The 72,089-nt window shown below is 35.9% G+C and overlaps 3 protein-coding genes and 1 non-coding gene across 4 annotated transcripts; 1 reads left to right on the top strand and 3 right to left on the bottom strand.

Annotated features, from left to right (window-relative positions):
* Nucleotides 1-14,410: 14,410 nt before the first annotated feature.
* Nucleotides 14,411-15,358, top strand: LOC141680113 (uncharacterized). The gene has a single exon (XM_074486424.1). The coding sequence runs from the start codon at nt 14,411-14,413 to the stop codon at nt 15,356-15,358; it is 948 nt and encodes a 315-aa protein (XP_074342525.1).
* An 11,069-nt stretch (nt 15,359-26,427) lies between these two features.
* Nucleotides 26,428-32,059, bottom strand: LOC141680112 (polygalacturonase-like). The gene is made up of 6 exons (XM_074486423.1): nt 31,995-32,059; nt 31,727-31,741; nt 27,563-27,944; nt 27,172-27,461; nt 26,785-27,013; nt 26,428-26,669 (listed from the first exon to the last, which is right to left on the bottom strand). Exons 1-6 carry the CDS (start codon nt 32,057-32,059, stop codon nt 26,451-26,453), a joined length of 1,200 nt encoding a protein of 399 aa, XP_074342524.1. The 3' UTR covers nt 26,428-26,450.
* Nucleotides 32,060-42,699: 10,640 nt separating this feature from the next.
* On the bottom strand, nt 42,700-42,806 carry LOC141681165 (small nucleolar RNA R71). Its single transcript, XR_012558606.1, has one exon. It is a non-coding gene; the product is annotated as a small nucleolar RNA R71 (small nucleolar RNA).
* A 21,319-nt stretch (nt 42,807-64,125) lies between these two features.
* Nucleotides 64,126-65,655, bottom strand: LOC141680111 (polygalacturonase-like). The gene is made up of 4 exons (XM_074486422.1): nt 65,206-65,655; nt 64,803-65,092; nt 64,478-64,706; nt 64,126-64,344 (listed from the first exon to the last, which is right to left on the bottom strand). The coding sequence occupies exons 1-4, from the start codon at nt 65,653-65,655 to the stop codon at nt 64,126-64,128; spliced, it is 1,188 nt and encodes a 395-aa protein (XP_074342523.1).
* Between the last annotated feature and the right edge of the window lie 6,434 nt (nt 65,656-72,089).

The raw sequence follows: 72,089 nt of genomic DNA, 5'->3' as shown, positions 1-72,089 counted from the left end.
CAGCTCTTAGTGATTTTTGTTCATCACTGAGAGAGAACAATAGTTCATATTATAACAGAGTTTATTGAATATACTATATCTTTGTTACATACTTGTGTTGAAATCGATTTGATTGTATAAGCACTGTATTCAACCCCCTTCTACAGTGTTGTGTGACCTAACATGCCCTTTTCAATAAATAAGAAGAACAAAAAGTTAGGGGTACATGCTAATAAAAGGAACGTTTATAAGAACTGAAGATCCAAGGTAGAGCAAAGAAATGTCACCATCTGTAACAATACTCCATGAAGTACTTCAATGTATATTAATGTAGAATGACATTTGAATGAAAGTTACTGTAAAATAGCGGAAAGCTATCCAAGTATCAAATGTAAGACAGAGACTGTGAAGTCCGCATGTGAACTCAGGAAAAAAGAAATGTTGATCAATGGAAAAAAATCAAAATCAAATATGCGATCTGTGATGATTTAAGCAAGGCTAAGAAAATATCTACCGATAAATTTTAATAATTCTGTAAGTAAGAATTTAAATATTATAAATAAAAACCTTTATTCCAGTGTTACAATGAACAGATTATTATTATCAAGAAAAAGAAATTCCTTATATTTAATAGAGATAATGAATAATGGGAATGGAGAACTAATTAAGACATGAAGTGGAATCAAAAGGATGATAAATAAATTTTATAAAATAGTCCGGGATATATGCAAGTTGTGAACGTCAATTGTGCCAGAACTGATAGGGGAATAAAGTGAAATGGTGATAATTAGAGATAGGAATCTCGTTCCAAAGAATGCGTGTAAACAGAAAAGTTTAAACAAAGGTATTAGTGGCGAACTATTAGAGAAGAACGTTACAATGAATCTCATGTCGGAATTCTTTAGAATTAAAGTGAAGTCCCGGAGGTTTGAACGAATGAATTACCAAGGCTACCTCGAGGAATGAAGTAAGAATTTCTCGTCGGTTATTGCACATAGTGAGCTGATGTCAAAAGCCATGTATCGTATAACCCAATAGGGATGAAGTAATGAATTAAGGAAACTTCAGGAGTGTGGATCGAAGGAATAATAAAATAAGAAGTGTTTCGCGTTATGCACAAAAGTGATCATGGAAGAAGAAAGAATGGAGACATGAGGTTACACATTAATTATTAGAAATTGTAGGTCGGAAGATTGAATGAACATAGTGTATAAGGAGTAATTGGACAGTGTAATTGTATTTATTGATAACATCCTCGCCCATGCAAGGACTGAGGAAGACCAAGTTGAATGTCTGAAGATATGTCTGCGAAGGGTTAAAAAGTAGCAACTGCATTCTCAGCTTCAAAGGTATGAATTCTGGTTATAATTGATTATGAGCTACGGTTGTTTTGTTAGCTATCAAACAAGAAAGGTCCATTTAAGAATATATGTCTTGAGTTGGAAAAGAAAGAGTGAATATCATTAGGATTACTGGGGAATGAGTAAAGGAATTTGAAAAGTTAGAAATTGAAGAGCAGGTTTTGACTGAGTTTCTGGTTTACACTTACTTTGTTGTTAGATATCAAAGGTGGTATTAATATAGATGATTGATGTTGACTTCAGTATGGAATGTGGTGAACATCAAAGTTCATATTAATATCTAATTTGATATAACAACAAAATGAGTATTATTACCAAGAGTTCGGTTTTGAATAAAGTTATGATTCATCCCATTCCAAATTAATATATTTTCTTTCAGATAGTAAAAGATTCTCACGGTGAGTATATTTGATAGTGATTGAAAAGAAATTGGGATATACTGTTAAGTGGTAAGTCAAAGGAAATTGTTGAAATTTTTCCTTTAAATTTAAACTTTTGAATGGATTTAGAACATTTCGAAGCATCGGACGCCATGAGCTCAGTATATCGGGCACAGATGAATGAAAAGTACAAGAGATCGATTAAAAATTCTTGAATACAATTGGAAAATGATCATAGGCCAGACTAAACGAACAGAAGGAGACGTGAAGAGTAAAGTAGAACAGTTAGTAAAAATGGAAGGTTCATGAACACAAATCATTAGAATTAGAAAGAGAAGTAGAGTAGTATAAATTAAGTTAGTCTTTTGAGACAATGAGATAGATAGAGTGATTGTGAATGAATTGGCCTTGTTGTTACGGCCATAACGAGTTCATAAGATGTTCAAATGTATATGACTAAGAAGATTAATTTAGCTCCATATGTATAAAATGAAGGTTTAAGTCAGGTTACGTGAGTAACTGATAGATTTGATGTCGGTAAGAGACCGTTGAGTTGTGATTAAAGTGATGAGACCTGAGAAATTATAAGGGAGATACTTGGAAAATATCATGGTCTGTTCCTTAGATTGATTCTAAGGACAGAATCCTTTTAAGGGGGGAAGGATGGAACGTCCGAGAAATGTTATGTAATTATTTTTATTAATAAATAATTATTATGTGATTATTATGTGAATTTTGGTGAATTATTTGATGATTGATATTAATATTTGAGTGTTGATATCTGATAAAATTAGGATATTTTATTATCTAATTATCCAGAATTAAATATAGACAATTTTGGTATTTTTCTGATAATTTTTGGATTATTATATAATTTTATAAGAATTTATAGAATTAATAATGATTATTTTTACATAATTATAAAAATTACTTTTTAGAATCTGAAATCGTTTCACTTCAACCGTTTTTGCGTTTCTACAACCCGAAACTCTTCCGAAAACTCCTTCCTAACCTAATATGATAATCCTGAACACTTTTTGTGTTTTGACTTTTTCGATCTGGGGTACGATTTGACCTGTACGAGTCTCGATGTAAAATTTTTGATAAGTGAATAATTTTATAGATCGATAAAACTCTTATTCTTGAAAGGCGAGGTATTATTACCTTTTTTTGTTTAAAGTGTTTTATAAGAGGCCCTGTTTTGATAACTATCCAAATCTGGTATTAAAATTGTATCGTTATAGAGTTACTTAGCGGGTAATTAACCTATTTTCGGATTCGATATATAAATGTAATTATTGAATTATTAATTAAATAAAATACGTGATGGTTCTGTCAGCTATGTTTTGCTGTATTATTAATTGTTTGTGATTTGTTGAATGCAAAGATTAATTTTATAATTAATTATCGAGCTGTATGAATGTAATTTATTTTTAAAGTAATTTTATTGAATATTTATTCTTATAAATGCTAAAATTGTTTCTAAAATTATTTTTATTATTTTATAATTTTATTTATTATTTTTAGGAATTTATAAAATGTGGAAATCAATATTTTATTGATTATTTATCCCTAAATAATTTTCTGATTGCATTTAATTGTAAAATCAGTATTTAGTTCCAGAATGCTTCAAAAATCACGAAAATTTTATTTTATTAAGTTTGGAATATTTTGAGAATTTTAAAATTATTTCGGAAATATTCTGGCTGTTATTTAATCTCATGTGTAATCGCTAAACTGTAAAATACGGGTCTGAATGCGAGTTCCAAAAATGATTTTAAAATTATATAATTTTCATAAAAATAAGTTTTAACTATCTCGGGAATTTTAAATAAGTTCTGATAAATTTCCGGACGATTGTTCCCCGTAAATTATTTATTAAAAACGTTAGTTGCGGTACGAAACAGGATAATACCGGAAATAAAATGAAAGAAAGAAAACAAAGAAAAAAAATTATTAACAAAACCCCCCCACCCCCTATTTGTCACGCCGCCCCCTGCCAATCTCTCTCTCTCTCTCTCTCTCTCTTTTTCAATTTCTCCCCGTTTTCTTTTCTTTCTTGATTTTCTTTCCTATTTCTCTCTTCTCTTTTTTGTTGTTCCCTGTTCTGATGCCGCTTGTCCCTTTCTATCTCACCGCCGCCCCTCTCCAGCGAGGTGGTGGTTGCGCGTGGGAGAGGGGTTTTTCTATGGCTTGTTCTCTGATTCTTCCGCTATTTTCAGTCCTTGTTCTTTCTGATATACTGTCATCGGCTTGGTTCCTTCAAAATTATATATAAATATAAGTGTATATATATGTGTGTGTGTGTGTGTGTGTGTGTGTGTATAGCTGTGTGTGTGTGTGTGCATAGCGGTGTGTGTGCGTGTAACTGTGTGTGCGTGCGTGTAACTGTGTGTGTTTTATGTGCGCGGTGGCGCGTGTTTTGGCGAGTGTGGTGGCTGCTATTTGGCTGTGTCCATTGCAGTTTTTATTCTTCCCCGATTAATTGCTTACTAATTGCAATTTTTTTATTTTCTACAGAAATTATTTGAATAATATTCGTGATGTTAATCATTTGTGCGGGAATGATTTTAAAATAATCGGGGAAGTTTTGCGATTGGAAACCCGAGAATTTATCAGGTACCCGCAAAACTTTACCGCCGTCGGCGATGAGGCTCAGCGAGCCGGCGGTGGACGATGATGATTTTAATCTGACTCCTAGATTATAAATAAATAAAATTAGTTTGTGAAAATTAATTTAGAAATGAAAAGAAAAATAAAATACGAATAACAATAATTAATGATTGATTTGTATCGGTGATTGGGATTACAAATTGTGGTTGGTTGTTGTGATGGTAATTGTTGTTAATTGTGATTGACGTCGAACTGATTCGACGGGTAGGCCAATAAATAAAGGAAATGCTGCCCAATTTTCGGGAAATTAATTCCGAAAATACGGGAAAGTACCTTATAATTATCGGAGACGTCGAACGAGGATATATGATTATATTATATGAACCTAATTATGTGTTGTGGCACGATATTTTATAAATAATCAATTATCTTATTATTTTCAAACCAACGAGTATACGTACTTTCTGAAAACAAAAACCGAACCGAGTTTCGAAGGTGTGAACCATAATTGTTATGTGTATTTCAATAATACATATAAATATGAGTTTGGTTATGAAATCGTATGGGTAGAAGCGATAGCGGTGTTATGTTAAGCGAGACGATTATCTGAATTAGGGTATTTCAACCCTGTAGGTCCTAGTCGGAAGACCCGAGGAGTGACATTGGACTAAGAATGATATAGTGGTTAGTCGTTGAACTCAGTAAAGTTTCAATCGAAGGACTTGAGCATTGAGATCGTAGCCAGAGTAGGATAGTGGTTTGACGATAAAGACAAACGTTCAAGGCAATCCAAAAGTCAAACGATAATAGTGGTTAAAGTTTATCGAGGCAAGTATTCCTGAACTTTCTTTTAAAATACTTCAAATATCTCTTCATTCCTATTTTAAGTTCAGAATAGTTATTTGTTTTATATATCGCTGCAATTACTCTTATTATTATGCATGTTCCTTTCATTATTGTTCGTATGTTATCGATTGCCCTCTTGAGCAAGTACCCATTCGTTCGGGTTATTTGCGAAACCTGAATTGGGATGTTTTGAAATCAAAATGATTTGACATCAAAATACTCTACGGGCTGGATGGTTATTGTAAATGCCAGTGATGAGCTGGATCCTATGGGTCGGGGATGGACCAGACCCTTGGGTGATATTGCCTAGGTACCTGAATGGATCTATACAGTTGGGTATAGATCTACACTGTATCCTGACTGATCAGCAGGGTATAAGTGTGAACTAGTGTCCAGTCTAATTTATTGTTGATCGCCATTAACGACATTCTTTCACGAAAAGTTTATGATTCCAAAACCGGACAAAACCTTGATTCAGGAGATGAATCTGGGAATCACTTGTCACTTTTGGATTTATAATTAAATGCTGGTAACAGCCAAAGTTTATTAGCTCAACTCCCTCAAACAAATAGAATTGTTTAAAAAAAATTTAAGATTTTGTCCAGAAATTTTCCTTTGATATTGATGTTAAAAACTCAATTATATACTTGTTGGGCATTTTTGGCTCACTCTTTCTTTGTAAATTCTTATTTCTTTGAGAAGCAGATAAGGATAAAAGTGAATAGCTTTCTTTAGACAGCAGAAGTTAGAGAGATCCCCGCTGCGAGAGGACGAAGATGTTAGAAAAATATGACAAGAACGTTAGTATAAAGGTATTTACACTCATATTGTAGTTGTTGTGAATTATAGAAGGTTAGATTCTTGTTTCAAACCATAACCTTTAAACGATCCAGATTTAAGGGGTTAATTGAATATTCTTTTATTTTATGTAAAGATTATTTAGTGACACCGAATCTTGACCCCGGATTTGGGTTGTTACAAAAGGGGCTGCAAACAACCCCCCCCCCCCCACCCCCCCCGAGACGGACACCAAGTCCGAAAGGATCAAAGTAAATTTGGTCGTCAGCCAGATGATGGACAGGCTGGTAAACTCCATTAATAAGTTTGTAGAAGACTGGGGCATCCATTTGAGAGAGAGAGAGAGATGAACAGGAAGTGATTTTTGAAATTAGATGTTTGTTGAGAATAAGAGTAGTGATGAATGATAAAGTGTGAAGCATTTTAATTTATAGAGGAAGTAAAGATAGAGACCAAGAGACTCTTGAGTTGCCCGGATAATAAGAGTAATAATCACATAAGCATACTTGACAGTTAGAAATAACTAGTTACTATTCCCCATGCAAGTACTCAAGAATCTTAGTTCACTATTTAGGATAACTATTCCCCAATCAAATAAACAAGTACTCCTTACACAAAAAGTAACTCCTCTTATCAGCATACAGGCAAATAAATTTAACCATTATCAGCTTTCTCAAAACATCAGATATAATGCACTAGTCTACTTACATTAGACTAACATATTTCCACATTAAAAAATAAGCACATAAATATGTCAATAAATCAGAGTAATTATAGACAAAGTATGTCAAAATTATTTTGCTGAACATAATTTATGAATTAAATTATTTCAGTTTTTCATACTTTTTGCTTCTTTTGATCTGTTATTTATTAACTTCATATAGTTAGAATATAAATTAATAAATATTCAGTTTGCTTAGAATTTTGAAAAATTCCAAGTTAAAATATTCGAGAAGTCTGGGTATTTATAGTAAAAGTAAATGACTTGTCGAGAACTCAAAAATAGACATTTGGAGTTTGTCTATCGAGAAGTCACTTTGAGAAGTGAAGTACATGTCTAGAAGTCATTTTAAATAACTCTTATAGAGAACTCAAACTTGACTTATCGAAGTGTCAAATAAATACCCAGTTTGTCCAAAAAGTGGACTGAACTGATTCTAACTTTTATTTGAATAAATTCAAGATAAAATTAGAATAAATTTTCCAAAAGTATTTTACCAAAATAATTTATCAATTTAAATTATCTCAGTTCTAAGTTATTGATAAGTCATAAGAATGTACTTGTAGAGAACCCTGTGAAAGAACACTACTAGAGAACTCTACAAGGACTTATCGATAAGTCATTTTAAGCCTATCGAGAAGTCACTCGAGAAGTCCTAAAATGACTTGTCGAGAAGTCAATTTATACTTATCGAGAACCCAGTTCTCTAAATACTTTTGGTTATTATAATTCTGCCTTGTGTTAATTTTATATATTAAGAATGCAAATTAACAACTGAGCAGTTTACTTAGAATTTGAAAAATTCCAAGTTAATTTTGAATTTGAAAAACAAATATGCAGAGATTTCTGAAATATTTATAATTCAAATTTCAATTAATTTCCAATTTAATCAAATTAATTTTGATTTACTGGATATTAATCTGCTGCAAAATATTAGCTGAGTTCTTGCCTTAGGATGAAGAATAAGCATTCCAATTTCACTTACAAGTCTAGTGAAAGTTGCTTCATCCAAAGGTTTAGTAAAAATGTCAGCTAGTTTTTTTTCTGTTGGTACAAAATGAGCTCAATAGTACCATTACTAGCATGCTCTCTAATAAAGTGGTACCTTACATCAATGTGCTTTATCCTAGAATGATTAACTGGATTAGCTACTATAGATATAGCACTAGTATTGTCACACATGATAGGAATTTTGTATAACAGTAGGCCATAATCCATTAGCTGATTTCTAATCCAAAGCACTTGAGCACAACAACTTCCTGTATCTATGTATTCAGCTTCAGCTGTAGAAGTTGATATAGATTGTTATTTCTTGTTGTACCAGGATACAAGTCTTTGTCCAAGAAATTGACAGCTTCCACCGGTACTCTTTCTATCAACCCTGCATACAGCAAAATCTGCATCTGTGTAGCCAACAGCTTCAAAACCAGTTCCCTTAGGATACCATAATCCCAAGTTTGGAGTCCCCTTCAAGTATCTGAAAATCCTCTTTACAGCAACCAAATGTGATTCTTTTGGATTGGATTGAAATCTTGCAAATAGACATGTTGCAAACATGATTTCTGGTCTACTTGCTATTAAGTAAAGCAATGATCCAATAATCCCTCTATAGCTTGAGATATCTACATTCTTGCCTTTTTAATCTTCATCCAACTATGTTGCAGTAGACATAGGTGTAGATGCAGGTGAACAATCAACCATTCCAAACTTTTTTAATAGATCCTAGACATATTTAGTTTGGTTAATGAAGATACCATCACTTCTTTAAATGACTTGAAGTCCAAGGAAGTAACTCAGTTCCCCCATCATACTCATTTCATATTCACTTTGCATAAGCTTGGAGAATCTTTGGCACAACTTCTCATTAGTAGAACCAAATATGATATCATCCACATAGATCTGAACTAGGATCATATCTTCACCATGTTTCTTGTAGAAGAGAGTCTTGTCAATGGTTCCTCCAGTAAAACCATATTTCAATAGGAAATCTGATAATGTGTCATACCAAGCTCTAGGTGCCTGTTTTAGTCCATATAGAGCCTTGAGTAACTTATACACAAAATTTGGAAATTTTGGATCCTCAAAGCCAGGAGGCTGTTGCACATAAACTTCTTCTTCTAGCTCACCATTCAGAAAGGCACTTTTGACATCCATTTGATACACTTTAAAATTTGAATGTGCAGCAAATGCTAGAAAAATTCTTATAGCTTCAATTGTAACAGGAGCAAAAATTTCATTATAGTCAATTCCTTCTTCTTGTGAGTAGCCTTTTGCAACCAACCTTGCTTTATTTCTGGTAACTATACCATTTTCATCCATTTTATTCCTAAACACCCATTTTGTTCTAATAATGCTTCTATTCTTTGGTGAAGGGACTAACTTCCAGACTTTGCTTCTTTCAAACTGATTTAGCTCTTCCTGCATGGCAGATATCTAGTCAGGATCCAGTAGAGCTTCATCAATTTTCTTAGGCTCTACTTGAGACAGAAAACATGCATGTAGGCACTCATTAGCAGTTGCACTTCTAGTCCTCACACCAGCAGTAGGATCACCAATGATTGCTTCTCTAGAGTGACTTTTATCCTACTTCCTTGTGTGAGTTTGCTAACTTGTGCCTTCATCATTTTCTTCATTATTGGTATGACTGGTAGGTCCTTCTTCTCTTTCTCCCCCTAAGTTTGTGCTATCAAATTCAGGTGTTTGAGATGAGCTTCCATTCCCATGATTTTCCTGTTCCGTAGTCTCTTCATTCATCAACTGTTGTGCATTAACTTCATTTTCTCTATCAGAATCACTATCAATGTTGAGGTTTTCAAATGGAAGCCTTTAGCTTCATTACCATCAAGGCATTCCAAGCCTGGACACTTGTCATCATCAAAGGTCACATATGTGCTTTCTATAATCTTCTTTTGATCAATCACATAGACTTTGTAGGCTGTTCTTTCCAATGAATATCCCAGAAAAATTGCTTCAATAACTTTTAAGTCAAATTTTCCCACATATGCAGAGTTGTCTTTCAAAATGTAACACTTGCTTCCAAACACATGAAGATATTTTACAGTAGACTTTCTCTTAGACATGATTGAGTAGGGTGACTTTCCATATGCCTTGTTAATGAGATATCTGTTCTGAGTATAACATGCAGTGTTGACAACCTCTTCCCAGAAAGTTGTTGGCAACTTGGCATCTTGCAGCATTGTTCTAACAGCTTCAACCAATGTTCTGTTCTTTCTCTCAACTACTCCATTTTGTTGAGGTGTTCTGGCAGCTGAGAATTCTTGAACAATGCCTTTGCCTTTGCAGAATTCACTTAATGTAACATTTCTGAATTCTGTTCCATTGTCACTTCTCAGTCTTTTCACACAATTGTAATCTCTAGCCTGCCTTTCTATCTTCTTGATGTGCTCAATTATGATATGTGAAGTTTCATCTTTAGAGTACATGAACTCTACCCAAGTGTATCTTGAGAAATTATCCACAATCACAAGTGCATATCTGTTCCTAGAAATTGATAAGACATTCACTGGCCCAAACAAGTCCATGTGAATAAGTTGCCAGGGTGCACTAATAGAATTCACAGTTTTTGACTTGTGACTAGATCTTTTCATCTTTCCTTTCTGACAAGCTTCACAGACTTCAACTTGAGCAAACTCCAGCTTGGGCATGTCTCTCACTAACTCCTTTTTGACAAAGTTGTTAATTGTCTTGAAATTCAAGTGAGACAGCTTCTTATGCCATAACTTGCTTTGCTCTTTTGATGCCTTGGTGTAGAAGCAACAAATACCATGCTTATTTGTTGAGTCCAAGTCTGCAACAAACAAGCTTCCTTTCCTTGCTCCTTTCAGCGTAATTTCACCAGTTTTCTTGATGATAAAGGTGCATTCTTCTTTGTTGAATAAAACTTCAAAGCCTTTGTCTGCAAATTGGCTAACATTGAGAAAATTCACCTCAAGACCATCTACTAGTGCTACATCATCAATGACAACATTTTCAAAAACAATCTCTTCATATCCCATTGTGAATCCTTTGCTATTATCTCCAAAGGTCACCAATAGGCCAGCTTTCTCCTCAAACTATGATATCAGGGCCTTATCACCTGTCATATGTCTGGAACATCCACTGTCAATGATCCATATGACTTTCTTCACTTTACCCTGCACACAATGAGATTCAGGTATGTTTAGTGACCCAAGCAGTGTTGGTTACTTTCTTCTTGTTAACTGATTTAGCACAAGTAGAGTGATTTGTTTCAGATAAAGTAGAATTCAATGATTGTTGTGCACTATCCCTTCTGATGTAGACTCAATTTCTGATTCTTTAAGGTCTACTCTCAGTTTGTGGTAACTCTTGATCACTTTTAAGTTACAAGGGATGCAGTCAAACTTATCACATAATGAGTAGGGATCATTTAAATCTGCTTCATTGTATTTGCAGGCTCCTTTAGTTAGCTTATTAACACTTTTTTTACAAAGGTAAGTTAGGTGATTTGTAGGGCCACATTTTTTACACTTCTTTCCAGGAACATCTGCAACATAGGTCAGATTATTACTTTTGTTTATCCCCATTCTTCCATTTCTATTTTTATTTTTCTTTCTTGCATCTTCAATCTTGGTTTCTTTGACATGGGTCTTGGTACTTAGATTGTCCATAAGATTTTCTTCAGTCTTGGAAGATTGAATTGAATTGGTATTCCTCTTTTCATTATCCTCATCTGCAATTTCTTGCTTGATAATCAATTCTTCTTCACTAAAGTTTACCTCACAAGTCTTAAACACAAGTGACCCAACATTTTTCAGCATTGCTGGAACATTTTCACTCTTTGTTGCTTTTCCTCTGTCACCAGTGTTTTTCTTCTTGCTATTTAAGATATCATAATCAAGACCAATAGCAATATTTGCACATGGTTTGCTTTTCTCATGGTACTGACCAACGAATTCAGATGCATTCTTGAAGGACTTCAACTTTACTTCACTTTTCTCCAGTTTTTCTCTTAGCACAGCCGCAATCTCATTTGCACACTTGAGCTTGTTTTTCAGATAACCATTTTTTTGTTTCAAGGCTTCAAGCTCCACTGTCAACAATTCAACTTCTTGTTTTTCACTTTCAAGCTTCTCATTTAACTTTGTTAATCTGCTAACTTCTTCATTAGCAGCAACCATGCTTGTATGAATATGAAACATTTATGTACTCATCTTTTCAACAGTTTCCTTATATTGATTCACTTTTAAATCAATGGAGGTAAGAGTTGGTACCTGTGATTTAGATGAGGATGACTCTCCTTGCTCCAAGGTCATGAGTGCATAGTTTCCTAGTTCTTCATCTTCATCATTTTAAGAGTCATCCCAACTTTTATCTTCTGCAATATAAGCTTTACTTTGCTGTTTCTTCAGAAGAGATTCATACTTTCCTTCAAGTTCAAGATAAGCCTTATCTTTCTTTGCCTTCTTGGGTTTTCTGCATTCTGTAGCAAAGTGACCTAGTTCATCACAACTGAAGCACCTTATATTAGATCTGTCAACGTATCCAGTTTTGCAGTCATTCTTGCTATCAGAATAGTACTTCCCTTTTTCCTTTCAGCTGCTATCTTTGTTAAAGGACCGTCCTTTACTTTTGAAGTATCTTGGCTTCCTTACTCTAATGTTAGAGAATTTTCTAGCCAGATAGGCCATTGACTAATCTAGCTCATCTAGTTCTTCAAGAGTATAGAACTCATCCTTTTCCAACTCTAGTATGACTTGCTCTTGTGAATCAATTGTTCTCTGCTCACTTGTTGAGGCAACTGGAATATGAGATATTGGTTCATCATTAGATGTTTGACTTTTATTTAATATTAAAGCACTTGAGCCATCTACAACATGTCCTTGGCCAGATCTCAATGATTTCCTTTGAATCATCTCTAGTTCATATGTTTTGAGAATTCCATATAGAACTTCCAGAGTTATTCTGCTCAAGTCTCTCCCTTCCCTGATTGCTGAAATTTTCTGTTCCAAATGATCCGGAAGAGTAAGCAAGAACTTTAGATTCACCTCTTCAGCTTCATAGTATTTGTCATGAAGCTGCAAGTCATTTATCAGCTTATTGAATCTTTCAAACACATCAGTAATGCTTTCCTTAGGCTTAGCCATGAAACCCTCATACTTTGAAATCAGTATCCTTCTTTGATTAGATCTAACCTCCTCAGTTCCTTCACAGAGTATTTCAATCTTCTCCCATATTTTCTTGGCAGTGTCACAGTTAATAATATTGTTGTACATCACATTATAAAGTGACTCAATCAATATCAATTGCAAGCTGTTATCCAGGGAGACTTTCTCCTTTTCAGGGTCAGAATACTCAGCTGGATCTTTTGGAGCATAAAGAGCTGGGATGATTCTGTCTCCATCTGTAGATTCCTCAATTCTAACCGTAGGAATGAACGATCCATCCTTGAGGATCTGAATGTAGAGTGGATTGGCCATCTTGATGAACAACATCATTTTCTTTTTCCAAAGAGTGTAGTTAGCTTTGTCAAAGGTAGGAATTTTGATGCTACTGATTTTTTGTGTATTCATTCTTCCAAGATCTTGAATCTGTTTACTTTCAGATTTTGCTCTGATACCACTTGTTAGGTAGTGAATCACACACAGGGGGGGGGGGGTGAATGTGTTTATCTGATTTTAGGCTTTTCTTGAAAGTTAATGGTTGAACAAAGTAAATTAAATCTTGTATAGAAAAGTGTTCATGCAGAATTTAAACTAGTAAAAACTAATGAACACAGATCTTCAAAACTCACTTAATTTTATATTAAAATTAAGACTATTTTGCTACAAAATTTCTAAGCTCTTTGATGTTAAAGAGCTCAGCTTCTTCTTCGATAGCTCCAAGTTTTCTAGTGAAGGAATGACTTGTCTAGTAGCTTTCCTGAATTTTCCACTATGAATTTATTCATTTCTTCTATCCCGGTGGATATTGCTCATCTGTCGAGTAGTGATTGTATGCCAACGGATGTGCCTAACAGCAGTCATCCGTCGACTAGCCAAACTACTATTCCGATGCATGTTCCTCATCCATCGGTACTCTATGCAACTTGAATGACTTCTCGATAAGCCATTCTGGAGTTCTCCAATGACTTCTCTTTAACATTAAATTTGTGACTTGTAGAGATCTTGACTTTGAGTATTTTTTTTCAAACAGATTTATTCAACTCCAAGCTTCTTCAAAATTCTTCTGAGGCATGATCTTCTTGATCTTCTTCGAGATAGAATCCTTAGGCTTGATACTGTTTTAGGAAAATGACTCCAGTCTACTCTTTTACATTTTTACAGACTTTAAGTGTTACAAGTACCAAATACAAATTTAGATAACAAAACAACTTACTCAGGGTTGACCCCAAGCTTAACTGATTACTGAAAATAACTGTTCATTAATCTTCTACTCAGATCATATGTCCATTTGACTTGCTTCATACTTTGATCAGAGATGCTAATGACATTGTTATCTCCAAATATCTTTGACATCATCAATTATATATTACAAGGAGTAAGAGCACTGATGACCGACCGAAAGGGGGTTACCATCAGGACAAGAAATTCAAGCAAAACCAACAAAACAAAGAAAGACAAACCACTCCAAATTTTCAGAGACTCGGTCCTAAGTCGGAGTCCAAGAGCGATCCAGGACCCGCGAAGTAGCCCCAGGAGCCGAAGCAGGAGCCAGACTGGACTCCTCTCAACATGACCCGGGAAAAAATCTTGAAGGAGGTAAAAGAAAAACCTTTCTATTATCCTCCGAAGCCAATGAAAACTCCTCCGAAGAGCAGGCCTTATAATAGGCAGTGCGATTATCATGAGACCCATAGCCATAAGACCGAGAACTGCTTATCACTCAAGTACTTCATTAAGGACCAAGTGAAGAAAGGAAATATGAACAAGTACTTAGTACGGGACAACAAAAACATAGGTGATGCGCAGAAGAGAGGAAATAACGTATTTAATATAGTACTAGGAGGCTCCCACTCCCCACCTCGAAGCCCGGACTTCGGCGAAGAAGTCCTCTCAATCCAATCACTCCCACATCTGGTGATATCCTTCGACAGTAAGGACTATGAAGGAGTCAACCCTCATGACAATGCAACTTTAGTTATCACCTTGGACATCTTTGATAATGAAGTAAGAAGAATGCTGATAGACAATGGTTTCTCGGTAAATATTCTCTTCAAGCACACAGTGGATCGAATGCAGTTAGGAAGCGTTAGCTCAAATGATTGCCAAGAGGATCCAGTCTATGGGTTCGGACAGAACTTAGTCCTGATCCAAGGAAATTTGTATCTACCTGTCATTTTTGGAACTGCTCCTAACCAGGTAACTCATGTCATAAAGTTCTATGTCATCAACACTCCTTCGTCATACAATGGAATCATCGGCAGGTTGGCTCTAACAATGATGCACGAGATTACTTTAGACTCTCATCTCAAAATTAAGTTCCCGACCCCAACAGGAGTCGGGGAGATAAAAGGAGATTATGGAGTTGCAGAAATATGCTATAGCCAGGGGTTAGTAATGGCAGAAACCCACCAGGACAACAAAAGGAAGGCCACAGTCCTTCGCAAACAGCAAAACATCAAGACGCACCGACCCCAGACAAGGGAAGAAACAACAAAAGAGGTGCAACTCATTGAATAAAGTCCGGACCAAGAAGCAAACATGCCAAGTCCACAAGGACTGAAAAGCTACCAATTCATGGTAGTCGACAAGGCAAAACAGGTCCTAGACCAAGCTAGTCCTACAATGCAAGCAACCAAAGTAAAAGAATCAGAAAAAATGAACTCCTACCTGCAGAAGAACTCCAAATCATAAATTCATCAAATGGTTTCAAACAAAGAACAAGCAATAATCGAAGCTGCAGTTGAAACAGAAGAAGTCCAGATTGATGAAATCAGTCCTAACATGAAGGTGAAAGTTGGGTCAAGACTCGAAGAGTCCTTCAAAGAAAGACTAGTGTCCTCGCTCTGGGAGTACAAAGATGTTTTTGCCTGGAGTCCAAGAGACATGCCCGGACAACATGAGTCCATAGCAATGCACAGCTCGGATGTCAACCCTAACAGAAAACCAGTCAAACAGAAGAGAAGGAATTTCGCCCCGGAGAGGCAAAAAGCCATAGACGAAGAAGTGGAGAAGTTACTCAAAGCAGGAATCATCAGAGAAATCAAATATCCGGAGTGGCTATCTAATGTTGTTATGGTGAAGAAGTCCAACAGCAAATGGAGAATGTGTGTGGGCTACACTGATCTGAATAATGCATGCCTGAAGGACCCATACCCTCTCCCCAATATTGATCAATTAATAGATGCCACCTCTGGACACATCATGCTAAGTTTCATGGACGCCTTCTCTGGGTACAACCAGATCAAAATGAACCCGAAAGACATACCTAAGATAACATTCATAACTCACAGAGCAGTCTATGCTTATGTGATGTTACCATTCAGGCTGACAAGTGCAGGATCCACTTACCAAAGAGCCATTAACAAGATATTCAAGTCTCAAATCAGGAGGAACTTGGAGTGCTATGTCGACGACATGATTTCCAAATCAAAAACTATACTAGGACACATAGAACACCTGAAAGAGTGCTTTGACAACTTGAGGAAAAATCAACTTAAATTCAATTCAGAGAAATGTACCTTCAGAGTAGGAGCAGGCAAGTTCTTAGGATTCATGATCAGCAACAGAGGAATAGAAGCTAATACGGAGAAGATAAAAGCAATCCAGGAGATGAGGGCTCCCATGACCCAAAAAGATGTGTAGAAGCTAGCAGGTTCCCTAATAGCACTCAGGAGATTTGTCTCAAAACTAGCAGAGAGGTGCTTACCATTCTTCGATTTACTCAAGGGAGCAAGCAACAAGAAAGAGGTAAACTGGAGTCCGGAATGCCAAAAGGCATTTGAGGAAATCAAGTCCTACCTCTCTCAGCCACCAGTCCTAACTAAAGCTCAACCAGGAGAGCCTCTCTACTTGTACTTATCAGCGGGAGCACAAATAATAGGAGTTGTGCTAATCAGGGAAGAGAATGGAAAATAACAACCAGTCTACTGCGTAAGCCAAGTCCTTAAAGAGGCGGAAACTAGATACCCAAGACTAGAGAAGTTTGCCTTCGCATTAGACACAACTTCAAGAAAACTCAGGCACTACTTCCAAGGAAGAGAAATGAGAGTGGTAATTAATCAGCCTCTAAGGAAGATAATTCACAAGATAGATGTCTCGGGAAGACTAGTCAATTGGGCTGTGGAGTTGAGTCAGTTCAATTTAAGCTTCATTCCCAGGACTGTTATTAAAGCTCAAGCATTTGCAGATTTCATAATCGAATGCAACTTCCAGGAAGAAGAACCGGAACCAATGAACATAGATTCGGAGACAAGCCAAGATACAAATCCGGGAGCCTAGACCTTGAAAGTAGATGGTTCTTCAATAAGTGAGAGGCGGGAGCCGGACTTAAACTGAAAAGTCCTGAGGGATTCACAATTCAAACAACTATATCTTTCGGTTTCCCGACTACAAACAATCAGGAGGAATATGAGGCATTGATTGCAGGACTAAAGCTCTCCAGGACTTTGAGAGTCCAGGACTTAAAAATCTACAGACACTCCCAGATAGTGGTCAAGCAAACAAATGGAGAATATATAGCAAAAGACCCTCTTATGGGAAAGTATCAATCACTGGTTCAAAGTTACCTAGCTTCAATCCCAAAGCATCAAGTCCTGTAGATATGTAGAGAAGAAAATAAAGAAGCAGATATTCTATCCAAGTTAATCCGAAACTCATCAAACCTGGACTGCTCAGTTTACTTTGAAGAACTCCACAAACCATCTATTGATTCTGGAGAAGTCTTGGAGATCGAAAGTAACCAGAACTGGATGACTACCTTCATCAACTACTTAGAGAGAGGGGAGCTCCCAGAAGACAAAGGAAAGGCCCAAAGATTGAAAGCAAAAGCAGCCAAGTTCTTCCTCGAAGAAGGACTACTCTACCGCATGATTTTCTCATCTCCTATACTCAAATGCGTTGTCCCAGAAGAAGCAAAGTACTGTTTGATGGAAGTACACGAAGGGATATGCAGAGATCACATGTCCGCAAAGGCCCTAGCTCATAAGATCATAAGGCAAGGTTACTACTGGTGAACTATTCACCAGGATGCAATGAAATTCGTGAAAAACAGCAAAAAATGCCAACTCTTCAGCAATGTGTCCCGGATCAGCCCAGTCCTACCTTTCTCGGTCCTATCACCAATCCCCTTTGTTATCTAAGATATTGACATAATGGGACCCTTTCCCCGAGCCAAAGGAGATCTCAGGTACTTGTTAGCCTTAATTGATTATATGACCAAATGGGTTGAAGCGAAAGCAATGAGGACCATAAACCAGCAGGACTGTATAAAATTTATGGACAATATTTTGATGAGGTTCGAGATTCCGTGAGTCTTAGTATCAGATAACGAACCACAGTTCATCAGATCAGAATTCGAGTCCTACCTTCAGGAGCGCGGGATCAAACACAAAAAATCATCAGTAGCATATCCCCAAGGAAATGGCCAAGTAGAAGTCACCAACAGAATCCTGCTCGGGGGTATTGAAAAGATACTCAAAGAAAGCAAGATAAAATGGCCAGAAGAATTGCCAAGCGTACTATGGTCCTATAGGACAAGCCCCAGGACAAGCACCGGAGAGACTCCATTCAAACTAGCTTATGCCACATAAGCGATGCTTCCTATTAAGGTGGGATCTCCTTCTCACAGAGCAATAAACTTTGATAAAGAAGCCAATGAAGAAGGACTCAGAACAAATATGGAACTAATTGATGAGGTTCGAGACCAAGCTGTAGAAAAGATGGAAAGATACAAGGAGAAGACAAGGAATCACTTCAGTAAAAAGTCCAGAGTCAAAACTTCCAAGTGGGAGACTTAGTTCTTCGAGACACCAAAGCATCAGATCCTACAAATACTGGAAAGCTAATGCCCAAATGGGAAGGACCATACAAGGTCAAAGAAGTCCTGAGGCCAAGAACCTACAAACTCCTGAACATGGATGGCTCAGAAGTCCCCAATACCTGGAACGGACTCAGGCTAAGGAAGTTCTACCAATAGGAAAAAGAAAACAAAGCAACCAAAATCCTGTAGCCAAAATGGCAAGAAACCAGATAGCTCTTCCTTACATATTGTATGACTGAAATTCCATATTAATGAAAAGCATTCCTATCTCTACATTTATTAGAAGTATCCAAAAAAGCAACCACTAGTCCAGACCAAATATGAGTCTGGACTAGAGCAAACATATTTACTTAGAATTAATTTTCTAAGTAAAAATAAACAACCACTAGTCCAGACTAAATATGAGTCTGGACTAGAGCAAACATATTTACTTAGAATTAATTTTTTAAGTAAAAATAAGCAACCACTAGTTCGGACTAAATATGAGTCTGGACTAGAGCAAACATATTTACTTAGAATTAATTTTCTAAGTAAAAATAAGCAACCACTAGTCCGGACTAAATATGAGTCTGGACTAGAACAAACATATTTTCTTGGAATCAATTTTCTAAGTAACATATAAGCAACCAGTAGTCCGGACCAACTATAAGTCTGGACTAGAGCAAACATATTTTTACTTAGAAATAATTTTCTAAAGTAAAAATAAGCAACCACTAGTCCGGACAAAAGATTAGTCAGGACTAGAGCAACCATATATACTTAGAATTAATTTTCTAAGTAGAAAAGCAAACACTAGTCCGGACAAAAGATTAATCAGGACTAGAGCAACCATACTTATAATTAATTTTTTAAGTAAAGAAGCAAATACTATTCCGGAAAAAAGATTAATCAGGACTAGAGCAACCATATTTAGAATTACTTTTCTAAGTAAAGAAGCAAATACTAGTCCAGACCAAATATTAGTGAGGACTAGAGCAACCATATTTACTTAGAATTAATTTCCTAAGTAAAGAAGCTAGTACTAGTCCGGACAAGTTATAAAACCGGACTAGTAGAAACACAATGACTTAGAAAAAATTTCTAAGGCAAACACAACATAAAGAGAAATAAAAGCAAACAAAAGCAAAATAATGACATAACAGAGTCAACCAGACTAGAGAAATCTGGAGCCAAGTATGATATTACAAACACAAAATACGAATTAGTCTATCAAGTTCATAATCAAAATTCAAACATTAAAAAACAAGTCTACAATTCCGGAGCATTTGGCGGAAGGAAGCTAGGGCAAGGACCATCGAAGGGCTCCAGATCACCAAGTCCAGCTTCGATGTTCTGCTTGGCCTTAATGAATTCTTCAACAAAACTCCCAATTCACCTCCGGATTAGTCTTGATATGTTTCTCAGCAATGACCCAGCAGCACCCAATCTACGGAGCACCAGCATTCGCAATGGCCCTATCATACTCCTCAGACATCTTATACGCCTTAATCACCTCCGACTCCGGCCTCACAGAAGAAAGCTACTTCCGGAGCTCAGCTAAATCAGATTTCAGATCCACAACATCCTTTTCACCAATCTCAGCCCGGGTTGTAACTTCGGTGAGATGCTTATTCAATCCGGAGAGAGATGTATCCTTAATAATGATCTGGTCCCTCAGCTCCCCAATCTCAGTATCCTTATCAGCGATAAAAGTCCAGGCATCCTTCAGTTCATGGTACGCAAGGGAAGCAGATCCGGCCATATAGCCACCAAGCTGCAGAAAAATAAAGATACGACTTACAAAATATTCTAATAAAAAAATAAAAGCAGAACAAGAACAGAAAGATGATATACCTGACCCTAGAGCCGAGTGCACTCCTTCATAGTGGCATCAAATCCGGAGTGATTCATCCTCTTCTGATCCTCCCCAGTCGGGATCCTAGCCATGAAATGAGCAATTTTAACCTCCAGCTCCGGGCTACTCCTTTCCGGACGTTCATGGGCCATACCCTTACCTTTGTCCACTCCGGACCCATCACCACCAGCGACATTCTTAGCCCGGGGAGGTTTTGCACCAATATTCCGAAGACGCGTCCTCTTCCAAACAACATCTACTTCAGGATCCTCCTCGAGAGGCTCAAACTCTTCCAAATTTTCAAATTCGTCGCCAATCTCAACCTCAGCATTCTGCTCCGGACCCCTTTCACGCTCCACAGACTCCGGCATCGGTACAACGTTGCTCTAAGACCCCTCCTCCGGGGGAGGATTAGATCCGGAGTCAGCAAAAGAAGCTTTCTTGGAAACTTTGAAGGCAGTTCCCAGACCTTTTAATGCGTCGCTGTAAGCAGAAGATGACATGTCCGGATTAAAGTAAGGCAAACCTGCCAAAGAAGCAACAAAAAAAATTATAAACATATATAGATGACCACAAAACATTACAAGCAAGTAAAAAGGATTAGTCCGGACAAAAAATGAAAAACTCACATCCTAAGCGATGCATAGTCCTATGGATCATGAAGGTACCTCGGGTCAGCTAAATACCAAAACATTCACAAACAGTAAAAACCATTCGGATTGCATCTCCCCGAAGAGTTTCTCGAGGGAACTTGGTCTGGATTCCCTCATGAGCAATATGCGGGAGATACTGCAAATCCAGACCTCTCAGCATTATCAACTCCCCATTCCAGTGCTTCAGGGAGGACTGCTAAATTACTAGCCTATAAAAAGAGCCGTAGCCACACTGCGCAGCCCGGAATCGGATCTCATACAAGGGTATTTGGCTACACCGGACTAAACTAAAAATATGATGCCACAACTTAAAGGTTGGCTGAACCTTGAACTAGTGGCAGCAGGCAATGAAACAAGTCATCTACTTTATCCCATTTGGAGTAATCTGGATTGGAGAAAGTTTATATTCATACTTATAAAGATGTTTGAGAAAAGGTGCCAGTGTGGATTCCACCCGGACCGAAGATGCTCTAACCACACCGGAACGAAACCGTCAGCCGGACTATGATATATCCTCTCTCCGGGCTCAGGCTACCTCCACTCAATCCGGGGGTCCAACTGGAAGGCAGCCCGGATTGATGGATCTTGCGCCGCATGATCCAAAGCAGCGTACTCATCTTTTAGCTCATAAGGCTCCTTGGCCACAATAATATCAGAAAACCTCCTATCAAATTCTTCACGGTCATACGGCCCCAGACCAACATTAGGCTGCCTCGCATACCCGGACCAAATACTCCTAAATCACCACCTATTTTCTATCTCCTCGCTCCTCGTGATAAAGTAATTAGGGATATCAACTCACAACCCTTATGGAGTGCAGGGCACCTTTCGCGGGGAGATCCTACTAACAGTCAGTTTGGTGACCGCTTCGGAGTCTGAAGTGCTAGCCTTCTTCCCCATCTCAATACGCTCAGAATCAGAAGATGACTCCAAATCCGACGGGCCCAGATAGCAAGAGATATTAGCCTTTTCCCGAACTTTAGTCCGGACCATAAACCTAAATCAAATCATAAAGGTTAGTCTATATCCCTATAATTTATTAATCTCTCATCCTACTATGGTCCGGACTACCCTGTGTTCAATTTTATATAAGTTACAAGCAATTAGTCCGGAGATCCGGACTAAAAGAGCCAATATAAACCCGAAACCCACAAACAGAAAAACCCCAACATAAATCCGGACTACAAAAACCCTATAAAAAACATTTTAGTCCGAACTCACGCCACAAACAACCAAAAACATCATAAGATCAAACACAAAGCTAAAAGTCCGAACTATGCAGTCAAGTCCGGACACCAATGAAAACCCTAATCACAGAAACACTACCAAAGCAAAATCAAACACCAAAATATAACAAGAACACATATAGATACAGATATATACACGCATACTTAAACAAATAAACACATGAACACCAAACAAACAAAAACAACCAAGCAACAGGATCTTGAAGCAGATACGAAAGAAACAGTACAAAAGGAAAACAAGAAACTTACAGATGAAGAGATTACAGAGAGATTGAAGACGACCGAGCAACGATGGCACACCAGCGAAAGATCTAGAGACAAACTTCGGAAAAGCTTCAGAGAAAAATGAAAAAACCGAGAAGAAGAACTATGAAGAGGTAAAACAGAAAAGGAAGGGGGAGGAGTGCCTTTTATAGGCACGGTGAATCCCAACAGTCTCAAGACACGTGGCCAAATCCTGGCCATCCATCACGATCATGTGTACACATCAATTAACGTGCATCATTATTACGACACGTCTTTTTACAAATAACAGCTGTAAGAATTCAAATCATTGGGGGGGAATCCAAAAACCGTTTCAAATTCCAAGTCCGGATAACTTACGTCAATCCAATCCGGACTTGATGGCAACCAAAACTTAACTTCTTCTAAGGATAGCTGCATTAGTCCTGATTGGCAGAACTCAACCCAATCCGGACTGGGGGCAAGAAAAGCTCAAATTCTTCTAAAGACAACCAACCTTAGTCCTGATTGGCTGAACTCAACGCAATCCGGACTGGGGGCCGCCAAAGCTCAAATTCTTCTAACAACTACATTAGTCCTGATTGGCTGAACTCAACCCAATCCGGACTGGCGGGAAACCAAAAGCCCAAATTCTTCTAAGGATAACTATATTAGGCCTGATTGGCTGAACTCAACCCAATTCGGATTGGGGGCAACCAAAAGCTCAAGTTCTTCTAAGGACAGCTACTTTAGTCCTGATTGGCTTAACTCAACGCAATCCGGACTGGGGGGGCAAGAAAAACTCAAATTCTTCTAAAGACAACCAACCTTAGTCCTGATTGGTTGAACTCAACGCAATCCGGACTGGGGGGCAAGAAAAGATCAAATTATTCTAAAGGCAACCAACCTTAGTCCTGAATGGCTGAACTCAACGCAATCCGGACTCGGGGGCAAGAAGAGCTCAAATTCTTCTAAAGACAACCAACCTTAGTCCTGATTGCCTGAACTCAACGCAATCCGGACTGGGGGGCAAGAAAAGCTCAAATTCTTCTAAAGACAACAATCAAAAACTCATGTTCTTCAAGAAAAGCCAACCTTACTCCCCCATCCAGAAAATCTGCATAAGGGAGTGGGGGCACATGATAGTACATGTAGCTCCTGCAAGAACTAGGCTCGGACTCCTAACTCAGTCCTGTCCCGCATACTACTAGTCCTAACTAGCCTAATTCCGCAAGCCCAATTTTGGGAAATCCCAGCACGTGAGATATTTTCCTAAGCACATGATAGGGACAACTGTCACCCATCAATCATGGGAATAATCAGGGCACGTGTCAGAGGATCCTCAAAATATTCCTCAGCCAATCCCATGCTGCCACGTGTAAAGCATTCACTCCAGCCAGGTGCCCTCCGCTCCTAGAACCAATGGCTACGATTCAAAGGTACCAACCCCAATACCCTATCTTTGGGCTATAAATAGCCCAAAAAGGTAAGGTTTCGGGGTTAATCACTTTTTTGCACTCATATACACACACAGCCACCCTTCATTCCTATTTATCTTCAACTTCCCCAAAAGCGAGTTCTTACTCTCACACCGGAGGCGCCGCGGGATCCAAACCCCCTTTCCGGTGTTGTTTTGTAGGAATACCATGCCAGCTACACCCCCACGGCAGCGAAAGATCCAGGCACGACGTCGAAGGAGCAGCCCCGCCATCAGAGTTATCAAGGGGCATATAGAGGGTAAGGTTAAATTTTGTGTACCAATTGACAGATATAAGTCAAGACTAAAAAAATGTAAAGAGAAAAGGAAACAGAGTTGAGACTAGGGGTGAGCGCGGTGCGGGCGGTGTGGTTTTTTTCTCCAACCGCAAACCAAACCGCACATGCGGTTTGATCAAATCTCCAAACCGCAACCACACCGCGTACCCTCAAAAACCGCATAAACCACACCACAAAATACGGTGCGGTGTGGTGCGGTTCACTGCGGTTTATACATTACAGGTTTGAAAATTTTAAATAAATACAAAACTTAAATTTAATTAAATTTCCAAATAATATAAGAAAGTCGCCAATATTCTTCAATAATACAAATTATAAATTTCACACTATAAAATTTAACGTAGAAGCTTGGCTCGACAATTAAATGAGTTCACTATTAAATAGGTGGCTTTGTACCATGTGTCTCATTATTTTTGAAAAAACACAAATATGATGATCACTACTCAACAATTGCTCTTGCAGAAACAAAATGATCACTGAGCAAACACTCATAGTATGTTAAATGGAATCAGACTTAATAAATGGAATCATGAAATATAAGTATTATATATATATATATTAAATATTGCGGTGCGGCTTGAACCGCATTTCATAAATTTAAAACCACAACCCGCACCGCACCGCGCGGTTTACTAAAAATTCAAACCGCAACTGCACCACGAAAATTAAAAACCATATTTTGCGGTGCGGATTGGTGCGGTGCGGGCGGTTTTTGAGGTTTTCTGCTCACCCCTAGTTGAGACAAAAGGTAATTAATATGCAGATCCGAGCCCAAGAACTTACAGATAGACCAAGACCAGGATGTGAACATTGGACGTTTGCAAGAACCTTAACAACTTTTGATTCCTGAGGTTGGATATTAAACAGGACAGGTTGCGTTGTCCGTACTCATGTAGATTTTATATGTAATTAATCTAGCTGTGTATGTAGTTAAGAAAAAAAAATTAGTCCTACTCTACCTTTTCTTAACTGGTTGAACATGGAAGCCCCTTTTTATTTGGGGCTTTTGATTTCTGTGATTCTACTGTAAATTGAAAATATGGGGAAACTCTCTGACGCGCGCGATTCACGTAACCGCCATCATCATCTTCAACTTTTGTTGCACTACTTATGACAAGATCAAGATCAAGGAAGAAATAACTTTCTCTGGAGCGGTTACTTTTTGTATTTACTGGTCATACATGTATACGAACTTATTCATCATTACACATTTCAAAATGGATTTTCAAACTTCTTACCCCACTGGTTGAAACTTGCTGGCCCACTGGTTGAAACTTGCTGGCGACCCAGTAACAACAAACAAATTATTAGTTAAGTCTCATGTGAATTATACCATGGGCTAAGGTTTGTTCGACTCTTTTCAATTTAAGTGATCAAATTTTTTGTTGGTTTGAAGTGAGTATTTATTTTTGCGTATATGTTATACCATCCTTTTAACTTTTTACGTATTTTAACACGCACACACAAGCCGGGGGTTTTTCGGGAAACAGCCTCTTCATTCTTCGGAATGAGGGGAAGGCTGCATACATTTTACCCGCCCCAGACTATGCGTTAAGCGGGATATACCAGGTATGTTTGGTTTGATTTGGTTGAACATGGAAGCCTCACATCCTTCTGCTGCTTATTGTTAAAACACAACTTTAAAACTTCTAGAAAATTATGTTATCATAAAAGTAATTAAACTAGAAGATACCCAGCATGTGTCTCTCGAAAGCACAAACATCCACTCTCCTGTTTATCAGGGAAAAATCTTAAGAAAATTTAGGTGTTTGACAACTGTGGATCTATTTTTAGAAAAGCGTTTCTGAGTTCATTACTAAAAACACTAACATTCATACTCCTGACAACGATTTACTTATCCGCTAAAAAAACCAGCAGATATGCAGTAATTCAAAAAACAAATTCTAAAAAAATAGCTTAAACCGTGTCATGTTGTTTGATATCTAGAATTACATGCTAGTTTAAAATATTCCTATCTTAATGGATCTAGATCATGATTGATTCTGTAAATATTTCCCTCTTTCTTTTCTGTACAAAATAGTCTACTTTCCGATTTTTCCTATAAACAGCTTGTAGGACTCATAACTCCAGATGCTTTTCCTGCAGCATTAGAGCATGATGCTGCCGCTGGCTGATTGCTATATGTTAGATTTACATCTTGAAGTCTAATTCCACTGCAAGGATAACTCTTGCTACACTGCAATCTCAATGCAACTGGTGTTGCTGACGTTCCGTGAATATCTTGATATATAACATTGCTAATTTTTACACCCGAAACCTACAATTAGATTTACATGAAAGAAAATAATGTGTTATTTGATCAAGTTAGAATTTTACATCCCAAATATTTTGTAGTGAACCATAAATATTGCAAGTTTTAAACAAAGTCTTACCTGGTTGGGGCAATTTTGGATGCCAGGACCGTAGTCTTGATCAATTAGGATAGGATTTTTGACATTTCCCATAACAATGTGTTGAAAGAGGACATTCCTAACAAACCCTGTGCTAGACCTTGCCCATGTCTTAATTCTGACACCATTTTCTGTATTTCGGAGGGTAACTGTTTTAACTGTCAGATTCTGGACTCCAGGTTCTTGCAAATCCCAACCAAGACTTCCAATGCTGTTGTGACAACAATAGTCTCCCATTTACATTAAAATATTAAAACTATAATGATAGACTAATAACCATGTACATCTATGTGGATAAAATATTCATCTTTGGGACTTGGCCTATATTCAGCTAACGGGTGCTATGAAGAAATATTAAATACAACATACCTAATGCCGTGACCAGGGCCGCAGGAAACGCTTTCAATCCATGTGTTAGTAGTTCCAGGTCCAATTGAGATACAATCATCTCCGGTACCAATTTGAGAGCTCAATATGCTGACTCCTGTTGACAATTGTACATGAATGCCGTCGGTGTTTGGGCTATCAGCAGCTGCTGAGATCTTGATTCCTTGTAGCTTGGTATTGTTGCATTTATAGACGATCATATGAAACATTTGACTATTCATTGACATCAATCCACTCACAACAATATCTGTTGAGCTGTAGAACCCTATGCTCTGCAATATAGGATATCGTAGCAGTGACATAACCAACAATGCCAATTTGTTTGTGTGTGTGCATGTGTATAAACATATGATAAATTTTTAAAGTAACATACCGCTGCCCCTGTGGGACAGCTTTTCCCCGAGGCTTTGCAAGCCCAGAGTGCTGCACCTTGAGCGTCTAAGGTTCCGCCAGAAATATAGAGCCCATTAACATTGTCAAACTTTAACCAGATTTCAGAGTGGGCAATAAGATTGTAATCAGCGGGAGCTACGATAGTGCCATCAATGCGCATTACCATAGTCCTTTTACAATTGCGGCCGCTAAAGACTACAGCACTACTCATCAAGTATTTTCCAGGGGGCACGTACACTTGCGCTGAATTATTGGAAGCACAAGCTAAACTCCAAGCATTGAGAAAGTAGTCTGTGGCTTCTGTGATGCCATCAGCTTTGGCTCCCAACGTTTGCACATTGTAAGATGATACACCTGCTGATGTTAAATGCGTGGAGAAAGCCAAGCAAAGTGTCAAAAAAATACAGCCCAATGTTGCACTAGTTATCATTTCTGTAGTGAGTTCGAAAGATAAATGTAAAGAGAATAAAATGTTTGATGGTGGGAGTTGAAATTGCAGGGGCTACTTATAGGATGTTTGTATTAGCGATTCCTTACCTGAATTTTCTGTAAAAAAAATACACAATATCTTACACATTCATTTATTTGCGAGCAAGGAATAAATGAACAGTTTCGTTCAATTAAAATAACTGAAAAAGAGTTAGGTGATATATAATATTATAACCGATACAGGTTATTTTTATCATTAATTATATATTGCAAGTATAATTTAATATATTATTATTGGCATTCGAACCTTATATCCCTATTATAATAATTTTACAATATATCATGTTATTTTTATCATTATATTTTAAAAATTATAATTTTAATATATTGCTGTTAAAATTCGAACCTTATACTTCTTTTATAATAATTTTGAAAATTATATTTAACGGGTCTCATTAGTTTGATATGACGGTTCTGCATTGAGTGATTAAGATTCAAAAATCAAAAACCAAAAACCAAAAACCAATTTTTTAATATTTCGTATTTAATATAATTTTATAGATAGATGTTAAATACGTTTTTTTTTATGTCCAAGTCGGTAGTACTGCTTTATAAGAAAACTGTAGATAAAAAAATGTAGGAAAATCCGAGTGGTACAAAGTTGTTTATCAAAATAATTATAAAATAACACCTAATTTTCTGCATTCATATCAATAATACTAATTAAATTATTTAATACTACAAATCAGTCATGTTATATTATTTTATAACTACTAATAATAATTGTATAAATGACAACGATATAATAACGGTGGTTGAAAGAAAAAAATTACAATTGAATATGGAGAAAGGCACATGTTAGGAGACCTTTTACTAATCATCACTCTTACGAATATCAACGGGATATGCAAGTCTTCAGGTTGATAATTAGAGAGACATTCGGTAGAATTAGAAATAATTGGGTTACCCGCCAACATACTATAATTGCAGATATAAATTTGATTGCTTCATTCTTTACGCTACGTGTACCTGCAGTTTGGTTATAGGGGAAGTATTAAAATGCTTACAAGAAGAAAAATCAAAGGGGGGCCGTAGTAGTAGTAGTAGCCTGATCATGGGGTTATATTCCGAAATAATTTATGGGTGTTGCTGTTAGTCGAGAGGGATATACCAAATATATATATATATATATAACCATGTGATGAGTGGACAAATATCGATCATTGGCGCGAATCAGGGGGGGTATGGTATAGTCTATGACTCTATGGTATATAGCATATGTGCACGCCACAAAGTTATAAGCTACGTTACACAGTTAATCACAAATAACTCAGGCGTTGAGAGATCTGCAAATTTCAACATGATCCACTTCATGATACTCCGTGCCTTCAGACTCCTGCATCTGCCCTTAACTTAACTTTATATAGCTGATCTGTTCCCCCATTGACACCGGTCCCAACTCTATCGGAGACCCTATTACAAATTATACTTTTTCAGTTATTTTAATACAATATTACATGATTTGTACAAAATCAAACATGAAAATAACTATATTCTCGCACCCATCATGTCCTATTGTACTCTATGACATCTCCCACAAGTACAGGGTTTTTTAAAAAATTATAATATTCCCGACAACCAAAAAATTAGAGTTAGAAACTTTAAATTTCAAATGGTTATATAGTAAAATATATCATATTATATATATATTGAATCTTTATGATTTAAATCCAAATTTAAATTATAAAATAATATTATATATTTTATTACAGCTATATGCTATCAGGAATCATTATCTATACATATAGTATTGATTACTATTTGATAAATAAAATGATACATAAATTAAATATGTAATAAATTATTTTTAATATATTTTATAAGAATATCCTTGATAAAAGTATTAAATATTTTTTTTATTTAAACTAATATATTATATATTTTTAATTTCTAAATATTGAATAACCAGGCATGGGCCCGAGAATAAATCCAGGTATCACCCGACTTGAGAAGTTCAAGTGGTGTTGATCAAGAGACTTTGACAATGCTAACTTGACGTTAAGCCTGCCACGTGCAATATCTACAAAACATTCCCTCCAAAGTTCGTTACAAGTTTCGTCCGTGCTTAAGAGTTTGTTTGGGTAAAATCATTTTATACGGGATTAAATACACTTTGCATCTTACTACTTTATTTAAAAAACAAGTTTGTATCAGAATTTCAGAGTACTCAGAATACTCAGTTTGCACCCCTGCATTTTAACTTGAGATACATTATGCATCCAAACCAAACAAAACGAAACATACCCAGTATATCCCGCTTAATGTAGAGTGTGAGGAGGGTAAAATGTACACAACCTTCCCCTCATTCCGATGAATGAAGAGGCTGTTTCCTGAAAGACCCACGATTTGTGTGTGCGTGTCAAAAATACTTAAAAAATGAAAAGAATAATATAACATTTATGCAAGAGTCAATACTCACTTCAAACAAACAAAAAATATGATCATGTAAATTCAAAAATGTCGAACAAACCTTAGCACGTGGTATAATTCACACGGGACTTACCTAATTATTTGTTACTTGTTGTTTGGTCGCCCGCAAGTTGCAATCAATCGGGTAAGAAGTTTAAAAAACCATTTTGAAATGGGTAATGATGAACGAGTACGTATATGTATGTGTGATCGGTAAATACAAAAAGTAACTATTCGAAAGAAAATTGGTTCCTCCTTGATCTTGATCTTGTAATAAGTAGTGCAGGAAAAGTTGAAGATGATGATGGTGGTTACGTGAATCGAGAGAGATAGTTTCCCCATATATTTGAATCCAACACTAGATCGATTCCAATTACTTAATTCGATGATGAAATTTGGGACTCTTCTGCATCCACCACTGAATCTTCTATGGATTTAATACGTTTTACATTTCTTATCCTTTTAGATCACTATTTCATTATGCACCCTTTTTTTGAATTTTGTTGAATTGGGAAGGGGTAAAACTGGAATTTCAGTAATATATTTTATTAAAATGAAATTTATCTTTTTCAAATATTATTAAAAGTTGAGTCTTTCTTTATACCAACTATAAAATATTAAATTTTGAATTTTCAAATAATGCTATTAATTTCAGTTTTAATTTTAATTTTAATAATATTAATTTCAAAATTTTACAACTCCACTACAATTAAATTTAAGTAGATAATCACAACTAATTATTATAATTGTTTGCAGTAGAATTATAAAATATTAGCATTAATAATATAAAATGAAAGTCAAAACTGAAATTACTAGTATTATTTAAAAACTTATAATTTATAATTTTGTATTAATATTTAATTTTTAATATTATTTGAAAGATATAAAATTTAATTTGTCCCTGTTCAATTCAATGAAATTATAATAAGAAGTGCATAATGAATGCCAAAATATAAGTTAAGGGGTGCAATCTGCTTTTCTCAAATTTCCGGAATACATTTATATTTTCATCAAAGTTGAGAAGTGTAAAATATAATTAACTCTATTATATGCTCATTATTTTTCACATTACTCTATCTCTCCCGTTTTTAATCTTTCCCTCATCTCTGTGTATAGTGTTATATCTAGATTTTTAGTCATGACGTGATGAGTTTGAAGAACGGACGAGTAAAAAAACTAGATGACAGAACCTAACAGGAAGGGTAAGCAGACGTCATGGACGACATCGTAAATATCGACTAAATATGATGAAGGAAAAAGACTTAGTCTAACAACAACCGAGTTTGTAGGAGTAGTAGTTGGTTATCAATACTGGTTCTTCAACAGCATGGGAGATAGAATAAGCCTTGAATTTGAAAATAACGATACATGAGGAGAAGAAAGGGGAAGCAAACATAGAAAGGGGAGGCATACAACAGCCAGGCAACAGACAAGAAATAAAACACTAATTCCACTTCTTCATTGAGGAGGACAACCTACGAAAGATTATCATCCAAAAACCAAGTTTTACAAACACATACAGCATTACATTTAGTATATAATCAGAAAAAAGTATCATGTAAGAACACCTTGTAATCATCCTCAAAGATCTAGTGGTACATATTATTACGTTGGGTAATCAATCCCACCCAGGTTTTTTTCCCATTTACGGGTTTTTCGCGTGAACAATTCTTTGTATCATTTTTATTTACATTGTTCTTATTATAGTTCCATTGCACAATTAATTAAATCAACCGAACTTAGGATTTAACCTACAAATTTTGGTAAAAACAATTGGCGCCGTCTGTGAGAAACTTGCTAAGGATTTGGTTGTTACACTACAATGGCAGGCGACAACTTGGATGAACAGATTACCAATCAAGGAGCTGAGGTTGAGAGCAACAAAGAGATGGCAGCAACGTTGAAGAAACTACAAGAGGAGATGGAGAAGATACGTTCTGAAAATGAGACGTTGAAGAAAGAATTAACCACGCTAAATCCAGAACCAAGACAACAACAAAGAAGACGATCCCAAGTATAATTATACGTCTGGACATGGATGATGTTGAGGAATGGGATCAACATGAAGGGCAAACAAACGGGACTGATGATGTTATCGAGATAGAAGACATAGAGAACATACCAAATAACGATGATGACATAGACAAGCAACAATATGATGATCGTGAAGATCGACAAGGAGATACTGATAAAAGAAGGTCACGCCGTAGAAGTACAATATCTCGAAACTAAATTACGGAGGGATTCAAAAACGAACTAAAAGAAGTGAGGGATTTAATTGAAAGAATCCCTGGCGTTCCAAAGCCATTGGAAAAGGCGATCCCCACAAGATATGCTGACTCACCCTTTTATGACATCATCGCTCTGGTAGAAATATCAAAATGATTCACGGTACCACAAATGAGGTCATATGACGGCACTAGCGACCCGTTGGAACATATTGCATAGTATAAATAATGAATGTTCACGGTGCCAATTACGCGTGACCTGAAGCAAACTTGTATGGGCAAGGGCTTTGGTTCTACACTATCAGGACCACCCTTGCAATGGTTCGTGAATCTTCCCCATGGGGGCATCAAGACGTTTGTCGACCTGGTAGATGCGTTTAACATGCAATTAGCTAGTAGTAGAGTGTTTGAGAAAACTACCAGTAACTTATACAAGGTTGTGCAACGATATAGAGAGCCATTGTGTGATTACTTGACACGATTCAACAGAGAGAAAGTAACCATTACCAACTGTGATGTGCCCACAACTATTGAAGCATTTAGAAGGGGATCAGAAGGGGATGAGAACGGGAATCTCCACTATACGAAGAATTGACAAAGTATCCATGTAGAAAAATGGATGATGTGCAAGCCAAAGCTATGGCGCACGTGAGGTTGGAAGAGGACAACATGGAGGAAGACGAGAAGTATTATAAGCCTTCGAGAAAGATTATGACACCAAGATCTAGGGAATACAAACCCTATGCGAGGCCTTCCAGGGATAAATTTTATATCAACTCGACACGGGAACGTAACGATTGAAAAAAGGAGGAACGCAGTGACTGGAGAAAAGACCCTAATCTGCCACTCAATTATGACAGCTACGGCTTCACGATAACACCTTCAACCATGATGAAGGAGTTCACCAAGTTGGGAGATGTAGTCAAATGGCCAGTAAAGAGCAACAAGCCTAAGACAAACCCAGACTCCAAGTTGTGGTATAATTATCATGGAGATTACGGACATAAAGTTTATGACTATGTGGCTTTACGAAAGAAACTACAATTTTTAACCAAGAAAGGGTACCTAACATAGTTTATGACATCAAAGAAAGCAGATTACGTCAGGAAAGACGAGTCACCCAAGAGAGACAATATGACACCAATGAGGCAACCACCACTACCGCCACATCACAAAGTAATTAACTTCATTGCGGGTGGCTCTGAAGTATGTGGGTGGACATATTCGCAAGCTAAAAGGGTGGCTAGAGAGACAGATGTATAAGTTACTCAAGTAGGAGTTAGTAGCACTACTCTACCATCTTTGATGTTTGACGAGTCAGATAAAAGAAGTATTCGAGAACCACAACAAGATGGGCTTGTCATCTCACTCCCCGTGGGGAATTTCCTGATCAAGAGAATACTAGTTGACAACGGGAATGCTACAAATATCATGATGTTGAGTATGTTGAAACAAATGGGTTTGGCAGAAAGTGACATGATTAAGAAATCGATAAAATTGGTAGGATTTAGTGGAGAAACCAAATGTACATTGGGTGAAAGTACATTGCCTACGTATACAAAATGAGTTATATTTTTAGAAAAATTCTGCATAATAGACGTCGATTCGACATACAACATAATCATGTGAAGGCCTTGGATTCACAATTTAAAAGTTGTACCATCAACATACCATCAAGTTCTCAAATTCCCAACACCATGGGGAGCTCAGGAGATACAAGGGGATCAAGATATGGCGCATGAATGTTACAAAACATGTATGAAACCAACTGTCCAACATCATGGTAATGATATGCCTGTGGCTACAGTCACATTACCTAAGAAATTAGCTGAAGTCGACCTAAGGACGGAGATAAGAAAGTGCTAATAGGAGAGGACCTGTCACCAATAATCGAGGCAAATTTGGTGAATTTCTTAACTACGAGATTGGATGTATTTGCGGGGGAACATGATGACATAACAGGAATAGACGCAAGCATCATCACGCATAAGTTAAAATTTGATCCTAGCTACACCCTCGTTCAACAGAAAAGGAGGAAATTTATGGCGGAAAGAAACAAGATAATTAACGATGAAGTTGATAGGCTTATTAAGGCTGGGATGATAAAAGAAGTTGACTACCCATAATTGCTATAAAATGTCGTCATAGCACAGAAGAAGAATGGGAAATGGAGAGTTTGTGTCGACTACACGAGCTTGAACAAAGCTTTCCCTAAGCACCCGTATCCATTACCTCACATTGACACCATAGTGGACTCAATGGATGGACATGAATTGCTAAAAATTTTGGACGCCTCAAGTGGCTTTAATCAGATACAAATGGAGCCGTCTGATTGTGAAAAGACAACATTCGTCACGGACAGGGGGATATATTGCTACTTGGCCATGCCCTTTGGATTACGAAATATCAGAGCAACGTTTCAGAGGCCCGTCAATAAGATGTTCAAGGACCAAATAGGTCACACAATGGATGTCTACATAGATGACATGGTTGTCAAGTATGTTGACGCCGAGAATCATATTTGTGACCTTCAAGAGGTGTTTGACATATTAAGGTCATACAACATGAAACTGAACCCCTCTAAATGTAATTTTGCTGTATCATCAGGAAAGTTTCTCGGACACATGGTGACAAGGAGAGGCATTGAGGCTAGTCCAGAACAAATCGAGGGGATCTTTGAACTAAAAAGCCCATCGAACGTCAAAGACGTCCAAAAGTTGACGGGAAGAGTCACGACTTTGAACAGGTTTATCTCACGATCGTCTAACAGATGCAAAAAATTTTACGACGTGCTAAGAAAGAACAAAAGGTTTTTATGGTTAGATAAACATGAATCTACTCTAAACGACTTGAAGAGTTATCTCACTACGCCTCCACTCCTGTCCAAGCCCCTTCAAGTGAAGACCTTTTTGTTTAATTTTATGTAACAGATCATGCAATAAGTGGAGTGCACGTGAAAGAAAGTGAAGGTGTCCAGTCACATGTCGACTATGTCTGTAAAAGCTTGGTAGATGTGGAAACAAGGTACACATCTCTTGAAAAGTTAGTACTCGCATTAGCCATGACTTTAACCAAAATAAGGCATTATTTTGAATCACTCAAACTACATGTCATGAAAAACTTTCCTTTGAGTAATGTTTTGAGTAAACTCGACTTTAGGGGAAGGGTGGCAAAGTAGGCAATAAGTTTAAGAACCCATGACATCACATATGACAACAGGACGGCTATAAAATCACAAGCCCTAGCTGATTTTGTGGCTGATTTCATTCCAAGCCAGATGACAACAACTGAGCAAGAATTCCAACAAGCCTTTTCAAGGGTAGACATGAAGCCATGGACATTGTATACTAATGGAGCTTCAAATGTAAATGGAATGGGATTGGAGCTGGTCCTCAAATCGCCATAGGGGGATATGATAACATAATCAATATGCTACGACTTCAAAGCTATGAACAATGAGGCCGAGTACGAGGCACTGATTATGGGACTCACGATTGCTAAAGACATTAAAATCAGAAGCATTGACATCAACTATGATTCATTTTTAATCGTTTATCATATCAAGGGATCCTATGAAGACAATGACCCCAAGATGATCACATACTTGGACATCACCAAAAGATTAACAAATTACTTTGTCAACTTCAGCATATAGCAGTTTCCAAGAGAGAATATTGTACAAGCCGATGCATTACCCGGCTTATGAGTTAATTCTAAGAGTCTTGACTTACACAACATACTAGTGGTCCATATCATGAAGCCTGCTGTTGAAAGATTGGTTCATGAATCATGACATAGAAATGATGGCTTTCGACCGATGTGATGACAGTATCAGTGAAGACGTGGACAACTGGATTAAAGTATACAAAGATTACATCTTTCAAACACTTCTCAGGGCAGCGAGTAGCTTGGTGTAAAACCAAATAACAACAATGAAGCTAGGACCCTTAGGATGAAAGATTCAAGGTTTACAGTCATAGATGACGAGCTGTTTAAATAATCTTCTACGGGGATGCTTCAAAGATGCTTGAGAAAGCAAGAGGCTGACATGGTATTAAGAGATGCACACGAAGGAGAGTGTGGAAATCACACCAACGGAAGGAATCTCTCTTTAAAAATTCTACGCTTGGGTTACTATTGGCCGATACTAAGACATGATGCACTAGATTACACGAAGAGATGTGACACCTACTAGAGACACGCACCTCTCATACACCAACCGTCTGAGCATCTTAACATGTCTATTCCATCTTGGCCCTTCATGAAGTGGGGGATGGACATAGTGGGGAAGATGCCACCTATACCTGGGAAAAACATTGGAACATCAACTTGATTAAGTCGACACCAAGATACCCTCAATCCAACGGACAGGCTAAATTGAGCAACAAGATCATAATCAACAATCTTAAAAGGAGACTAACATCATGCAAAAGGAAAGTGGGCTGAAGAATTGCCTTGGGTGTTATAGTCGGAAAGGACGACTCCTAAGACGTCAACGGGACAGATGCCATACAACCTAGTCTATGGCACTAAAGCTGTTTTACCAACAGAAATCATGATGCCAACAGCCAGGTACAGACTATTTACGACTGACATAAATAATATAGTATTGGCACATGACCAGGATATTGTGGATGAACATAGAGAGATGGCGAGGATTCGTGTGGTTTCTTATCAACAAAGGGTGGCCAATACATATAACAAACATGTCCATGTGAGAGTTTTCTGTGTTGATGAGTTGGTGTTAAGGAAGACATTCCAAAATATTGTGGACGTGATGGCAGGAAAATTCGTTGACACTTGGGAATGACCTTACTTCATTGACGCTGTCGTTGGACGTGGGGCTTATCGATTGTCATGTTTGAACGACACATAAGTACCAAGAAGCTGGAACGCTTTACACTTGAAGCTATATCATGTGTAAAGTTTTCTAACTCGTCTTTTTAATTCAGCTCTTTAGGAATCTTTGATTAATAAGTCGCTAGGACATAGTTAATTGTCGTTATTTGCTTATGTTTGGTGTGACGCTTTACTAATGACATTTAATTTAGGAAAGCTTGATTCCATGTTTATGTTCTTAACTCCTTGTGATTAACATCATGAATTACATTGCTATGCAAATAAATTTTTATTAATTATGCTTGCTTACTAGATTTGTTTACGCAAGTTCACTCTATCAGAATTATCTCAATTATATAACTAAACGCCAATACATGTTAAACAAGTATGCGAATTACGAACATAAGGGCTGATCACTCGACTATAATTGTGCTACTTCAAATGAAAATGTTCTAAGCATTTAACAAACGTAGTTGATATGATAGTACTATCACGTTTATTACAACGACATGTGACATTTATACATATTCACGTTATTCTACTAATTGATATAAAAAATTGGTGAGTTTCAAGAGGGAATAAGGCATGTTAACCACTCTACGAGTGCATACACCGACGTATGTTGACAAATCAAGTAAAAGAATAATAACAATAAAAATGACGTTCTCACGTTTTGAGAACTAACTAGAAAGATTTTCAATTCACAAGATTAAACAATTACGCGATGCTCGACACTTTATTACACATTATATATACAACATCATACACAAGTAACAATTACAATTGACAAAGAGCAATAAGTCAAAAATATGCTCAAAACACGCAAATGAAGACTTAAAATAAGATAACGACGGAATTTATATTCATAAATGACGTACATAAAGTTATGTCGGAAGTTTGGGTTGTAAATTAACCAAATAAAACCATAAGTCCCCCGTAACAATGCGAAACATGGACTGAAATTCAACAAAATTTCAGAAACGACAAACTGTTAACAAAAAGAAATAAGTTCGTAATCAAAATAGAAATAAATGATCATGCATTATCAGGATCATCATCTTTAGGAGACTTCATTTCTGTATCACCATCTCCATGATTGTTGAATTCATCTAAAGGAAAAACGTCATTTGGGAAAGCTTCGTTGTAGATCTTCACGGTTTCAAGTACATCCCACAAGCTCCATTCACCCTTGTGATATTCAAGCATCATGTCAAAGCGTCTCCTTATGATCTGTTGTGAACAAACTTCTCAGCCTCAGAACGCATATCCTGCTCCATGGACTGCACCTTGTTAGCAAAATCGTCAAATTCTTTCTGAAAGTTGTTTAGGGCAACTAATCTCTCTTCAGCCAGGGTTTCTACAACCTTCAACTTCTTGACGCAACTTTTGTGCTCGGACTCAAGTTCTTTGCTCATCTCCATCTTATGGTTATAAACTTCACGGGATACCAGAACACTTTGTAAAGCCTACGCTATAATAATAAATATGTCAAGGAAAAGTTGTAACATGAAGCGAATATTAATGAGTAAAAATAAAGCCTTTAGAGAAGTAACTTACATGAAATGTATAACCAACACTGTTGTCAAGGACATCCTCAAGGTCCTTGGAAGAAAGGTCTCCCATTGACGGTGGGAGGATCATGTTGTCAAGCACATGAGAAAAAGTAGAGGGGCTAGCATGAATGGCATAATTCTGGATCAGGAGTGGTGAAGGAATGTCAAAACTAATGGTGGTGACAAAAGGGTTAACTCTAACTTTCTTAGCCATAGGGCTCACAGTGGGGCTTAACAAAGGGCTCGATAGCACTGGGGACTTAGAAGACTCGGTCTCAGAAGGTTTGTCCTCACAGGATCTTTTGAATAAATCCTTGCTACAAATCATTAGTGGCTTGATGACAGGGGATTTGAATTATACAATTAGGAAACATCGGTCAAGGTATATTAACAAAACTAAAAAGGAACAACAGAAAAAAAAAGACACGTCAAATAGAAAGACATTTGACGTATACCTCTAGTATACTTGAGTCCTGAGCTCATTTCATTCTTGTTATCAGTTTTGGGACTTTTCCATGGATTCTGATGAAATACTGTGGATAGACATGGAAGGCTTAGGAATAGGAGTAGATAACTTACTTCTAGTCCTTGCAGCCGCTCCTTTACTTCCATGGACCTCAGGAGCACCTCCCTCATCTTTGTCCATGTTCTTCTTCATTTTAGCAACGAATTCTTCAACATTTACTCGACTGATGTTACGGATATGACGATCGAGACAATTGGGCCAAAGTCTGTCGCCTACCGGAAGAGCACGAATCTTCACAACAATTTCTTAGCAACGAGGTTTCCTTTATCAGCCTCAAATTCACAATCTATTTGGGGAACAAATAAAATATAGAGGGGCGAGTCATGAAAATTACAAGAATGATAAAAGACGCATAAAGCATGACAGGGTGTGAAAAGATGCGAGAGTATAACGTAAATACAAGAACACAGTGATGATGCAAAAACAAGACGATAAGTTGAGTAAATAGAAAGATTATGACATCAATATGTGAAAACAAGTAGAAAAATATAAACAACATAAGACTATAATGATTGTTACCAGTGTTATTCCAACGTTCCAACAGGTATGCACCTCCTTCTCCAAGTGATTTTTTGTCCACAAAAAGAAATCCTTTTTCCAATTCCTGTCATTGACAGTATCGTGGTTCAAGATCAAGTGTCATCTGTGTTTTTTTCTAAAAGCCAAAACGATAGTTGCTGAATTTGTTTTAGGCTATAAGCATGTTTTATCACTTCGACATTGATCTAGAAGTGGTGTTTGTTCTCAGTCGCATCCAAACAAGCAAGGGTCCTCCATGCGAACGACATGAGTTGTCCAGGAGAGATATTCAAGGTCTTCATCACATCGACAACTCATTTATTGGGAAAGGGAAGGTAAAACCAATATCGAACGGATAGTAATAAAAGCATACCCAATTAGCCCTGTGAAAGTATACACGAACATCGATATCAGGAAGAAAAGTTAGGGCTCCAAACGAAATAGAAATTGGCCCTCGTGGAGCTTCTCGGGTTTCATGGAACTGATTTGGTGATAAGTGGCATTTTATACCACTTAGAGCGTCTCATAACGGCTTAAATTGGTGTCTTGGACTTAAGTATTTTGCGTATTTGACGCGTTTTATAGTGTTTTTGCATTTCAGGGTATAACTTGCTTAGGTAGGTGGTTTTCATCAAATAAAGCTTAAGGAAGTGCTTGGAATCAGTTTAGGAGTGATGAGTGAAGAAATCAGCAAAAACAGAAGCAGAATAAGGAATTTTCCAGAAAGGTAGCAGGCGGCCGCAAGCTAGGAGCAGGCGGCCGCATGGAAGATGCAGGCGACCGCGTGCGGGCGAATTTTTAGAATCTGGATTTTATTAATTCAAGTACGATTGGGCTTCTGTTGGCGCTGGTTCTCTTGGGCTATTATATAAACCTTATGGGAAGATGTTTTCTTCATCAAGAAATCAAGAGCAAGGGCAAGAAGATTGAGAAGACCGTTTTAGCACGCAACAATGAAGAAGAGGAAACATGCGTTTATCTTGTGATTCTTTTAATTCGTTGTAATTGTGGATGCTAGTTTTCTTTATGCTTTGAACCTTAATACTCTTGTGACGTACTTCATTATTTATTAAGTATTTTTGTTAGCCTTATATTGTTGTGTTATCATCATGCTTTCATATGAACCCATGGTGACGATGATTTCTATTATGGGCTAATCGTGATCATGGGATTCTAGCGGATTTACTATGGATTTCTTTAGTTAATTATTTAATACCTTGGTATGTTGTGATTGTATGATATTTAGTATAGGTTGTGCATATTCGTCTTATATGCATCGCGAACATGTAAGATAGCTTGTTAATCTCTTGTGAAGCGACAGTGAATCTTGAGATTTAGAACTTGCCATGCTAGCATAGGTTCATGTATTGTATGCATGATTAGTGGGTAACTCTAACCGTTTTACTTGCCCGTGTGTAATTATCATGAATAACTTGTGTCGAAATCATTATGTTGTCAAATTCTGTAGACATATAGGGTCTCAACATAATTGATGCCTATTCAACTTCTATATTAATTGTGGAAGCTTGGTAGAATGGTATTCGTACAATGAAAGTTGGCGTTTATCAATTTCGTGTTGTTCAATTAATATCTTCACCATTACATGATAAGGTTAATGACAATAACTATTGAATGAAGTAGGAATGAAGTTAGGATCTTATGTGTATTTAATATTGTTAATTCAAGTATTGAATTCTCGTAGTTAATATTAGTTAACCAATCTTAATTGTTATTGTCTTGGCATTGAAGAATAATCATACATTGGTGAGTAAGTGTTAATTAAATATAATTAATCAGAGTCTCTGTGGGAACGAACTAAAAATCATTTTATATTACTTGTGAACACGTATACTTGCATGATTTATTTAACACATGCTTTGTGCCTAACAAGTTTTTGGCGCCGCTGCCAGGGACTCGGTGTTCATTTGTTTAATTTATGTACTTGTCATCAGTGGTCATTAGGATTAAATGATTAAGACTTGTTACTTACTGCTTTTAGTTTTGTTTCAGGTACTCTAGCGAGCGTTTATGCAAACACGTTCTCGCACTCGCAAGAGAAATCTGGATAAAGCTGAGGAAACATATAAAGCTCTTGACTCTCCGGAGAAGATAGTTTTTGAAGATTTGGATAAAGAGAGTGAAAAGAAAGAACCTGAAATAATGGGTGATCGTCTAGCTCAAGCTGATCCAGCTCTTATGGACTTTTCTCGGCCTAAAATTGATGACATTCAGTCAAGCATCATTCATCCGGCTATTGAGGCCAATAATTTTGAAATCAAGCCGGGCACTATTCAGATGGTGCAGAATTCTGTTTCTTTCGGAGGGGCTGCGACTGAAGATCCCAACATGCATATTAGGAATTTTTGTCGAGATCTGTAGTACTTTCAAATATAATGGTGTCACTGATGAGGCTATCAAGCTGAGGCTTTTCCCATTCTCTCTGAGGAACAAACCTAAGGACTGGTTACATTCTTTACCAGCTGGGTCCATCACTACTTGGGAAGATCTTGCGTAAAAGTTTCTGGTGAAGTTCTATCTAATGGCCAAAACTGCAGCTATGAGGAGTGATCTTACTCAGTTTACGCAGCAACCAGGAGAATCTATGTGCGAAGCTTGGGAGCGCTACAAGGAGATGTTGAGAAAGTGTCCACATCATGGTATGCCTGACTGGATGGTGATCACTGGTTTCTACAATGGTTTGGGGGTCCAATCTCGACCTATGCTCGATGTAGCTTCTGGAGGCGCCTTGTGGGCCAAAAGCTATACTGAGGCCTATAATCTTATTGAAACTATGGCTGCAAATGAGTATCAAAATCCAACTCAAAGGATGATGCCTAAGAAAGTAGCAGGTATTCTGGAAGTCGATGCAGCTATAACTATTGCAGCGCAACTCAAGGCGCTGTCTATGAAGGTCGATTCTTTAACTAACTATGGCGTAAATCAAATAGCTAGTGTCTGTGAGCTTTGTGCAGGCTCTCATGCTACGGATCAGTGTTCTCTTGTTAATGAATTTGTTCAGTATGTGAACAATTTTCAAAGACCGCAGCAGCCTGTGCCCGTTACATATCATCCTAATAACAGAAATCATCCCAATTTTAGCTGGAGCAAAAATTAGAATGCTGTTCAGCAACCATATCAACAAGCTGCAAATAAACAGTTTAATCCACCTGGATTCCGGAAACCTTAGCAATTTGCTCAAAGGCAAACATATTCTCAACAAGGAGGTGTTGCTCCACCTTCTAGTGCTGATTTCGAGGAGTTCAAGTTGTTATGTAAAAGTCAGGCTGTTTCTATCAAGACCTTGGAAAATCAAATTGGACAAATAGCCAATGCCTTACTCAATCGTCAACCTGGCACACTTCCCAGCGATACTGAAGTGCCAGGCACCAAGGAAGCTAAAGAGCAAGTCAAAGCTGTCACCTTAAGGTCTGGAAAAGTTGCTGATGCTGAAAAAGCAAAAGATGTAGAAGTTGAAGTTGTAGATGAAGAAGGAAAGCAAAAGGAGAAAGAGGGGGAACCAAGGAAGACTACTGTTAAACACACTCTACCTGAGGGTAATACAGGGGAGAAACAGCTCTATCCTCCACCATATTTTCCTATATGATTGCAAAAACAAAAGTTGGACAAGCAATTTGGTAAGTTTCTGGAGGTGTTCAAGAAACTTTACATTAACATACCTTTCGCTGAGGCTCTTGAGCAAATGCCTAGTTATGCAAAATTCATGAAAGGTATTCTTTCAAGGAAGGTGAAACTGGATGATCTTGACACCGTTGCTCTAACGGAAGAGTGCAGTGTCGTGCTGCAATAAAAGTTACCTCCAAAGCTTAAGGATCCAGGTAGCTTCACCATTCCTTGCACCATTGGCAAGTTGTCATTTGACAAGTGCCTTTGCGATTTGGGAGAAAGCATCAATCTGATGTCGTTGTCTATCTTCAAAAAGCTGAATTATCCTGAGCCGAAGCCCACCTACATGTCTCTACAATTTGCTGATTGTTCGATTACATACCCACGAGGCATTGTGGAGGACGTGCTAGTAAAGGTGGACAAGCTCATCTTTCCTGCAGATTTTGTCATTCTGGATTTTGAGGAAGATAAGAAGATTCCCATAATCTTGGGAAGACCTTTCTTGGCCACAGGTCGTACCTTGATCAAGTGTGCAAAAAGGTGAACTCACTATGAGGGTGCAAGATCAATATGTGACATTCAATGTATTCCATCCAATGAAATTCCCTACGGAAGATGAGGATTGCTTCAAGGTGGATTTGGTCGATTCTGCAGTTATTTTAGAACTTGATCATGTGCTAAGGTCTAACGCCTTAGAAAATGTAACGCCCCCAAATCCGGGGTCAGGGGATTTGGTCGTCACGATGAAACCTCAATCCAAAATAACCTATTAAATCAAATAATAAATGCCAGCGGAAGATATTTATCATAAATGACCCCAAACTAATCCAAGATCTTTTAAGGTTACAGTTCTAGAAACAAGATATCCAAATTCCACAAATAAATTTTTCACTTTCTACTTTCTTTTAAAACTCTTTTCAATAAATTCCAACTCACAATTAAACCCACTAGTATAACTTCGAAATGAAGTATACTAGGCCCAAATAAAATATACAACTATAATATAATCTAATATAAATAACTTTACACAATAAAACTTACACTAGTCCGCAAACCCTGGACCAACCACCTTCAAAGAACTTCTTCTTTGCTTCCTCGAATTTCGCAGCTAAGTAGCGCAAGCTAATCCTCACTGGAGGTTAAATTTAAAAACAGGCAAGTATGAGCGGAAGAAATGCTCAGCAAGATCATTATAGTATATATAGGGTCTTTTGATATAACACCGATATCTGCATTAGAGCAGAACATTTAAAATCATAATTGCTGAATTATAAACTCTTTTTGATATTTTCAAGCGAAAGGCTTCAGCAATACTTTGAATCTTGACGAGAATAAAACTCGTAAAACAGTGTTTACGGAAATATCGTAAACCACAATAACATGAAACAATGATCATGGTATGAATCATAAACTTTACTCAAAATTCAACTCTTGATATTAATACTTATTTTGTTGTCATATCAAATTAGATATCAATACGAACTTTGATGCTCACAACACCCATACTGAAGTCAACATCAATCATCTATACTAATACCACCTTTGATATTTAATAACAACGTAAGTATCCACAAAATCAGAAACTGAATCAAAGCCACAATTCACTTTTAATCCAAAACAGAATCAGTACTTTTAATCCAAAAAGAATCAGTTGATAAATTATTTATTCTATGAATATCAAAAATGATATGATAATTTAGATTAGGATCATTCTCCGACGGACGTACTATCACATGCTGATCAGCCCGTGTGATAGCACAAGGTCATGATTCATAGAAACGTGACCCCAAAAACACGAGTACTCAAACAAAAAGGCATAACTAGCCTGTGGCAAAATGGTGTCATAATATTTCATATGGCACTTAGAAATAGCCCTCCGCTGGACCGTCCGTCCCGGTCACTTACGCAATTATAATCCAATCTTAAAACCTTTTATTGAAATGGGGTCATAATAACCGACACCCGAAATAATTTTATTCCCCCAATTCTTGGGTAGGAATATTCGCAACCAAATCACTTTTCTCAAAATCCAAAATATTTATAAATCCGATAATTGGATAAGTAAAATCACTTGACTATTCTGAACATAGAATAGCAGAGGGTACTTGCGTAAACAGAATAATTTAATTCGGCGATATGTAAACCATTTATCGATTCTAAACTGGGATAGGGAAAACAATACTTGCATAATAAGCTTCAAAATAAATATCACTTGAACAATAAGTGATGATAGGGATACTTGCATAATATAATTCTAAATAAACGTCACTTGAATGATAAGTGAGGTTAGGGTACTTGCATAATATGAATCGAAATAAACGTCACTTGAATGATAAGTGAGGTTAGTGTACTTGCCTTTGGATTTTAGCAGTTAGTCACACTCGCAACGACACATCTATTTTGACATTCTGTCTCAAAACGTCACCGTCTTTCTTTTCAACACTTCACCGATATGTTGCTCCTGCGATTGCTAGAAGCCAGCTACCTAATACCATTCCATCTTATTCTTTATCCAATGTCTTGTCCCGATCAACTCGAGAGATCCGCATCTATAATTAAAAGATATAACTTTAATCGTCTAAACGATAATAACTCGACGAACTGCGCGTCAATACCTTATCGTCTACCCATACGATAGCCCACACATAAAAGAAACAGTCCAACACAAGATTCTTATGACCCTCACATAAATATAACAGACAAACATAGGACCCTTGATCCACATACACACCTAATTCATATAACACATAAGCACATAACTCATATATCACATAATTCATATCACATATGACTCGGTTCATCAAAAGGTTCGACTCGATACGTTTAAAACTGAAATTAGATCAAAAATATGATTTTTCGATCAATAATCGACTCAGAATAACTTGTAAAACAAACGACCTTTCGAAACAAAAAGGATTTGGGTCTCGAAAGTATTTTTAATGAAAGCAGAATATTTTTCTGAGTCTGTACGCGTTCGTTTCGTATTAAACGGACAAACGGTTGATTTATTATGAATTTTTAAACATTTTTCGGAATAAAAACAATCTCCGAATCATTTAATAATAAAATAATAGGGTTCAAACACTCGAAAATAATTTTATAAAAATTATCGAGCCTGGAAAATAATTTAAAATAATATCTTAAAGCTCGAAACTATTTTTCGGAATTTTTAAATCAATTTTAAATAATTAAATCTAATTAAATAATCAATTAAAATTAATTAATAACTAATTAAATTAATTAATCAACTAATATTTAAATTAATTGACTAATTAAATAATTACTTATCAACTAAAATTAATTAATTAAATAATTAAAATTTATTTTAGCGTTAAAAATAATTTTCAGAAATAAATAATGAATTTTAGAAATTAAAACAAAATTTTTGAATTATTTATAAAAATAAAATTGCAGAAACATAAATTGGAAACGGGTTTGGGGGATTTCCAGATCAAACACGGGTCATAACTGGGTCAAAGAAACGGGTTTATGGGTCATGAAAAACAATGAACCCTACCGGAAATTCACCAGATTCCGGCGAAAACCAGGATGCCGGCGAAGCTCCGACGGGGCTCAACTTGACTCCGTTTGATTCTGTTTTTCACGCGAACAGGTTGGAAATCACTCCAGGAAGTGATAATTAGCAACCTGAATTATCCCACATCCCGGAATCATCGATTCCGGCGAAAACCTTTTGAAACGTCGGCCATGTCCGGCGAAAACACAATTCTGAAGAATCGGAACTCAAACTCGATGATATATATACGAAAATGATGCTTGTAAAACATACAATCAATCTATATATTCATAATCAACAAACAATCAGTGATTGATTCAGAAAATCCAAAAATAAATATTCTAAAACCCATGAACTCGATCTATCACTTTCAGGGATTATAATCATCGATTGGATATACCATTTGATTGCAAATTCGATAATAAAGCTTATTTACTCATCCAAATCATCAGACGATTCAAGAACAAGAAACCCCCAATTCGGGTCAAGAACCCTAGAATCGAATTTTAAACATTACTAATCGTTTGAATGATTTGATGGCATAAACAGAAAGAGCATGAAAATCTGAACATTTTGGTTACTCATACTTCAAATTCTGAAGTCTGCATCATCCTCAAATTTGGGTTTGATTCTCAGAACTTTTCAAGAACACCAAGAACACATATTCAAAGAATTTTCAGAAAATTAAACCTCAATTTCTATATGATATTAAACTCAGTTTTTGACGTATAATATACCAAATTGACCAGAAAAACATGCTCTACAACATGGAAGCATCAAATCACATCAACAACATCAAGAACAAAAATTCGTAATTTAATTATCAAATAATTCGAATATAAATAAATAAATAAGAAAATTACTGTGATTTCTGGAAAGAAACTGATGATTGATTCAGAAAGAGGATTTCGAGAGCTTCGTTTTGATATGCTGCACGCCCGAATCGGAGTTCGATAACGCCTTCGTTCGTGTGTTTGATTCTCGGGAACGTATCGGTTTTCTCGGGTTTTTCTCTGTATTTACGGTGTTTTAACTGGTTGCAAATGAATAAACGGAATAAACGAAATAAGAAATAGGCTATTTATATTTATGGAATATTGGATCGTTCTGGATCTTTTGGATCGTTTTGGATCATTAAATTAGTTGCTTAGCCGCTAAGTAACTGCAATAACGATCCGATTCAATACCAAAATTGGATAATTATCAAAACCGAGCTTTTTATAAAACATTATATACGAGAATAATATAAAAATATCCCGTCTCTCGAAAATACGGGTTTTATTGATTACCGAAATAACTATCGTATCGAAAATATTGCGCCGGGCAGCGCACGGGTCAAACCGTAATCCGAATTGAAAAAGTCAAAACACGAAAAATGTCCGGAATTACCGGATTAGGTTAGGAAGGAGTTTTCGGAAGAGTTTCGGGTTGTAAAAACGAAAAATCGGTTGAAGTCGGATGATTCCCAGCTTTATAAAATAATTTTGGTAATTATTCAGAAAATAATTAATAATTCATAAATTAATAAAAAATCATCTAACAGTCCAAAAATTACCAGAAAAATATCACAATTATCTATATTTTATTCTGGACATATAAAAATTCAAATACTCAAATAATATCACATATAAACACCCAAACATCAATTCCACTTATCAGATAATTCACCAAAATTCACCAAAATTTACCTAAAATCACATAAACAATTCCAAATAATTATAAAAATAATATCTGAAAATATGGGATATTACAATCTACCCACCTTATAAGGATTCCGTCCTCGGAATCAGCAGAAGAAAGCACTAAGGGTTTTCTAACCAACTTTCCATCACACCGCCTTACTTTGAATTGACCAGGATACTCAACTTAACTTGATTGGCATACCTTCGAATATTTGAAATGGTAAAATCATAGAAAAGAAAAGAATTTCATATCATAACAGGATAGAATCTGAATTGGAGAAAAAGTATTGTTGAAATGAAATAATAACTGAGAGATCAATATGATCAAACGAACTTGGTATTGCGTGTCCAAATTAAGACACTACTAAAGGTTGTTAACCTTCATGTATTCACAACACACACAAGTGATGGCGTCCCATCCAACTCCTATCACACAGACAGGTATACCTTGTGTCCCCTATAGTTAGGGTTGTTCATCTCAGTCAGAATAAAAGAATATGAAAGGAATTCAAAATCAAATGAATAAAAATGAAAAGATTTCAAAGTTGATATTTATGAAAGAATAGAATCCAGAAAACAAAATTTTGGCACCAAATGAGCAAGTGGTGTCACATTACCAAGAAACTATCCACCAAATAAGAAAAGTGGAAGTTAAATTATAATAACTTGACAGAGCTATCAAAACCTGAAAAATAGGCTTCATGACAACCTCTGGCACATTTAAAACACAGTTATGATTGAAAATGAGTGTTAGGGAATATATCCTCTAACAGATATCCCTTTCTGAGAGAAGCCAAAAGAAATTATAGAAAGAGAAGGTATTGCCAAAGTCTTAATATTTATCTTGAATTTGAACTCTTCTGTTGACTCGTCATCCGATTCCAGATACTTCTTCATATTCTAAGGATATCGATAATATCCATCGTCGTCGAATCGTAGTCTCGGAAGATTCCACAATAGAAATTTGCAGCTTCCCGGAGTTCCATCCAGTTCAGCACAATCATCTCAAACAAATACGCCTTATCTTAACTTATTCGTTGGTACTATATTCAATAGTCCAACAGGAACTCGATATGAGCTCAAACGTCCTCACATAGCTATACACACTCCTACACACTCTCGTTTCTAGTTTACTATAACCTCAGCTCTGATACCAACCTGTAACGCCCCCAAATCCGGGGTCAGGGGATTTGGTCGTCACGATGAAACCTCAATCCAAAATAAACTGTTAAATCAAATAATAAATGCCAGCGGAAGATATTTATCATAAATGACCCCAAACTAATCCAAGATCTTTTAAGGTTACAGTTCTAGAAACAAGATATCCAAATTCCACAAATAAATTTTTCACTTTCTACTTTCTTTTAAAACTCTTTTCAATAAATTCCAACTCACAATTAAACCCACTAGTATAACTTCGAAATGAAGTATACTAGGCCCAAATAAAATATACAACTATAATATAATCTAATATAAATAACTTTACACAATAAAACTTACACTAGTCCGCAAACCCTGGACCAACCACCTTCAAAGAACTTCTTCTTTGCTTCCTCGAATTTCGCAGCTAAGTAGCGCAAGCTAATCCTCACTGGAGGTTAAATTTAAAAACAGGCAAGTATGAGCGGAAGAAATGCTCAGCAAGATCATTATAGTATATATAGGGTCTTTTGATATAACACCGATATCTGCATTAGAGCAGAACATTTAAAATCATAATTGCTGAATTATAAACTCTTTTTGATATTTTCAAGCGAAAGGCTTCAGCAATACTTTGAATCTTGACGAGAATAAAACTCGTAAAACAGTGTTTACGGAAATATCGTAAACCACAATAACATGAAACAATGATCATGGTATGAATCATAAACTTTACTCAAAATTCAACTCTTGATATTAATACTTATTTTGTTGTCATATCAAATTAGATATCAATACGAACTTTGATGCTCACAACACCCATACTGAAGTCAACATCAATCATCTATACTAATACCACCTTTGATATTTAATAACAACGTAAGTATCCACAAAATCAGAAACTGAATCAAAGCCACAATTCACTTTTAATCCAAAACAGAATCAGTACTTTTAATCCAAAAAGAATCAGTTGATAAATTATTTATTATATGAATATCAAAAATGATATGATAATTTAGATTAGGATCATTCTCCGACGGACGTACTATCACATGCTGATCAGCCCGTGTGATAGCACAAGGTCATGATTCATAGAAACGTGACCCCAAAAACACGAGTACTCAAACAAAAAGGCATAACTAGCCTGTGGCAAAATGGTGTCATAATATTTCATATGGCACTTAGAAATAGCCCTCCGCTGGACCGTCCGTCCCGGTCACTTACGCAATTATAATCCAATCTTAAAACCTTTTATTGAAATGGGGTCATAATAACCGACACCCGAAATAATTTTATTCCCCCAATTCTTGGGTAGGAATATTCGCAACCAAATCACTTTTCTCAAAATCCAAAATATTTATAAATCCGATAATTGGATAAGTAAAATCACTTGACTATTCTGAACATAGAATAGTAGAGGGTACTTGCGTAAACAGAATAATTTAATTCGGCGATATGTAAACCATTTATCGATTCTAAACTGGGATAGGGAAAACAATACTTGCATAATAAGCTTCAAAATAAATATCACTTGAACAATAAGTGATGATAGGGATACTTGCATAATATAATTCTAAATAAACGTCACTTGAATGATAAGTGAGGTTAGGGTACTTGCATAATATGAATCGAAATAAACGTCACTTGAATGATAAGTGAGGTTAGTGTACTTGCCTTTGGATTTTAGCAGTTAGTCACACTCGCAACGACACATCTATTTTGACATTCTGTCTCAAAACGTCACCGTCTTTCTTTTCAACACTTCACCGATATGTTGCTCCTGCGATTGCTAGAAGCCAGCTACCTAATACCATTCCATCTTATTCTTTATCCAATGTCTTGTCCCGATCAACTCGAGAGATCCGCATCTATAATTAAAAGATATAACTTTAATCGTCTAAACGATAATAACTCGACGAACTGCGCGTCAATACCTTATCGTCTACCCATACGATAGCCCACACATAAAAGAAACAGTCCAACACAAGATTCTTATGACCCTCACATAAATATAACAGACAAACATAGGACCCTTGATCCACATACACACCTAATTCACATAACACATAAGCACATAACTCATATATCACATAATTCATATCACATATGACTCGGTTCATCAAAAGATTCGACTCGATACGTTTAAAACTGAAATTAGATCAAAAATATGATTTTTCGATCAATAATCGACTCAGAATAACTTGTAAAACAAACGACCTTTCGAAACAAAAAGGATTTGGGTCTCGAAAGTATTTTTAATGAAAGCAGAATATTTTTCTGAGTCTGTACGCGTTCGTTTCGTATTAAACGGACAAACGGTAGATTTATTATGAATTTTTAAACATTTTTCGGAATAAAAACAATCTCCGAATCATTTAATAATAAAATAATAGGGTTCAAACACTCGAAAATAATTTTATAAAAATTATCGAGCCTGGAAAATAATTTAAAATAATATCTTAAAGCTCGAAACTATTTTTCGGAATTTTTAAATCAATTTTAAATAATTAAATCTAATTAAATAATCAATTAAAATTAATTAATAACTAATTAAATTAATTAATCAACTAATATTTAAATTAATTGACTAATTAAATAATTACTTATCAACTAAAATTAATTAATTAAATAATTAAAATTTATTTTAGCGTTAAAAATAATTTTCAGAAATAAATAATGAATTTTAGAAATTAAAACAAAATTTTTGAATTATTTATAAAAATAAAATTGCAGAAACATAAATTGGAAACGGGTTTGGGGGATTTCCAGATCAAACACGGGTCATAACTGGGTCAAAGAAACGGGTTTATGGGTCATGAAAAACAATGAACCCTACCGGAAATTCACCAGATTCCGGCGAAAACCAGGATGCCGGCGAAGCTCCGACGGGGCTCAACTTGACTCCGTTTGATTCTGTTTTTCACGCGAACAGGTTGGAAATCACTCCAGGAAGTGATAATTAGCAACCTGAATTATCCCACATCCCGGAATCATCGATTCCGGCGAAAACCTTTTGAAACGTCGGCCATGTCCGGCGAAAACACAATTCTGAAGAATCGGAACTCAAACTCGATGATATATATACGAAAATGATGCTTGTAAAACATACAATCAATCTATATATTCATAATCAACAAACAATCAGTGATTGATTCAGAAAATCCAAAAATAAATATTCTAAAACCCATGAACTCGATCTATCACTTTCAGGGATTATAATCATCGATTGGATATACCATTTGATTGCAAATTCGATAATAAAGCTTATTTACTCATCCAAATCATCAGACGATTCAAGAACAAGAAACCCCCAATTCGGGTCAAGAACCCTAGAATCGAATTTTAAACATTACTAATCGTTTGAATGATTTGATGGCATAAACAGAAAGAGCATGAAAATCTGAACATTTTGGTTACTCATACTTCAAATTCTGAAGTCTGCATCATCCTCAAATTTGGGTTTGATTCTCAGAACTTTTCAAGAACACCAAGAACACATATTCAAAGAATTTTCAGAAAATTAAACCTCAATTTCTATATGATATTAAACTCAGTTTTTGACGTATAATATACCAAATTGACCAGAAAAACATGCTCTACAACATGGAAGCATCAAATCACATCAACAACATCAAGAACAAAAATTCGTAATTTAATTATCAAATAATTCGAATATAAATAAATAAATAAGAAAATTACTGTGATTTCTGGAAAGAAACTGATGATTGATTCAGAAAGAGGATTTCGAGAGCTTCGTTTTGATATGCTGCACGCCCGAATCGGAGTTCGATAACGCCTTCGTTCGTGTGTTTGATTCTCGGGAACGTATCGGTTTTCTCGGGTTTTTCTCTGTATTTACGGTGTTTTAACTGGTTGCAAATGAATAAACGGAATAAACGAAATAAGAAATAGGCTATTTATATTTATGGAATATTGGATCGTTCTGGATCTTTTGGATCGTTTTGGATCATTAAATTAGTTGCTTAGCCGCTAAGTAACTGCAATAACGATCCGATTCAATACCAAAATTGGATAATTATCAAAACCGAGCTTTTTATAAAACATTATATACGAGAATAATATAAAAATATCCCGTCTCTCGAAAATACGGGTTTTATTGATTACCGAAATAACTATCGTATCGAAAATATTGCGCCGGGCAGCGCACGGGTCAAACCGTAATCCGAATTGAAAAAGTCAAAACACGAAAAATGTCCGGAATTACCAGATTAGGTTAGGAAGGAGTTTTCGGAAGAGTTTCGGGTTGTAAAAACGAAAAATCGGTTGAAGTCGGATGATTCCCAGCTTTATAAAATAATTTTGGTAATTATTCAGAAAATAATTAATAATTCATAAATTAATAAAAAATCATCTAACAGTCCAAAAATTACCAGAAAAATATCACAATTATCTATATTTTATTCTGGACATATAAAAATTCAAATACTCAAATAATATCACATATAAACACCCAAACATCAATTCCACTTATCAGATAATTCACCAAAATTCACCAAAATTTACCTAAAATCACATAACAATTCCAAATAATTATAAAAATAATATCTGAAAATATGGGATATTACAGAAAAAGCCTTATTGGGGGATTTTGACGGTGAAGATGATGAAGGCAATGAGCAGTTACAATATTTGAATGCTTCTCCTTGGAAACGGAGGTTAGATATGACATTTGAATCTCTTGGTAATACTGATCTCAAGAATGCTGAGGGAAAGCTCAAACCATCTATTGAGGAAGCACCTACTTTGGAGCTTAAACCATTGCCTGAACACTTGAGGTATGCTTTTTTAGGTGAAGCATCTACTTTGCCTGTTATTATTACATCTGACCTTTGAGGTAGTGATGAGGACAAGCTCTTGAGGATTCTGAGAGAATTCAAATCGGCTATCGGGCAGATATAAAAGGGATCAGCCCTTCGTACTGCATGCATAAAATACTGCTAGAGGAATGTAGCAAGCCGAAAGTTGAGCAACAACGAAGGCTTAATCCTATAATAAAAAAAGTGGTGAAGAAAGAAATTCTAAAATGGCTGGATACAGGAATCATATATCCTATTTCTATCAGTTCTTGGGTGAGCCCCGTGCAATGTGTACCTAAGAAAGGAGGTATTACTGTGGTAGCAAATGAGAAAAATGAGCTCATCCCTACTTGAACAGTCACAGGATGGAGGGTATGCATGGACTATAGGAAGTTGAATAAATCCACGAGGAAGGATCACTTCCCTCTTCCATTCATTGATCAGATGCTTGACATGTTGGCTGGTCATGAGTATTATTATCTTCTGAATGGCTATTCGGGCTATAATCAGATTTGCATTGCACTAGAAGATCAAGAGAAGACCACCTTCACTTGTCTATTTGGCACGTTTGCTTTTCGCAAAGTTTTTTTGGCTTATGTGGTGCACCTGCCACTTTTCAGAGATGCATGATGGCCATATTCTCTGATATGATTGGAAATAGTTCGAAGTATTATTGGACGACTTCTCCATCTTTGGACATTCGTATGATAAATGCTTGAATAATCTCCGTTTGGTGCTCAAAAGGTGTATTGAGACCAATCTGGTGCTCAATTGGGAAAAATGTCACTTCATGGTGCAACAAGGCATCATTCTTGGGCATAAGGTCTCTAGTAAAGGTCTTGAGGTGGATAAAGCCAAGGTGAGCGTCATTCAAAATCTTCCGCCACCTATTTCTGTGAAAGGAATCCATAGCTTTCTCGGTCATGCGGGTTTTTATCGGCGTTTCATCAAGGACTTCTCTAAGATATCTAAGCCATTGTGCAATTTGCTCGAGAAAGTTGTGCCTTTGAAATTTGATGATGAATGCTTGGTAGCATTCGAGACTCTTAAGAAAAGTTTAATCACCGCACCAATTATTACGACACCTGATTGGAGAGAACCTTTTGAGATAATGTATGATGCAAATGATTATGCAGTGAGAGCAGTTCTTGGGCAGCAAAAGACTAATATCTTGCATGTGGTCTACTATGCTAGTAAGATGCTAAATGGAGCCCAACTATTGAGAAGGAGCTCTTGGCTATAGTTTTTGGTTTTGAAAAATTTTGATCTTATCTACTGGGGACAAAGGTGACAGTGTTCACTGATCACGCTGCCATCCGCTATCTGGTCTCAAAGAAGGATTCGAAACCTAGACTTATTCGTTGGGTTCTCTTACTACAGGAATTCGAGTTAGAGATCAAGGATCGAAAAGGTATTGAAAATCAAGTGGCTGACCATCTCTCTAGATTGGAGAATCCTAATTCTACTTTACATGATAAGACATTGATCAACAAATCTTTTCCGAAAGAGCAGTTGTTCACAATTCAAGAGGAAGAACCATGGTTCGCAGACATTGTGAACTATCTTGTTAGCAATATAGTGCCTCCTAATATGAATGCGGCTCAAAAGAAGAAGTTTTTACATGAGGTAAAGTGGTATATGTGGGATGAACCATATTTTTTTAGACAAGGAGCTGACCAGATCATCAGGAGATGTATCCCATTCTGTGAGACGGAGGGGATATTACGATACTTTCATTCCACAGTTTATGGTGGATATTATGGTGGTGAAAAGACAGCAGCTCGTATTCTTCAAGCAGGTTTTTTCTGGCCTACGTTGTTTAAGGATGCACATCAGTTCGTTTTAAGGTGTGATCATTGCCAAAGGGTTGGGAATCTTTCCAGAAAGGATGAGATGCCTTTAAATGTGCTACTTGAAATTGAGGTCTTCGATATTTGGGGAATCGATTTCATGGGACCATTTATCTCATCCTGCAATAATCAGTACATCTTGCTGGCAGTCGATTATGTCTCGAAATGGGTAGAAGTCAAAGCTCTACCGACTAATGATGCAAAGGTAGTGTTGAGTTTTCTTTATAAGCAGATTTTCACAAGGTTTGGAACGCCACAAGTTATCATAAGTGACGATGGGTCACATTTCTGCAATCGTAAGTTCACTATGATCATACAACACTATAATGTGACGCATTGCAACTGCCTATCATCCGCAAACTAATGGTCAAGCTGAAGTGTCTAATAGAGAGATTAAGCGCATTTTAGAGAAAGTCGTTTGTCCGTCAAGGAAAGATTGGTCTTTGAAGCTCGATGAAGCTGTTTGGGCTTATAGAAAAGCATACAAGACTCCACTTGGGATGTCCCTTTTTCAAGTTGTCTATGGTAAAGGATGTCATTTACCTGCGGAGCTTGAGCATAAGGCTTATTGGGCATTGAAGAAGTTAAACCTTGATCTAGATGCAGTTGGGAAGAAACGAATGCTTCAGTTAAATAAACTTGATGAATTTCGACTTCAAGCGTACGAAAACAACAAAATGTACAAGGAAAAGGTAAAAACGTGGCATGACAGGAAGCTATCGCCTAAGTCATTCATGCTGGGGCAACTAGTTCTTCTATTCAATTCTCGTCTCCGACTTTTTCCTGGAAAGTTGAAATCAAGGTGGTCTGGACCATTTATCGTTAAAATTATGTTTCCACATGGTCCGGTGGAGATTTTTGAGAATGATTCGGGCCAAGCATTCAAAGTAAATGGTCAGAGATTGAAGCACTATTATGGGGATACGGCAAACCATGAAGTGGTTAGTGCCGTTTTATTGTCAACTTGATCGCATAACTCCACGTCAAGCTAATGACGTAAAAGAAGCGCTTCTTGGGAGGCAACCCAAGATATGAGACCATAGGAACCCTTAGAATATAGTACTTTATCCAAAACCCAAAAAAATCAGAAAAAAGGTTGCAGAAATTTTTTTCCAGAAGCCTAGCAGGCGCCCGCGTGCTAGGAGTACGCGACTGCGTGCTAGCAGGCCCCCGCCTGCTGGTGCTAGGAGGCCGCGTGCGACCCTGACTTTTGAAAAATCATTTTTCAGCATATATAAAAAAAAACAAAAAAAAACAAAATTCATGGAAGCCATATCACCCATTAACCCACGAATTCTCCCCATACTAACCACAATCCCCACTCCTAATCAAATTCTAACCCTAATTTTGCCCTATAAATACATACAACCTCTACATACACATCCCACATACTTTCAACTCTACAAAATCTCTCCTACACACCAAACACAAACTCTCTAACTCTTATTCTCAGTTCTCATGGCCCCAAAGAGATCACGAACTGTGGGTAGCAGCATCACCAACCCGACTACTACTGATTCTTCGAAGAATACTGTTGTGAGGCCCCGATTGTTGGATAGGGTTGCTGAAGAAGAGTACACCAAGCTTCTGACTAATCCTATTATGAGGGAGAGAGGGTTCTTTCCATCAAGGAGGAATGGTGAGTTACTACCGATGATTGCTGAGAAGGGATGGATTACATTCTGCGAGTCACCTGAAGCGGTACCGATGAGTGTTGTTCGCGAGTTCTATGCGAACGCCAAGACGGATAGGAATGGGTTTTCTGTTATTTGTGGGCTTACTGTTGATTATCAGCCCAAGGCGACTCGCCGTGTGATTGGACAGCGACAAAGGAAAGCAGATGAGGAGAACTGGAATTCAAAGGCCCCTGAGGACTTTGATTTGGACTTGATTATTGCAACTCTCTGTCAGCAGGGCACAGTGTGGAAGTTCAAAAGGGGGTCCAATGATTATCGTAGTTTCCCTGCTGTCGCGTTGAACAGGTAGGCTCGTGCTTGGAATGGATTTATATGTGCTAATATTCTTCCTTCTTTGCATGCACATGAGGTTGCTGTGGAGAGGGCGAGGTTTTTATGGGAAATTCTGAATGATGAATATTATGTGGACCTTGGTGAGTACATCTACCAAGGGATTTTGAATTTTTTGAGGGGTAAATCGCAATACTCTATCCCGTATGCCTCTATTGTCACGAAGCTTTGCAAGGCAGTTGGAGTCCAATGGCCTTCTTATGAGCAGTTGCAGATGCCGACCGCTCCTATTAATTCATCGACTTTGAATGCGATGCATGAGTGGACGGGTGGAGAGCCCGAGTCACATGGTTTGGGGTATCGCCTTCCGGGAGGAGTTCCAACAGCTGGTGCTGCCATGGCTAGGCCCAGTCAGGCTCAGGGAGAGGCAGGATCTTCGAGAGCTCAGGGAGGAGATGGTTCGGGATTGGCTGATGTCCAGTACAGGAGGCTTTCCAGGAGGATGGATGCGATGTATGAGTCGTAGAGTCGGTTTGCGCAGGAGCTCACCCAAGCACTTGGGACTGCATTTAGAGGCCTTGAAGCTAACATCCAGTGGCCCGTTTATGGTGAGGATTCTTCTTATCCACCTCCTGACACTCCACCCTCTGAGGGTGATGATGATGATGATTCATCTGAGTAGGTATACCCTGTGTTCCTTTCTATTACCTTCACTGGGGACAGTGAAGATTTTATGTTTGGGGGTGGTAGTAAAGGAACATATTTGTGTGTGTGTCATGTAGTTGCATTTTCATGATAGTTTAGTTCATATAGTTGCATAGTTTTTCCATATAGTTTTTATTTATTTATTTTATGGCTTTATTTATCATGTCATATATAGCTCATGCATATACCATGATCCCTTTGTGTTGCTTTATCGATTAATATGTGATATTGATGCGAGTGTAGTGATAGCGTTAGAGTGATGTTGAATCTTGTTAGGTTGATATGCATGCTAGAAACACTTGTAATTTTACTAAGTCTTAGAGTATGCTTAAGGACTAGATTGTTGTCATGGTTTGATAGTTTTTAAGGTTAATCTGTTGCTTATACTTAGAATGCATGCTAGGCTCTTAATGATAAAAGACTTGAGAAGATAAAAATTGGAAAAAAAATTGGAATTCATTGCTAGTGGTGGCTAGGTGTCAATTGGATAGTAGCCGGCTCGTATTGTATACGAGTAGTTTAGGGTTGAGCAAGATGGAGTGAAACGCACTTGCTCAGAAATTGAAAAAAAAAAGAAAAAGAAAAAAGAGGAAGAAAAGAGAAAAAAAAAGAAAGAAGAAAAATATGGTTAATGCACAATTGATCAAGAGTGGGCTCTTTGGTATTCGAGTTATTAAGTTCTTAGGGGACTTTGTGCCTTGGACCTAAGGCTTTTATAGCCTGGGATCCATTAACCTAACGCTCGCTAAATGGATACCATTGCATATGTCTTTTGTGGACCTCACTCATTACACGATCAAATAAGCATTTATTTTATGTGTTGAATAAAGCATGATTCCGTAATAAACTCTAATAATCTTGAAGTGTTATAAGTCATTTTGTGTCTAGAATATATTCTTCATATAAGCTTCTGATTGCCTTAGGGATAATTAAGTTATGGTGATTGATCTAATTTCGAAGCATATCTGATAAGCATTCGCAAACACCATATTTCTAGTTTTATGTTAGCTTGCGTGATTTGATTGATCTTTAGTCGCCTAATTGCATTTGTTGATATGTCATATGTTGGTTAGTTTAGTCATCGCGAGGGGATCGCTGCATTCATATAGTTGCATTCATGCAAGTTTTATTCTGAATTTTGGTCTGTGATGCTTGAGGACAAGCATCGATTCAAGTTTTGGGGTGTGATAAGTGGCATTTTATAGCACTTAGAGCGTCTCATAACGGCTTGAATTGGTGTCTTGGACTTAAGTATTTTGTATATTTGACGCGTTTTCTAGTGTTTTTGTATTTCAGGGTATAACTTGCTTAGATAGGTGGTTTTCATCAAATAAAGCTTATGGAAGTGCTTGGAATCAGTCTAGGGATGATGAGCGAAGAAATCAACAAAAACAGAAGCAGAATAAGGAATTTTCCAAAAAGGTAGCAGGCGGCCGCGCGCTAGGAACAGGCGACCGCGTGCTAGTAGGCGGCAGCGTGGAAGATGCAGGCGACCGCATGCGGGCGGATTTTTAGAATCTAGATTTTATTAATTCGAGTACGATTGGGCTTCTGTTGGCGCTGGTTCTCTTGGGCAATTATATAAACCTTATGGAAAGACATTTTCTTCATCAAGAAATCAAGAGCAAGGGAAAGAATATTGAGAAGACCGCTTTAGCATGCAACAACGAAGAAGAGGAAGCATACGTTTATCTTGTGATTCTTTTAATTCGTTGTAACTGTGGATGCTAGTTTTCTTTATGCTTTGAACCTTAATACTCTTGTGACGTACTTCATTATTTATTAAGTATTTTTGTTAGCCTTATATTGTTGTGTTATCATCATGCTTTCATATGAACCCATGGTGACGATGAGTTCCATTATGGGCTAATCGTGATCATGGGATTCTAGCGGATTTACTATGGATTTCTTTAATTAATTGTTTAATACCTTGGTATGTGGTGATTGTATGATATCTAGTATAGGTTGTGCTTATTCGTCTTATATGTGTCGCGAACATGTAAGATAGCCTGTTAATCTCTTGTGAAGCGACAGTGAATCTTGAGATTTAGAACTTGCCATGCTAGCATAGGTTCATGTATTGTATGCATGATTAGTGGGTAACTCTAACCGTTTTACTTGCCCCGTGTAATTATCATGAATAACTTGTGCCTAAATCGTTATGTTGTCAAATTCTGTAGACATATAGGGTCTCAACATAATTGATGCCTATTCAACTTCTATCTTAATTGTGGATATTTGGTAGAATAATATTCGTACAACAAAAGTTGGTGTTTATCAGTTTCGTGTTGTTCGATTAATATCATCACCATTACATGCTAAAGTTAATGACAATAACTACTGAATGAAGTAGTAATGAAGTTAGGATCTTATGTGTGTTTAATATTGTTAATTCAAGTGTTTAATTCTCGTAGTTAATATTAGTTAACCAATCTTAATTGTTATTGTCTTGGCATTGAAGAATAATCATACATTGGTGAGTAAGTGTTAATTAAATTTAATTAATCAGAGTCTCTGTGGGAACGAACTAGAAATCATTCTATATTACTTGCGAACTCGTATACTTGTGTGATTTATTTAGCGCATGCTTTGTTCCTAACAGTTGGCTATTACGAGCATCCAACAGATTGGTGACGACCTATCCAGAAGTTTTAGAGGACGAATTAGGGCTTTTAGTGTTAGGGCTTTCAGCATGTTTGGAATTTCTCTTGGCCATAGGTGAAAGTGGTAAGGGTTTGGCGATACTGTATTATAAAGGGAAGATAACAGATTTGGGAAAAAAGAACAGTTGTGAGAGTATATAGGGAATGGTAAAGTGATAAGATTTTGTAGCGTTTTATGATAGCTGAACAGCCGGTGCATGCATATCTAAAAAGATGATCACACGCGCATCTGGGGAAGATCAACAGTTAAGATATACACGCTACATACACGAATTCACACAACATATTAATGATATTTCAGAGATTCTTTGAATTAATTTATTTTAATTAGCAAAATCTGGGGCTATTGTTATATCTAAATTTTTAGTCATGACGTGATGAGTTTGAAGAAAGAACGAGTAGAAAAAGTAGATGACATACCTGACATGAAGGGTACGCAGGCGTCATGGACAACATCGTAAATATCGACTAAACATGATGAAGAAGAAAGACTTAGTCTAACAACAACCGAGTTTGTAGGAGTAGTGGTTGGTTATCAAGACTGGTTCTTCAACAACATGGGAGAGAGGATAAGCCTTGAATTTGAAAATAACAAGAAAGGAGGAGAAGAAAGGGGAAGCAATCATAGAAAGGGGAGGCACAAAGCAGCCAGTCAACGAACAAGAAATACAACACCAATTCCACTTCTTCATTGAGGAGGACAACCCATGAAAGATTATCATCCAAAAGCAAAGTTTCACAAACACATATAGCATTACATTTAGTATATTATCAGAAAAAAGTATCATGTAAGAACACCTTGTAATAATTCTCAAAGATCTAGTGGTACATATTATTACGTTAGGTAAATTCCAGCCGCGGTTTTTTACCATTTACGGGTTTTTCGCGTCAACAATTTTTTGTGTCATTTTCATTTACATTGTTTTTAGTATAATTCAATTGCACAATTAATTAAATCAACAAAACTTAACATTTAACCTACAAAGGTAAAAAAAGATAGCTGTAAATCCATTTATGTAAATACGTTGTTATTCAAGCTTACTGAAGTAATAAAGTTGTATTGTATAATTAGTAGATCCGATGATTCAGATAACCGGATTGGATCTTATTTCGGATTATGATATATTTAGAGATTATTGGAATCAGTTCTGGAAGTTCGGTTCAGATAAAATTCGGTTTAGAGATTATTATTTTTGTTTTTCAATTTTTGAGACCTAAAAACATATCTTTTTATGAAATGTAGTATTTTTTATATATAATATAATGCACTTTTACAAAAATGATGATTAAATAATTTTGTTATTATAAAAATAAATTATTTTAAATATGAATTTTATTTAATTTGGGTCAGATTCGATTCGAATAATATTTTTTTATTGATTTTGATCGATTTCAAATTATAATCGGATGGGGTAGTTTTTTTTCTATTGAATAATAGCTGCGTGTTAAATGCGCGCCATAACACTGAGTTTGAATTTCCATGTTACTCAGACGCCGGTGTTAATTAATTCAGAGCTATATTATCTTGAACAAGCATAAACTGAAATCTATGTCCATCGCACATTCGCACTACTCGTGGCAATTTTTGTTTTTCTCAAACAACCAACAAATTCATATTATTTTTTTTATATATCGTTTGACTTTTTTACACACAATTTTAAGTACTTTGACCGCATATATAAAATAATATTTTTTAAAATTTTCTTTTTATAAATTAAAGTTTTAGCTATATATTTTTATTAAAAAAAAGAAAAAATTAAAAATTAATATTCTAAATATGCGGTCAAAATACTTAGAAGTGTGTAACAAAAATCAAACATTTATATTCTACACATATCCAACCTAAATCTTTTAGATTTGCCACTTGCAAACAAATCGTGCATGTATAACATAACACCTAAATAAAATCAGTTCGTCACCGATTGCAGAAAAAAACTTTTACCCTATGCTTTTCTGTACTTTGCGCTCCTTATTCTTTTCTGTACAGAATATTCAACTTAATTTTCCGTTGTTTACTATAAACAGCGGGTAGGATTAGGATTAATCGAAGCTGTTCCTGCCGCATTCAAGCATGTCCCTATGGCTGGCTGACCGTTATAAGTTAGCGCAACATCTTCTATCCTTATCCCACTGCATGGATAATCTCTGCTGCACTGCAAACTCAATGCTAACGGTGTTGCTGATGTTCCGTGAATATCTTGATACATCACATTGCTAATTTTCACACCCGAGACCTGCATTTGGAATTGCATGAAAATAATATTATGATGAGTTATTTTAATGCAGCGAATGTATGTCTTACACCTTCATAAATGATTGCTAAACATAAATATATAGCAAGTATTTTTGTAAACATGCAAAATCTACCTGGCCAGGGCAATTTAGATTGTTAGGACAGTAGTTTTGATCAATTATAATCGGATTTCTGACATTTCCCATAATAATGTGTTGAAATATAACATTCCTAACAAATCCGGTGCTCGACCTTGCCCACGTCTTGATTCTGACACCGTTATCAGTATTCCTGAAAGTAACTGTTTTGACGGTCAGATTCTGGACACCAGGTTCTTGCAAATCCCAACCAAGACTCCCAATGCTGCAACAACAACATTCATATTGAAGATGAACACAACATACTGAATTAATGTTTCTCTTGACGCGTATGAATAATTTGTTGATAGTATAAATATACCTAATGCCATGACCAGGACCGCAGGAAACGCTTTCAATCCATGTGTTAGTAGTGCCAGGTCCAATTGAGATACAATCATCTCCGGTACCAATTTGAGAGCTCAGTATGCTGACTCCTGTCGACAATTGTACATTAATTCCATCGGTGTTGGGGCTCTCATCAGGAGCAGAAATCTTGATTCCTTGTAGTTTTGCGTTGTTGCATTTATACACGATCATATGAAACATTTGACTATTAATTGACCTTAATCCACTCACAACGATGTTTTTCGAGCTGTAAAACCCCACGGTCTGCAATGTAAGATGTTGTATCATAAATTAAGAGGTACGACATGTATACATACTCAATCATTGTAACTAGTAGTATATATAACATTTGACAAATAATATTCAAGTTAACATACCGTTGCGCCTCTTGGGCAGGTTTTGCCCGCAGCTTTGCAAGCCCATAGAGCTGCCCCTTGAGCATCTAAGGTACCACCCGTGATATAAAGTCCATTCAAATTATCAAACTTAATCCAGTTTTCGGAATTTCCAATGAGATTGTAATTAGTGGGTGCTACGATAGTGCCATCAATACGCATGACCATAGTTCTTTTACAATAATAGCCGCTGAAGACTACGGCACTACTCAACAAATACCTTCCGGGTGGCACATACACTTGCGCTGGATTAGTAGAAGCACAAGCTAGTTTCCATGCAGTGAGAAAGTACTGTGCAGTGTCTGCGGTGCCATCAGCCTTGGCTCCCAACTTTTGCACGTTAAAAGATGACATAACCTGTGAAGTTGAATACATGAACAAGGACGTGAAGCAAAGGGTCAAAATAAAACAACCCGTTATTGCCTTACTCATTGTTATAACTTGTAGCACGTTTTGTAATGTTTAAAGAAATATAGAGAGAAGGAGAGAGATTGAGAGAGAGAGATTGAGTGAATAAATGTTTGATGGTGGAGTTTGTCACATAATGGGGGCTATTTATAGGGGATAACCGCTGGGAAATAATGGATTAAGGCTTGCTTCTCGTACTATTTAATTTGTAATTTCATTATTGGTTAGCTGCTGTTGAATGAATCTCTAACCATAAATACAACTTTCATTCTATCAATGTCTTACAGACATGATAATGATTACATTACATGATATGTGGAAAGAATATTGTAACATGGATGGATATAATACAACTCAGTCAACATATAGCAAAGAATTCACCTGGGAGCAACTCCAAATTGTCTCCTATATCATTGGATTAGTTGGAGTTCTTGAAATTCATATATGTTGTGCAAGTAAAATATAAATTAAATTGTTGTAAAATATATTATTTTCGAATTATATTGTACAAATATCACAATTTTATTAAAAAATCTTGCATATTACATATATTTTACAAGTGAAACGTTGCAAAATATATTATTCTACAAAACATGCTTAGTTTGCAGAATATAAATGTTCATGTTGCAGAACTTACATACTGTACTTGTAAATATATGAGATTTGCACGATTTTATTGAAGTAATGATATTTGTGAAACATGTTTTGTAAGATAACACATTTTAGAAGATATTTTATTTGCAGAACATAGATGGACTCCGAGAACTCCAATTAAAAGGTGGACTCCATATAATTTTACTCTATAATATATATTATGAATTTGTTGATTTTTAAAACTTGATATTTGAAAATGATAATTATGCTCATGGTCACAGTTTCGAATTCCACGGTAGCAGAATTTATGATTATATCTTCTGAGTCAGAGCATATCGCTTAAGTGCGATTTATTTTGGTTCACGCGTTTTGCATACGCACACGAAGGGTAACGGATGCGGGTTCTATACGATAAAAAAGGAAAATAAAAAAAAATAAGATAGGTTGCACATAAATAACTTAATGAAAATAAATTATAGGTAATAAAAGTAAAGAGAATATATTAACGTACTTACCTACGTGTGGATGTGGTTGTAATCTTAAAAATCGAAACTAATTATTTGAGATATGGTTGCAATTTCAGAAATCGGAATTAATCATCTAAGGTATCGATTAATCTTCTTTTTATGAGAAATTGGAAAATTATCTGAGTGATCAGTTGAATAAAAATTCGAACAAATATTAATATATTACCCCTATTTGCAATATGATGTGAAAAATTTATACAATGATAATTGGATTTTAAAAATTAGTGAAATTACATTTTTAGAATATTTTTATCGATTTTTGTAAAGCCGGCAGATTTTAAAACCCGACCGTAAGTATTATCCAAAGGGATCATATTAATATCGGACTTGAAGAAAATGTTAAATTTCCGAACAGCCAAGTTCTATGTACGTACGGTAGTTGTACCCTGTTTATGTCAACTACACAGCTACAATGGCTCGATAATTGGTACTTATCATTATGTTACTGACGGCAAGCCCCGTACTTCGCTAATCATTTTTGGTCAATAATAAAAAAAATATGACATAAAGTTGTTACTCCAGAATCGTTTGCGTGACTTTATTATAAAACTGAAGTGGTAAGAATGCTGACTTTACCCCTTATTTTGCATAATCTTTTATATATATATAGAGTAAAGTTTTATGGAGTCCACCTTTAATTGGAGTCCTCGGAGTCCATATATATGTTCTGCAAGTAAAATATCTTCTAAAATGTGTTATCTTACAAAACATGTTTCACAAATATCATTACTTCAATAAAATCGTGCAAATCTCGTATATTTGCATGATTTTGTTGAAGTTATGCTATTTGTGTAACATGTTTTGCAAAATAACACGTTTTACAATATATTTTATTTGCAGAACGTAGATGGACTCCGATAAAAAGGTGGACTCCATAGAACTCACCCCTATATATATATATATATATTCATATATAAAGTAGAATTTGAGATGCTTACGTAACATGTCTCATATTATTTTTTACTTATCCTTCTCATTTTATAAAATTCTTGTATTTCTCACATGAATTTTAATGGGGATAATCTATCAAATAAATTTCAGAAGCCCTTTATTAAAACTCATGTGTTTTTTAGGAATTCCGTGTTGAAGAGTTATATCATCAATTTATAGTTTATATCTTTTCATTTGTTTACTCTATTCATGTATATATACTCATTTTTCACAAGTGATTGTTTTTACGTCAACAAAGCCATTTTTAATTGTTTAACAAGTCTTATTTTTTAAAAGACTAATTGGCATTAAGTTTTCTCGGACACGATGTTTTCAAGCTATCAGTTCACTTATATATCTACATTTTTTTTGCGTGCCAAAATAGAGGAATAATATTAATCTATTGTACATTTTTTGCGTGCCAAAGTAGAGATATAATATTAATTTATTGTATTGTCAGATGTGGCAATACGAGCACTTCCTTTCGATTTATGTACAACTATATATATAAACTTCAAGCGTGCTATTTTATGTGAGTACTTGACTATTTTATTCCACTTTACTCGATTTTTTTGTATAGAATACTTTCAGGCTGGCTGCTCATGAGACATTATTTTTCGCCATAGGGAATATTTGCATGCATCAAGCTTTCTCGGAGATGATCTCTTCGAGATAAAGATTATGTATATTATGTTTTTTTTTTGAAATTTGCCTTAATTCACATATCCTGTAATCTATAATTGACTTCAGTATTTTTAAGTTTTTACTATCATCAGTTTATAGTTTAGAACTTTTCATATGCCACTCCATTCCCATATATACACCCATTTCAAAGATGATCGTTATACCCTTATTTTTAAAGCTTCTTTTTTTATTTTTTGAACTCAAAAGCAGGCCGCTGTGATTGGCCAATTAACCAATATTTGGCATCAAAATTTCTCCGACATGACCTCTGGAAGCTAAAGGTTATGCATAATTCGTAGTTAACTGTAACTTGCCTTGAATTTTCATCAACATGTCATGTAATCTATAATTGGCTTTACTAATTTTTTTATGTTTTTATGGCCAAATTCTGCAATGCAGTTCTCAGAATTTGGGTCACATCTTCCAGACTTTTGAAGCAAAAATATTAATACACATATTCATGTGTATAATGACTATAATGGTTACAGTCATGGACGTTATAAGGTGTGGGTACCCTGAAATTTAAGGTGTAAGTACCTTACGGATTATAGGCATAAAAGTATTTAAACTTCAGGGCAAAAAGTTTGTTTCTGGTTTCAAATTGAGATTTACAGTGATATCTTAACATATATTTGGTATGTCAAATGATTTTTGTGTTTAGCAAAGAACTGAAATTTCACCTGGATGAGTTGGTTTGAAATTTAGGGAATTTAAGATAATTATATAGTTAAGTAGTAAATTCGTTTATCATTAGTATATTGATCACATTTGATTGTTAGTATTAAGTGATTTTGTGGATTTCTAAAATCATTGAAGTTTTAATTTATTAAAAAAAATTGTGAAAGGCCTTTAAAGTAGTGTTTATCTAGGGCGTAAGTAATTCTACTACGTAACATGAAAAAAAAACCAAACACATAATTGTATATAAAAGTAATCAGTTAGGCAATTTATTTTACTAAAAATAATTGATTTTTTTATTTGCATTCGAGTTTGCATGTGAATGTATCAAGCTCTAAAATCATATATTTATTCTAAAATATCACTTAAAAATTAGATATCTTTTGCAGTAAATTATACCTACATAAACATTATCTATATTTCAAGTCACAAAAAATAATTTCGCATGGGGCCAACCCGTCCTAAATATTCATGGAATGCACACGCAGGAGATGCAAATTAAGTTTTCTTAAAATTTTTAAAGATTGCATATTAGGTTTATTTGCATTCTACTCGGTGAACTTTTGTATAAACAAATTTTTAATGCGTTTTACTTCTTAGTAAAAAAAGAAAACACCGCCCTCTTTAAAAGTTTAAAACAAATATGTATAATCATCTCATATATGCATCGGGTTTGAGACGTGTCCACCACTTTTACGCATTCAGGGTAGTTTAGATAAAAATTGAGATATTTTGATTATTTTTTTGTAAACAAAAACTTAAAAAACGTATTTTCCAAAAATAAGTTAAAAAAATAGTAACAAAAAGCGCAAAAAAATTCTTTCTTTAAAAATGCTTTGTTTTTGTTGAAAATCATGCAAACACGAACGTTCTGAAACTCAGTTTTTATAATATATAAAAAATATTTTTCCGGACATTATCTTTGTGATTGCTATTAAAATTTTGAAAATAATCACAAAATACAATCTACATATTTCACATGTGATTTTTAATTTTTTATAAACATGTATTGGGACCGCGCGAATCGCGATTTTTTCACCTAGTTAATTAATAAAATATCACTCGACATATACCAAAATAATCGAAATTAAACACACATGTACGTGCAACTTATTAAATTAATCGACCTTTAAGTACATCATCCATCGTGATACATGACACATTTATACCGTTTCTAGCAAACTGTTATATATGTATAAGGTTATAAAGAGAACTTTTTTGAGGAAAGAACGGATTAAGGTTTGATTTAAATGAAATTTGAAATCTTTTTAAACTTATTTTAGTATTATAATATTTTTAAACCATTAATATAATAATAGTTATTACATAATTTTTTAAAATCAAGATTTGAAACAACAGTTATGATATTAAAAAATTATTCTTAAAATTCATGAGATTCAAAAGTAAATTTTAACAATTTACTTTATGACAACTATAGGTTAGACGATGATAACTTTCGAGAAATCTTTTATCAATGATCGTGAATGAACGGTGATAACTTATAAAATTATATGATTGTTCGGTTTAAATCGAGTAATTGTATAGAAGTAATATCAACATATTTTACTTTTACACGTGAATACATATATTTGACCAACCATATTAAATTTAATCAACCCGACCATTTTATCTACCGATTACATCATTGAAAAATTTATACACAATTTGTTTATTATATTACACCAGAATAAATTAATGTTTTAACTAAATATATTCTTATTCTTATACAATACTAAACATGTATATTAGCATAGGGGTGTGTGCTTTTAAGACCAATATTAGTTACATTTAATATTTTTACGTTTTCTAATTGTTTGGATTACACTCATATTATAATTTTTATTTTTTTATGTTTATAATTTTTTTCATACTATTAAAATGTTAGATATATTATGAGAGTGTTTTTCTAAGTAATGATGATTCATGTAAATTAATTTAAACAAAACTTTATGATAAATTATAAAAGTAGCTGAAAGGCATATGTCATAGCCTATTTGTTTATTCGAGAATTTAACTGAACTCAAATAAGAATGTAACAAGTAAATAGTGGATCTATCGTCAAAGAGATCTCATAAAGTAACATCTGTCAAAAGATTCAGAAACAATATTCATCTACAGATTTGAGGAATTACTTCACTGGAAGAAGTTCAAGAAATTTATCAAGTCTCAGTCATATAAATCAAGATTGTGGATTTAATCAAGTGACGGAAATCTTGTCAGGGTATCAAACAATTACAGGGATTTAATCTGAAGAGAATCAAGTTATCAAAGTCAAGACATGAAGATATGTCACGAAAGTTAGTCACTCATGAACCAGAAAGTACATCGAGTGTCAACATTGAAGTGGTGGAATTGATTCATAATTTTCAGAAGATTTTCAGAAGAATGGTTGTTGTTCAAGAGTAGTATTAATTCTCTATTAATTAATTAAGTCATAAAATTTAATTCAGAATATAAATTATATATATATATCTGCAAAGATTAATTTATTGATTAATTGAATTGATTGATTAATTAATTCTGAATTAATATTATGAATTTTCAGAATTGATTTTGAATTTATATTCAATATTAATTCAGCATGACAATCAATTGAACTGGTATAACAATCAATTGTCATACCGAAAGTCATGCTAGTTCAATTAATTGTCATGCCGATTGTCTTGCTATTTAAACAGATTGTCATGCCGATTGTCTTGCTAGTTCAACAGATTGTCATGCCGATTGTCTTGCGAGTTCAACAGATTGTCTCACCGATTGTCTTGCCAGTTCAATTGAATTGTGTTGATTGAATTATTAAAGACAAGGAGCAACAAACATTCATTAAAAATTCAACACACATTGAATACAACTCAACTACTCAAGAACAAGAAACCTAGCAGCCGCAGAAGACATAAACGAAGCATTTCATCTCTCAACTGCATTTCAAGTTCATTAATTTCTAGTAATTAAAGTTAAATCCAAACCACTAGAAATCATTCTCGTGTTCTTGTGTAACTATCTAGCGGATCAAAATCCCTAGAACTTAATCTCAAATTACTTCTA

Source organism: Apium graveolens, chromosome 8 (genome assembly GCF_009905375.1).
Source record: "Apium graveolens cultivar Ventura chromosome 8, ASM990537v1, whole genome shotgun sequence".
In the NCBI taxonomy this organism is placed as follows: domain Eukaryota; kingdom Viridiplantae; phylum Streptophyta; class Magnoliopsida; order Apiales; family Apiaceae; genus Apium; species Apium graveolens.
The sequence above is the reverse complement of the archived record's forward strand: the minus strand, read 5'-3'. Positions and strand labels throughout refer to the sequence as shown.

Excerpts from the sequence above, each read along its gene's own strand:
- LOC141680113 (XM_074486424.1), top strand. The coding sequence starts at position 14,411 with ATGACCCGGGAAAAAATCTTGAAGGAGGTAAAAGAAAAACCTTTCTAT.
- LOC141680112 (XM_074486423.1), bottom strand. The coding sequence starts at position 32,059 with ATGATTACAAGGTGTTCTTACATGATACTTTTTTCTGATTATATACTA. Across the intron at positions 27,462-27,562 it reads GCTGTCCCACAGGGGCAGCG|AGCATAGGGTTCTACAGCTC; the intron begins GTATGTTACTTT and ends CCTATATTGCAG. Across the intron at positions 27,014-27,171 it reads GGCCCTGGTCACGGCATTAG|CATTGGAAGTCTTGGTTGGG; the intron begins GTATGTTGTATT and ends TTGTCACAACAG.
- LOC141680111 (XM_074486422.1), bottom strand. The coding sequence starts at position 65,655 with ATGAGTAAGGCAATAACGGGTTGTTTTATTTTGACCCTTTGCTTCACG. Across the intron at positions 64,707-64,802 it reads GGTCCTGGTCATGGCATTAG|CATTGGGAGTCTTGGTTGGG; the intron begins GTATATTTATAC and ends TTGTTGTTGCAG. Across the intron at positions 64,345-64,477 it reads ATCTAAATTGCCCTGGCCAG|GTCTCGGGTGTGAAAATTAG; the intron begins GTAGATTTTGCA and ends TTCCAAATGCAG.